This window comes from Cupressus sempervirens, chromosome 3 (genome assembly GCF_028749045.1).
Source record: "Cupressus sempervirens isolate cs-2001-9-10 chromosome 3, ASM2874904v1, whole genome shotgun sequence".
Classification (NCBI taxonomy): domain Eukaryota; kingdom Viridiplantae; phylum Streptophyta; class Pinopsida; order Cupressales; family Cupressaceae; genus Cupressus; species Cupressus sempervirens.
This window is the reverse complement of record NC_143120.1, coordinates 1,106,179,053-1,106,251,141: the sequence shown is the minus strand read 5'-3', so window position 1 is coordinate 1,106,251,141 and position 72,089 is coordinate 1,106,179,053. Positions and strand designations below refer to the sequence as shown.

The 72,089-nt window shown below is 37.2% G+C and overlaps 1 protein-coding gene across 1 annotated transcript; it reads right to left on the bottom strand.

Annotated features, from left to right (window-relative positions):
• Positions 1-15,983: 15,983 nt before the first annotated feature.
• LOC149570657 (DnaJ/Hsp40 cysteine-rich domain superfamily protein) lies at positions 15,984-58,438 on the bottom strand. The gene is made up of 3 exons (XM_089823206.1): positions 58,005-58,438; positions 57,646-57,922; positions 15,984-16,514 (listed from the first exon to the last, which is right to left on the bottom strand). The coding sequence occupies exons 1-3, from the start codon at positions 58,191-58,193 to the stop codon at positions 16,456-16,458; spliced, it is 525 nt and encodes a 174-aa protein (XP_089679332.1). The 5' UTR covers positions 58,194-58,438; the 3' UTR covers positions 15,984-16,455.
• Between the last annotated feature and the right edge of the window lie 13,651 nt (positions 58,439-72,089).

The following is a 72,089-nucleotide window of genomic DNA, read 5'->3' as shown; positions in this document are numbered from 1 at the left end:
CATCTTTGAATTCCCCATCTTCCATTTCTACATGTCCTTTCCCTTCAACTTCCATTTTAGCATCATCTCCCATGAAGATGTGTGGTACCTTTGACTACTTCAATGAAGAAAAATCTTGCTTTGAAGAACCCATGTGGTAGGAGGCACCTGAGTCAAGTATCCATTCCGAAGAAGAATTTGAGTTTTCCATAAGTGCTTGACCTTTACCTTTTGAAGAGGTAGGAGTAGAATCCTTGGAAGTACCTAGTACTTGAATCTTATTCTTCTTGAGTAGATTTTCTAACTCATCAATTATTTTTGTCTTGGAGTGATGCTCATCATGATTTGGCTTTTTGCAATATGCACAAAAGAGTTTTTCCTTGTTTTCATTACTTCCTTTCTTGTTTGAAGAAGAACTGCCTTGTTGAGAGGAGTCATGTTGTGTCTCAAATTGTGTTTTTTCCTTCCACTGCTTCTTCTTGTTGTTGCTTTTTACCCCTTGACTAGATGTGTGATCATCACGAGCTACTAAGGCTTTGGTCTTAGATGACTTGAGAAGACCAAAATCCACCAAGTGAGATTGTTCAACAATCAACATGTCTCCAAATCCATCAAAGGAAGGCTTCTGGTAAGCAGATCCCATGGTCAACCTATGAGTATTAGAGCTCAAAACAAAATTGGCATACTCAAAAGGTAGCTTTTTCAGGATGTGTTGTATCAACATATCATCCTTTATGGGATTTCCACAATCTTTTAGAAGTGCCCTATACTCATTGACTTTGATGATATAATCCTGAATTGTGTCTTAATTTTTAGGATCCAAGAGAAGTAGATCATCCTCAATCTGAAATCTCTTTTCTTCATCCACTTTACCATACAACTATTCAAGTTTATCCCAAGCTTCCTTAGATTCTGAACAATTTTTAATGTGAAAGAGAAGATCTCCATGTACACAACTCCTGATAACACCTAAAGCTTGTCGGTCTTGAATTGTCCAAGAAATGAGTTCTTTAGCATTAGTAGGTTTGGTAATTGTACCATCAACATATAAACTATATCCTTTTTCCATTAATCTACTCCATGCAATATCTTTCCATGTAGAATAGTTGCGTGAAGTTAAAGGAGGACATTTAAAACCCATGATGCAAAAATGAAATGAGCACAAAATAGAGACACAAAACACAGTACACACCCCCCTTTTCACTCAATCAAAAGACCCCCCCAAAAAAGATGCTTTGGCACTTTATAAGTAGTGCGTTTACAATGGGCCACTTGTCAAAATGAACAAAGTGGACTTTCTGATTTTGCTTTTACAACAACCTTATAAGGATTAAATCTATCACTTAAGCACTGTAGCTTAGTTTTACAACAATTCTGAAAAAGAATCAAAGCATTACAATGCCAAAGAAAGCCTAATTCTGAAAGTGGGAAATTGGTTCACAAAACCCTAGAATCTAACTTCAAATTTGGAAATTAGACAAAAAAAACATGCACTTTCAAAAAAAATGAGACCTGAAAAAGTGAACAGATGTGCCTGTACGGAGCTTCTGAAGTTGCAAAATGCAAGATTATGCAGGTATAGTCGCCAAAAAATGCAAATTTTGCAAAATCTATGCACCAAAATCAGAAAACAACACCACCAATGGAAAATTTAGGAAATTCTACCTGCTTTCAAGAAAAATTGCACCTAAATCAGAGTCTGGATGTCTAAGTTACGAGCTCGCAAAGTCAGGTTGCCAAACTAAAAAGCAATCTGAAGAGGGGTCTGAAGGAGAAACTGAGAGTCTAAATTTGATGGTCAAATGGTCGTCAATGCACTTATAAAATGCCCTAGAATAGCATCCAGACGAGCATCAAATTTAACCATGGGAAATGATGACGTCAACAAAAAAGTTCACTCCTGACGTGGCAGATGACGTGTCTGCTAATTTGACGTCTGTACTGTACGGACATGACACATGGCATGGTACAGAAATCACACATGGCAAGTATGCTAGTTTCCACGAGGTAGACGTGGCAGTACCAGTTGGTCTGCTTGTCACTGTGCTGAGGTGTCAAGTGTCCTACGTGGCATATTCTAGCTGTACTCGGCGTGGCAGAGGACGTTTATGCAATGCATAGGTGAGATTTTAAAAAAAAATTGTCAGATTTCCAGTCTACGGGTGCTAGAAAAGACAGTGCTTGGAAATTACCTCAAATGCCAGAAACGTGCAGATTCTACTAGGAAACTAAAAGAATGGGCGGAGATGACCCATGCACAATGGAAAATGGCAGTATGTGTCGAAGTTGCAGAAGACGTCCATGGAGGTCACTACCGTCAGTTTGTGTCGCCGAAGATGACTGCAGCGTCGCTGGAGGAAGCAATCTGCGTATCAATGCCGGTATACGGGGGTCGGCCGAAAAATCACACGTAGGCTACCAGTTATGAGGGAGAATAGTCCCACATATGTTGTGGGAAGCGCTCTATGCTTGTTTAAAAGCGAAGCTCCGCAGAGGTTCAAACAAATAGTCCACCGTGGCAATGTTGAAGGGGTCGCCGGTGTGCTTGGGCCGCTGGTATTTGGGTTATTCGCCAGAAATTATGTGGGGCCGAGGGTTTGTAAAGAGCCCACCTAAGAAATTCCCTACGACGATTAAGTAAACCTCCAAATTGGCAGATCTGGGGTGTGACTACCTGGGTCTGCAAAAAAAAAATTCTTCGAATTTTCGAAAATAATTGGACGAAAAATAAATAGCAAAGAAAAATAAAATTGCAGATCCAAAAATAAATTCATAAATCTGCGAAAATGGCCATACCCATACCGCAAATCAAGCCTCCAGGTTTCGATTTGCAAAAAAAATTTGCCTCACAGTCGACTTTGAGCCATAGGCATGCTTATAGTTTATTTTCATCGGTTTAGCATTTCAGACGCAATGGAGAGGTTAGATCTAATGCTGGACGCTCCCAATTTTTGCAGCAATCTAGATTCAGGCTGAGGTGAAGAAGCAAGCAAGAGGTCTCGAACGGCTTGTGATGAGAAAATTTCTATGCTCTGATACCATGTAAGAATTTTTCTAAAGGCAAAATTCACCCAAGAACTAAGAACTCAAACACAAGCACAATTGTGAACCAAAAATGGAGAGAGTATGATCAGAATAACAATGTATTCAATAACATGATACCTCATAGTACACTAGGAGTGCCTAAATATAAAGGCCTCAAGAGAGCTTCTAGAATGCCTAGAAGTTAGCATCATGATGTGTCATACAACCAAGCACATGTCCACCAGATATGGATTATCCTCCGTTAAGCACGAAAGTAAGTGCAGTGATGAGAGGATAAGCCTACAAGGTTGGGACACGCAAAACAGTGTTGTAGATCTACACCATGTTCTTAAATAGAGTTGAGTACTCCTATGTTGTCTACATGACAACTCATAAAGGAGCACAAACTCCTAAGTGTCTCATAAATAAGATAATGCAAAATAATTAAATAATACATTAACCTAAGTAAACTTAAGTAAGTTTAAATAGTAAAGTACGTATTTACACCAACACTTAGTCTTACTCAATATCAGAATATCATCCAAGTAAACAATCACAAACTTACCCAAAAATCTTTTCAGAACTTCATTCATCAACCTCATGAAAGTACTAGGTGCATTAGTCAAACCAAAAGACATAACCAACCATTCATACAAACCATCTTTTGTCTTGAAAGTAGTCTTCCATTCATCACCTTTTTTTATTCTAATCTGATGATAGCCACTCTTCAAATCAATCTTGGTGAAATACTTTGCTCCACTCAAACAATCCATTATGTCATCCATCCTTGGCATAGAAAACCTATATTTCATTGTTATCTTGTTAATGGCTCTAGAATCAGTACACATTCTCCATTCTCCATTCGTTTTAGGTGCTAATTCAATAGGTACAGCACATGGACTCAAACTTTCTCTGATCAAACCTTTATGCAACAACTCATGCACTTGTAGTTAAGTTCTTCATTTTTTGCAGGTGTCAATCTATACGGTGCTTTGTTTGGAAAACTAGCTCCAAGAATTAGATCCATATAATGACTTATACTTCTTACAAGAGGTAAACCATGCAGGATATCATCAGTAATAATGTCTTTATACTCATTCAGCAACTCTGCAATTTCTTCTGACACTTGGTCAATACTACCATCTATAACTCGGTCATTACTAGCTTCTGCTACTCGGCCATTACTACCAACACTCAGTCCTCTAAGAACTATGGCAAAATAGACTTGATTCCTTTTCATTTCCTTTTCAAATTGTTTCCCATTAACCATGCAAATTTTTACAGTAGTACAATTAACCTCATCTAGACTTTCAATCAAAGGCAACAAAGTTTGTTTCTTCTCATTTACCCAAAGAGTATATTGATTCAATCTTCCATCATGTACAACACATCTATCATATTGCCAAGGTCTACCCAACAAAATATGACAACAATCCATGGGCATAATATCACATAAAACTTCATCAAAGTAATGTCCAATTTTAAACTTCACAAGGCATTTCTCACTTACCAATATCTTATGCTCATCTTCAATCCATAAAACATGATAAGGTTTGGGATGTTTCAACCTTTCCAATTGGCAACCAGCTCTTCTAATGCCAGATTTGTAGAACTTCCACTGTCAATGATCACTTTGCAGCATTTTCTAGCCATCTTACATCTCGTCTTGAAAAGACTTCTCTTTAAAACAGTTTCCTCATCACTTCCTTTATTACATAAGGTTCTTCTCACCATCAAATTTTCTCCAGCCCCAAGTCCACTTGGTGAACTCTCAATGTCTTCTTGAATCACAACATTTATGTTACCTTGCCTACTTTTAGAGGATCTACATTCAAAAGATCTATGCCCTTCTTTGCCACATCTAAAACAATTATCGTGAAATCCACCTCTAGAATAAGAATTACCTCTTCCTCGATAAGAAGTAGTGCCTCCTTGGAAAGAATTACCACTTTTCCATTTAGTCTTGTCTTTGTCATCATTCTTCCATTCAAATTTTCCTTTATCCTGCACAGAACTTTCAAATCTGCCACCTTCACCATAAGATCTACCTCTGACTCTTTGGAATCTGCCACCTCTACCTATTTGTCTTTGTTCATGCTTCTTTATCAAGATCTCCTCAGCTTTTTGATATGCTTCTTCTACACTTTCCAACTTCACAAAACTTATTTCGTCTTGTATTCCAGACCTCAATCCATTAATGTTCCTTGCAATTTTTTCAACATCATCATCCACATGTCTAGATCTGATGTCCAATCTATAGAATTCTTCAGTATATTCTTTCACAGTCATGTTCTTTTGTTTCAAATTTTGCATCTTTCTCAACAAGCTAACTTGGTAATCAGCAGAAAGGAATTTTTTCACCATCTTTGGCTAAGTTCTAATCTTCTCCTTTCCTCTCCTTTGTCTATCAGTTTGCAAGTGCTCCCACCATAGTGATGCATGACCTTTCAACCTAGTGATTGCAATCTTCACCTTTCTATTATCAGGAGTGTTTTCATACTCAAAGAACTTCTCCATATCAGAGATCCAATCCAACATAGCATTGGTGTCCAATTTTTCATCATAAGGAACAACTTCTACAGTAGGCTTTGAATTTTCTCTAAACAATACTTGCAACAATCTTTCCTCATCTTGATCTTCTTCAAGTTCTAGATTATGGTTTGGTGTTGTTGCTTCATCATCACTTACATCATCAAGATGTGCTCCTCTCCTCTGGGCTATCTCCACAGCATCTAATCTGGCTACAATTTGTCTCAATTGATCCAATATAGCATCATCATCATTTCTTCTACCATGAACCATCTTTACAAATCAAGTTCCTACAAGATCGTAACCCTCTGCAAGTTATAGGTCAAATCCGCAGATCTGCCACCCTACAACAAAATTCAAATCAGGGTTCTACATGATCCAATCTCCACAAGGATGAACCTTATGCTCTGATACCAACTGACGCAGGCAAGAGGGAGAATAACTAGAGCCAAAGGCTCACCCAACTATCCAAACCACCCTGCAAGAGTTAACACAATGAAAGAAAACATAAGGAACAGCAACCAAAGGAGGAAGAAGAGAGAATACTTTTATTGATTCATCAAAATATCTTCATACGTGCCCAACTGTAAGGCCTTCTAGGTTACGGCCAACTATAATACATTCATATATAAAGATCCAACAGCAAATTTGCACCTTCAGTTATGCTCTCTCATCTCCTTAACCAAAAACTTGCTTAACTCTAAGCCTAAACACTCTATTTAAACTCGCCAAAATGGCTTACAAATCATTCTAAAACATTACATAAGAGGAAGGCCGACCCAACAACGGTCTAGACTCATCCCACGAAAAGATCTTAGCATATATCGCAAATGAAATAAATCCTGCAAGTCGGCCCGCAGAAATAACGTCCAATTACTGGCACTCAGCATACATTGAATAACTCGGCACATGAGGGAACACTCGACATACACTGAGTAACTTGGCACATGAAGAAACTCTCAGCATACATTGGGTAACTCAACACATGAAGGAATTTCTACAATAACTCGGCACATGAAGGAAATTGGATTGCTAGGCACATGAAGAAAACTAGATTGCTAGGCACACGAAGAAAACTAGATTACTAGGCACATGAAGGAACTACTAGGCACATGAAGGACTGCTAGGCACATGAAGGAATCGCTAGGTACATGAAGGCACTACTAGGCACATGAAGAAACTGCAATATGAACAAAATGAGTAGGATAACAAGGCAACCCAGGATGCTCCTGCATCAATCTTACACAAAATATCTCTATAAAAAGAAATATTGCATCTTGGAACACAATCTATAGACTTTAGGAGCTAAACTAAGTAAAATGAAATTACTAATTTAATGACACAATTTAATTATTGTGATCCTCTAGTTGACTGCAAAGGGCACAACAAATTGTTGCAGCACATCAGCATACTTATTAAAGGCATAGAATAACTCAAGTGGTTTGACAAAGTACTATTTCTTTTCGCCATCCTTCTTGATCCATGAAAATAAACCTCAAAAATTGATCGCTTCAGTCTAAACTCTGCCACAAAACAACAACGAAATTTTAAGAAAAGATTGTCGGAGGAGATCAGCAATCAATGTGCATGTGAAATAAATAATGGAGAAATGAAACCAATTAGTTGTGGGCTGTCAATGATGGAAGGGAAAGAGCTAGTCAGTAAAATGTGCATCACAAAAAATCCCACATACAATGAAGAAACAAGTTAGCAAATATATACACCAAACAAGAATCACAGGTCCACAGACTTAGAATATGATGGGAAAATGTCACCACAATAGGCCTGCTTGAATTCGTGCCGTCAAATATGCAACCAATGTTTTCAAACTCTATTTGACTCTATTTATGTGACTTTTCAAGGCCTCTTAAAGCCTTCTTCGACCTCTTGGATTGATTGATTTACTATGTAACTCTCCTAAGCACAGATCTGAAGAAGGAAGTCATGCACGCTCCTTTCAATTTAACTCCAAACCATTAAAAGAAATGACTACTAACTCTTGGTCTAATCACGGTGAATGACTTGGCTTCACGAATATCCTTCACAATCGCTTGAAAAATGAAATACAACCAGCTTCTCTACCATGAAATGCCTATTAGATGTAAATGCATGTAGTTGCAGCATATACATTGATCTGTAATGGTGCTCTTTCATATATATATTTAGGAAATGTGTTTAGAAATATGAAGAGATACGCATTTGTAAATAAGTAATATAAAGTATCTTGGTTCAAATCTGGAGAAGTTTGCATTTTTTATGAACCTTGAGTCAATTTCTTATATATGCAATAAATTGAAGAGTTTTCTTTCTTATTTAATAAAAGAAATATTATTTTTTAATGTGGCTGAGTTTTTTCCCTCATATTGGAAGGTTTTTCAAAGATAAATGTATAATATCTTAATGTGTCTTTTCTGATTTTTGCTATTTATTTTCATTCTTGTTCTAAAATATTAGTTTTGTGTAGAGCTAGATTAAGCAATGGCAAATACATTAGATTAAACAATGTCAATAAATAGTGTTTTTTTTATTAATCAATAATAACCCTAGTGTTAGCCATCAAGTTTTGAAAATGACTAGGAAATGTTAGATAGCCATTTCCTATTTTGGGTAATCCCAATGTACTGGAAAAAGGAGGCATAATATTGTGCATGGTGGGGATCGGAATGATAGAATTCATCTCTCTTTCATGTCTTCTGAGAAGGAATCTACTATCATGCGTTGGTGCTTAGAAGATTCAATGAGAGACATTTTTCATGAATAAATAATGCTGATTGGTGGTGATTTCATACCACTTAGCTATTTTTATTTTTTGGAGTATTGCCTAACATTAGTTGTTAGTTACACCCGATCTGTAGGTGTATATTATTCGCCATTTTTGCCCCTCCTTCCAAAATCCAATTTTCAAGGTGGCAACCATGTTCACGTTTGTTGAATTGTTCATTCTGCTATGCAGGCCAATGGGAATATAACAAAAGTCTTTGACTATTCTTTTATTCTTGAGCCTAAGAAAGTTTATATCAAATGAGCATCTCTAAGTTGCGACGATGTAATCATTCCTCTTCGCACAGTCGCAGGTAGTTAAGGAATAACTGTCAATCAAGTAACGAAGGCATGAAACAATTAGCTCAAGCCGTTAGCATAGCTTCACAAGTCAGAAGGCTAACTTTCATTTTTCAGGGTGCGATGTCACAATCTCTAACTCCAGCAATTCACGATGACAGTCTTCGCGAGGTCGCAGGTGTCTAAGCTGCGGTTCATTTTTAAGTTGTGATAGTGCAATGTAGCTAATTTCATGGCTTCACATGGTTGCAATGGTTAGATGAAGGAAGAAAATGACAATGGCGACTGGGCAATCATGATCAAAGCCTTGTCTTCGCATGGTTGTAGGTATCCAAGATACAGTCAAACTTTAAGTCGTGACTGTACAAAAGGCAGCACAAGCAGTTAGGTTCTCAATTGTTGTCAGGTTGCAATAGTTAAAAGATAAAGTGGAAATGAGACCGCGAAGCAATGATCAACAGAAAATGAGGCAGTCGTTGAGTTGTTATAGTTAAGGGAATATAGTGAAGGTAAGTTGCAAAGCAGCGATAAACATAAAATGAAGTAGTCTACGGTTTCGTAGGGTCAGACAGTGAATGAAGGAAATAAGTTGTGAAGCCACAAAACAAGGTGATGAGCATGGGTCAACAGACAATTGAATGTCTAAACAAGGTGGCAAAATGCTTTAGTATTATTGGGCCACATGGCGGGTTTGACAGTCAAATTGATAACATATCTGATCTAGCACATCGAAAACACTCTTAGAGGCAGCTCTTTAATGGCAAACTAATTCCTTGATCATCTGCAACCACTTTTTGATGATCTCCATGCCTATTTGATACAAAGGACACCCCGTCGTCACTTTGAGTTAGCTTTCTTAGCGAACAATTTAGTTATGACCACCATTTTTGTCTCTTCGAGATTAGAATCAGTATGAAGACATAATGTTTTACATATGGGCATGCACTCAATCAAATCTTCTTTGGATCAGCAGTGATTGTTCTCTGGGAATTTAATGGCAATAGTTGAACTTTGGCTTAAGGCATAAGTTTCTCAATTATGCTTGAGCTATAAAAGCAAGTTTTGTAAACACTCTAAAGGTTGGTCTTTTCTCTAATTCTATAGCAGTAGTATTCTATGCTCTGTTACTGTAATCCCCCTTTGCCTATGAATGAATATAATTCTCAACTGTATCTCATTCTTCCATAAATATATCATGCAACATCTTTTGCCTTGATTTGATGTGTTGCCTTCATTCTTCGGTTATATAATGTGTCTGTTTTTCTTTGAATGATATAGAGTGAAGTCCTTTCCTTATAACATTTCATTGATTTGTGATCTATGCATGATTGTTGAGTCAAAACTAAAATAGAATCTGTGTATCTGAGGATTTTATTGATGAATTGTGCTTCCTTGGGTAGGGATAAGATTGAACAATGCTATTTGGTGTATCACACCTCTTAGATTAGAATAGGTAGTTTGCTTCCATGCATTCCTTCTCCCTTTTCCTCTCAAGAAATAGTTAGGTGCACCCTGATAGTAAGGAAGTCGGCCTTCTCCGGAAATTCAATCTCTAATTACAAAGTCCCACACTTTTGAGATTGTTTCCATGTTACACAAGGTTGCCTTTAGGTAAAAACTTTAGGCAAGGGTGCAAACTTTCGTGTCAACATATACTAATGGAGCTTGGACTACGATTTAACCTGATGATTTATATTTTTCCTTTTTATATGGTGTATGTTCTACAGTTCCCAAGATAAGATATGAACACTTGTTGAACCGTGACAAATATCAAAATCAAGTACATTGCTAAATTGATCAACAATAAAGAGCTAAGTATTTTATGATTATACATTTGAATATTAATCATAAATTTTATATAGTTCATTCATGTAGTTACATAGGGAGTAATTAATCATGGATGCTTCTAGCATTAATCTGTATGTTTCTCTTAGGGATAGGATGAGTCTATTACAAACTTGTCTAAAATGTTTTCATGATGGATCAAGAAACAATCAAATGATGAGAGATTACACAAAGAATTTAGAGAAATAGAGTGTTATGCATCTAGTAAGAAAGTCATGTGGGTGGTAGATATGACCAAACACGAGGACACTTTTTGTAGTCATAGGATTTAGTTTATGACACAAACTTTATTGAAGATGAATAAATGGCATTCAGGGGATGTTAAGTTCTAAGAATTCAAAATGACCTATCAAAGGGTTAATGAATGGGGGATGAAGTTAGAGACTAGAGAATATTTATTACATAAAGAGAAAGCTTGATGAACTAAAGAGGGAGTGTAATGCCCCGCCCGGAGATCCTTGGAAACAAGGATAAATAAGCCAAGATTTTTTTATTTTTTTAAGCACAAGTATGAATGCACTCAGCAACAACATACGAGGATCACAAAGATCACAATAGAAGACTATCCAAACATCCTGACACCAACAGATCTCCAAACACCACTACTAACCAAAATGATTGACAACTGAAGACACAAAACTAAATTCAAATCAAAACATACTGAATTCAAAATGCGACACTAAAGGATTGAAGAGCACTTAAGAGGGTACCCTAAACACTTCCCAAAAAGTTTGAGTATTATCGAAAAGTGCCCGTTGTCTACCCAGATAGGTTTTCGCAAATATCAAGCAATACTTTAAATTAGCACTGGGTGATACTTTCTAGTATCGCACGACATTTCTAAAGAAGCAAGGCGACACTTTCAAGGATAGAGTGACATTAGTCTTAAGGGCGTGTGATGATTTACCAGTATCGTATGACACTTCACCAAAGAGAGTGTGATACTTTCCAGTATCGCACAACATTTCTTCCTAAGGGATGTGATACTTTCTAGTATCGCATGATAGAATCCTAATGGGCATGCGCCATAAAATTGTGTCGCTCCATGCTGACACATGGTCACCTAAGAAAAGCAAGAAAACACTTAAGAACAACAAAAAGGGTTAAATAGGGTTTAGAACCTCCACACTGGGGAGTACCGAATCCACAATTTGGGGCGTGAACATTCAAACACACTACAAAAAGATGTAAACATAATCTAACCATCTACCAAGTATAAAGGGAAAGTACAGAAGGAAACATCATAGTGTACTTAAAGCAACATCGTAGTGTACTTAAAGCAATATCGCAATAAACAAAAATAACATTGCAATGAATAGTGCAACTAAACTAAGTACGCGGTTCCTCCCAACCATAATGGCATCATAAGACCATCGTGGGCCCTAGCCATCCCCCAGCGTAACATCCCAAGCTACCGATCAGATCGTCGGTACTATCATATAAGGACGTCACTACTAAAACATGCTACAATCATAAGCATAAGGAAATCTAACATGCTAAAAGTAAAGCACAAGATAATCCTACAAACTAGATGACATCATCTATCATATGCTACTCATCATAGTAAAGAAATGTGTCAGTAGATAACATCATCTAAACATGATATACAAACATCTCGATGAAAGCATAAATCACAAGAAAGCATACTCTGGAACCCGAAGCACTAAGTGAAAACATCCAACAACGATCGCACTAGGACAAAAGATCATCTCTATACGCCGGTCCCTAGCAGTGGCATAAGTAGCTATGCCTCCCAACCATGTGGAACCCACAAGCCCACTCCCGTCGTGCTGATGGAGATAATGATCCAACCACAAACACACACAAGCAACATCCATGGCTAACACACACGCTAGGCAATATGATGACTGAAACTAAGACATAAATAATGCATAAACTACAGATCCTAGTCAAACACTCTATGGACTACTAAGTAGGCGCTAACATCTTGGAGAGTCGCTTGGCTTCGACAAGCCCAAGCTTGGATCGTACGTTTCAACTCCTCAATGGAGGGCCCCGCACACACATTTTAATATCTTAAGTTTTATTACCACCCAATGTTTTCTTTAGTTATCACTTAATTAAAACTTCATGCCAACTCTCAGGAAATAGACACTGCGCTACGGAGATAGAAGCCCCCTCCATATGCTACCCTACCCTACCCATGCTCATCCAATGATGAATGCCTGTAGGCATGCAAATCCCCAACCCAACCCCAATGATCATAACTTCTAGAAGTACCACAGAAGATCGGGACTTGCAAGTCACCCGATAAATATACGTGCACATACTCGTATGTGGCACACCACTATCACGAAGATCATAACACAAGGACTGGATGAGAACACAAAGAAGAAAGTCACTCAACCGAAAACAGACTTGGGAGAACGCATGCAACATGCATCCCAATACAACATAAAAGTGAAATAATGGTCTGACTGACATCCAAACTGATGATCCAAGTCCACGACCAACAATGTGCCAAGAAAACTTGAGAAAACATGACAGCACGCAAAACAAGGTAAAAACCCCAAAATTTTAAAAAATTTTGAAAATTAAAACCCATTTGACCTTTGGGTACAAAAGCCTGAAAAATCCAAAAATAATTGAGTTTGTACACCGTATGCGAAAATGGCGAACATAACAGTGCAAAACCCCAAACCCCCATCTGAAAATCCAAGAAAATGCTCATACTTGACCAACCAGGTAGAATCAGTAAACAGAAATGGAGGGGAACACTAGTTCTCAACCTCCTAACAAATGGCTACCAAAAAAACAGAAGTTGAAATAGAGCATAAATGCTAAAACGAGAAAGCCCTACCTGACAGCAAAAGAGGCAAAAACTGAAACCTACACAATAAAATAAAATGCTCGCCAAATCTACAAAAATCGCAGCAAAGCAATGTTTACCCAAGCCAAATCCAATGAGACAAACCTCGCGAAGATTCCACGCTCACAGCTCCCAGAACGAACTAAAATCAAATCCTTCAGAAGAGGATTCTTCAAAAGCTCTCCAAATTTATATTTTCAAAAAGTGAGAAGTCAATAATAAAATCTCATTTTCAATACTTATTCACTTTTTGAGTGAAGAGTCGATTAGGGCAGTTAGACTAGCTAGACTCCAAATCAACCCAAATGAAAACAAGTTATTGCTCGTAATGAGAATTCGCCTAAGGCAAAGCTACTAAAATAAATTCGAGAATATTTAAAGCCCATAAACCCAAAATCACATAAAATCACTTAATAACTTTTGCAACAATGTGAACCTCTAAATGGAAGAACACGCTTACTGGTCTAATCACATAATGCAGATGAGTTCGGATTTAATAATCACTGAAAAGTTTTAGTTTAAACAATTAAAATAAGGATACATCGACCATACAGGGCAACATTGGTAAAATATGAATAGCTGAATCACTAACTCCATATACCACTACCAGGGATGTAATTCCTACACACTAAAACACACGATCAAGTGCAATTGCATAATAATATCATAGCCAAAGCAAAATGCATTAAATACCTAATTAATCCATTTACATCACTCACATTTGCATCAAGCAAAAAAAGACAAGAATGACATAAATCACTATAGCATAAAATTCATCACATAACATAATCAGAAAGTATGTCCAAATACCGGATAATCATATATCATCATAGATCTACTGTCATCTCAAAATGGCATCAACATACAAATATGATAAACTGAACCACATAGCAGTAAAGCATCTACGATATTGAATCAAAGTATAACATCTAACCCTCAAGTCATCACAAGGTACACAAAATAAGACTATCAAGTATCTCTTGAATCGAAATAGACAAGGTACAAACTACAAACACAAGAGGCACTACAGAGAGGACTTCTTTAGGCTTAATAAGATTCAGAGGAGCTTGTGTGGCAGAGGGAGAATGTTAAGATACGTACAAAGGATCAATAAGCTTGAGAAGCAGAAGCAATGTAGACTCAAAAGCTCATTGTTTGGTCAAACAATGGAGTCTATTGTAATTTATTGTGATAATCAAAGTTGTAAGAATGTTGCGCTAGTTGAGAGGTGTCTCTGCTAAGGAGTCTTAGCATTTAGTTGTTCTTATTATGAGCTTAATGCATTTTTCTCTAAGAGGGTAAAATTTGAGGTGAAAGCCCTTGTAATGCATTTTTTTCTCAAGGGGAGACACTTGAGGTAAAAGCCCTTGTAATGCATTTTTTCGCTAAGAAGAAGAAATTTGAGGTGAAAGGCAATGGAACGCATTTTAATCTAAGATGGAGATATTTGAGTAAAAGCCCTTGTAATGCATTTTTCTCTGAGATGGAAAAATTTAAGGTGAAAGCCCTTGTTGCTCTTTCCACTCATAGGAGTAGCCATAGTGGACGTCATGTTGAGAGACTCCATAACATCACATTGAGTGAATCTGTGATGAAAATTTGTATTTTCCAACATGGGAGTAGTTGTGGTTAACATAATGTTAAGTGACTCCATGATGTTATCGCATTGAGAGACTGTGTGATAAAATTAGTTTTCCTCACAAATGGGTGTAGCCATTGTGAGTGTCATGTTGACATATTCCATGGCATGAATACTTGAAAAGATATCTCCTTTGCTAAGAGACGTGTTGACATTTGTAGCTGCAAGAGATATCCTCATTACCTGTGATGGTGCTCTTTCATATACTTGTATTTTGAAATACGAAGAGACGTGCATTTGGAAATATGAAGAGGTGTGTTTGGAAAAATAAAGAGGTGTCCAATTGAAAAATGAAGGGAATTCCAGTTATAATATGAAGAGTATCTCAATTCAAGTCTGGAGTTGTGTTTTTTAAGAGCCTTGATAATGTATATATATTATATCATTGCTTTGTGTTAGATGATTCTTACTAAGTTGGATTATTCTATATAGCAACTATAGATAGTCTAGAGAGTTTGTTATTATATATGTAATATGTTGATGAGTGCAATATTTGGTTGGAAGCATTGTACTCAAACCTCTATTATTTGATAAAAGAGATTTTTTTGATTTTTTTTTGGTTCAATTTTTTCAATATAGTGTCTTCTTATTTCTTTTTTGATATTTTGCTACTTATTTATCATTCCTAATCTAAAACATTAACATATTACATGGACAGTACACAATAATAAATCCTTCCACATAATCAGTTGGAGATAATCTCATCGACCCAAGATCTGCTCAGATAGCATATTAGAGCTTTTGAGAAAAAAAATTGATGCATAATAAAATTTTGCACATAGAATATTAGGCTTTGATATTTCCTTATTTTCATTCAATAACACAAACATATTTATAAGATTCACAAATCAATCCTATTTAATAGGAAACTACCTATAACAACTTGCTGAAAATGTGAGTTATTTTATCAACTCATATTCCATACAAACAAACAAATTATAACCATATAACAAATAATCTACAAGAATGATATGATAAGCCCAACGCTCATAACAACTATCAAATTATTATTTTATACATCCTATGATACAACATTCCCAACTCCCATGTGAACACTAATTCCAACATGTCTGAAAATAAACAAAATTCTATAAAAATATTTATTATAAAAGCAAAGAGCTAATTCTTCTTTTCAAAAACCATTCCTGTTTATAAATTGATACGAATGTTTGTCTTCGGCTTGTGCCCATAAATCATGCATAGAAAATCCCCTCATAAGTATGGCCAAAATTGGTATATTCCATTTGTCTTATACACATCTATATTATAGGCAATGCTAAGAAAGGCGGATACATTTATAAAACATAGCATTGACATGCTAATTTACATAAGCTACAAAGATTAATCAGAAGCCTTGTACCAATTTATAAATTATCAATGGTAGTAATCAATGGTGGGCCACTCCAATAAATTTGCAGGTTCTCCAATAAGGAAGGAATGCGATACCATGACAATCCTTCTTCCCAATGATAAATGAATCAAACAAACAACCGCCATACGGCGAAGCCAGAGAATTTCAACAAATGAATATTCAATTCTGACTTATACTTTAAACATGACCTCTTCCTCCACATTCTGAACACATGATATTTCCAGAACCTCCACAGCCTGATACAGACAGCTAAGAATTATTTAGAAGGGTAAAGAAAATAAAATGTTTGATGTACCACATTAAAAGATATCAGCTTGTACATATCATGAACCTTGGATGAATATACTGAAGCACTTTGCTCAAAAATATAAATGATGGTCTTCACGGTTTCAGATACGAAAAAATAAAAAACTGACACTTATTACAATGATCACATATGAAGTTCACAAAACCGTTCTAATAGTCAACTGGTAAGCATACAAATGCCCAATTGTTTTCCATATGCAACCTCTCTTCATCTTGCAGTAGACATTCAGATAGTAAGAAACTGCTCATAATGGTAAAAATGCTAAAAAATAATGCATAACTAGAAAACAAGTCCATTTGGTATTGTTTTCCTGTCACAGTCTAAATCAGGACCTTATTTGTGCAATTAGAAAACAAATATGGAACTCTGGATAAGCTCATACATGTTCCAAGTAACTATATCCATTAATCTCAATTGACTCGATCTTGTTGATTGAACAAAGAAGCACAAATGATGAATCTCTACTTGATGTTGATTATTTATTCTAAGTAATTTTGTTCTTCATTCATTTGGAGGTAAGGATGCTAAAAGTTCCAATTACTTGAACATGCAAGTATGCTTATAGACTGTGTGTTGATTATTTATCCTAAGTAATTGTGTTCTTCATTCATCTGGAGGTAAGGATGCTAAAAGTTCCAATTACTTGAACATGCAAATATGCTTATAGACTCTGTAAGTAGTTAGATTCCAGTAACTCCTCTCTGTGCCTACTTTCTTCCTTTGTGCCAGGCCTACTTTTGTGTTCCTTGCTGTCTTCTTTTATCAACTGGTTTCCTTCCATATAATGGATAACTTTAGGGTAGACTCTTGATTCCATACCCTTCTTATTTATCACCATTTATTTCTCATTTATTCTCAGTTGTTCATTGTTTAATGTTGATTCCTCTTTTATATATCAAAGCCAAAATTTCATTATGAGTACTTTCTAGTACTGCTTTCAGGTTGATAGAATTAGGCTCTGATACGAAATGTAAACTCCAGATTATCCCAAGTAAAATTTAGCTGATACTAAATATTTAAGCTTTAAACTATAATAATATTAATCTATAATACCAAAGATCATGAAGCTATTTCCATTAGCACAGAAAGGATATCATAGGCAGAGAATTAGTTATAGGTCTTATCTTTTTAGTGGGCAAGAAGCATTCGCGGGAGGACACGGTTCTTACTCAGAACGCCCACATACCTTCACAGTATGAAACACATGCATCACACATGAAAATATATAACACACCCTGAATTGGACACACTTTGTCTGCCCCTTCTTCAATGCTCAAAAGACCAACCAAGACCCCCACTATTCACTCTGTGTTTCCATTGTATAAATTCTTCCTCCCAATTTTATTTTCCTCTTTTCTGGTCCTTTCCTGAGTTATTTGATTCTTCCTTCAAAAATGACTTATGTCTTCTTAAAGGTTAGCTTCCAAAACATCACGCCATTTTGAAAACGTAACCTTTAATTATCTTTTAATACATATAACCACTCTTCTCTTTTAAGATTGTTTTTGGTAAATATTTATTATTAGTATTTTCAAATCAAAAGATTATAATATCCTTTATTTCAATCTCCATTTTAATTCTAAAAAGATTATTTTATAATTTTATTTCTACTAGAGAAAAAGTCATCTAACACATGGTACCACCACTAATGAACTTGATGTGGTGATGAACTTGATGGCTTTTTCTGTCATGGGATTCAAATTCTGTTGCCATGCTCAAGTGGAACAAATTCTTAATCCACGAAAAGTATTGAATGATGATGGAGGAATTGACATGGTCATCATTTCATGGCGGGTGGCATTAACACCACACACAGGGAGCAATCATACTTGAGATTGGGAAAGCATCAGAAATCATGAAAAGAAGTGCCTAGAAAGTCAAATGCCATGTATACAGGGTGCAGAACAAGGTTTTAAACAAAAGCAAGACAGGTTAGCAATCAGTGACAGGTGTTGGAAATTGTTGGAGGTGAGAAGAGAAGAATGGAGGCAAAGTTTACACTCAAAACCTCCAGGCAACAACCACCATTCTTTGGATAGCTCACTAGCAGAAGAATTAGGGGTTTTTTTTTAAATAAATGAACCAAAGTTCTGGCAGATATTGGATCATTTTCTTGGAGACAAGTTTATGGGTACAAAGCATACATACAGACTCAACATTGAAGTATCGTCTGCAATATTTGCCTAAGTGATGCAACTGGGATCCAAGGAAGAATCTTTGTGGGTAATGCTCACATTCAGAAAACCAAAATGGACAAGGGGAATAATCCCCATGTTGGCTATAGCAGAGCAGGGGGTTGCCTTCCGTGTTGATGATGGGGATTGGTGGCTGTTACAGGGCACAAGGCAGAGTTTAGGTCATTCTTATTCTAGAGTACCTCTTCGAGCAAGGAGAGAAGAACTGAAGCATGGGATGGATGGGAGCTGCTCAAAGAGTTTTTACATGAGAGGAGGGAGGAAGGAGGAGAAAGATCAATGATTGGTTAGGAATGTTGAAGTTTGTAGTTGCAATAGAGATCTCTATCTCCGCTCTTATAAAGTGGAGATATGTTCGTTATGACCTGGTCATCTTCAGCTGGAAGAAACATTTGTGAGAATGTTTAAATTAATATTATATAAAAAGACGTATCATACGTCTGCGAAGAGGCGTGTGTATGGAAATGTGAAGCGCTAATGAATGGAAATATGAAGGGTCTTATTTTTGGGACTTAAAGAGACCTTTGTGTGTAAGATGATGAGTCTTATGCAATCTATTTATACGATTGCTTGGTATATTGTAATTAAATCAAGTGAAAAGCCTTGTACTCAAATTTTTTATCTTCAATATTTTGCTGGTGTAACTGGGTTTTTCCCTTCAAGTGGAAGGGTTTTCCCCAGGTAAATCTTTTGTGTTTCTGTGCATTTTGTTTACTTTTCTTATGTTGTTTATCTAATTTCTGGGTGTAAAACTTAACATGGTATCAGAGCCTAGTTGTATAACAGCATACAAGGAAATGTTGATAACTTGAAGTAAGGCAGTAGTGTTTCAAATTTGCTTGGATGCCCATCACTGTTTTACATATCTATCATTTGACATTCCTCCAGCTTTCTAGTCACTTTCGGATATCAAGCCTTTAGTAAAGGTTGGCATTCCATAGTTGGTTTTGCAATCAGGATGCAAAATGATTATAATGTGAATGTGCAAAGAATAGAGAGTTTGGCTAGTATTGCATACTGGAAACTGAGACCTTTTAGTAGTCAGAGCCCTTCCAGCCTTTGTGATTAGCTCACAGATCAAGTTCAAGACTCACTATTTGAGTGAGTTATGATCATTATTATACATAGCATGGCAGGAGCTCAAACTACCGTTGAAGTGAATAATTGGCCGTAATCAAGAAGTATTTGTGAATTGGCAACGAAATCTGGTGGCCTTTCACAATCAGCTTCTATTTGATTCACTCTCCTTTCATCACATGCATTATTCCATGTTACTGATAGTGTCTTAGTTTGGATGTCTTTATAGATGAATTGAAGCTCAAAACAGTGATAAGTTTCTTTCACTCGGGGACATCTTGTGCAAGTGTAAAGGAAAGGTAAATACTATGATATGTCATTTATGGTAAAGAATAAATATTTATATATTGTGTGCAATGGCATCCTGTTATTTCAGACATCGTACTGTAGACTTTTAACTCATGATTTGACACTGTATGTTTACTCTTTTAATAACTACGACCTGTTGTCTTAGTCATCTTTGAAATTATATCGGTTTAATATTTTTGTTGTACGAGAAAGGTACTGAGTTAGATTGGCAAATTTGCAGAAGGCACTGACAGTTTCTAGGAAGAGTGACGAGATTATAGAGGAAATGATGTGCATTTTTATCACAGATAGATCTCTCACCCATCAAGGCAGCAGAGATAAACACCGTTGGATGCCCAAATGGAGGTGTGAGTTAATATGGGCCACTCAATTTTCAGCTCATTGTGCCATCATATCTGTCTCTGTGACGTGTATTCATTCGGGTGTAGTATCTTTGATTATGCCGACAGTTTTGAAACTTGTCATTTCTTTTTTTAAAGGAATTAATCTCTTCTTATATCTCTGTCGTCTCATATTATCATGGTGTCCCTTTAGTTTTGTCATATTATTCTCCTAATATGTGTTGGCAAATGAAGTGTCTTTGTGTGTGTAATTTCCATGGTGGGCCTCTACTTGTCTCAAACGGCATCTATAAATTTAAGGATCCTTACCAACGTCAGTGTGGGCTTTCCAGAAATCGAACGACAAAGGTTATGTTGGCTCGAATGGCGTTTCATTTTGTGGTCCGTTTTCCCATCTTTTTTTTAATATATATATATATATATATATATATATGGAAAATTGTTTGATCAAAATGAGCATTGTCAATGTCTAACGAGAATAATGATCACAAGGGTACTGCAAATCTCATGGAAGAGAAAATAAAGTTTTTGGGCATCAGGCTCAGCTTTCTTCGATTCACATGGTTTGTCATCCTCTTTCTCATACCCGTTTGTAGAGGAGTTAATTACAGTAAGATAGCATTTGAAGCGCAGTTTATTACCTATTAAATTATGCGTCTTCTCTGCATTTCATCACAAAATCTGAGCTTTCTCATGGATAATTGCTCTCATGTAAGAAGGAAAGCAAGGTATGACTTACTATGTTTGAGTAAAGTTCATTTATTTGAGTATCGTGACCACTAATTTTGATCCTTGAGTGATCTTAGTGGGATACAACAATCTAAATAGGCAGGCATAGTTGCATTTAATGGCATCAAGAATATCATGTTCAGCAAGAGTGCTAGCTCTGCAAACATTGTGATCACAGTTGTGATGGGAATTGCACTGGCCACTATTCTTGGCAGGACTGTCTTTATTCCTTGGTTGTGTTCTTTTTATTATTGTTTTCTTTCTTCTTGAAGAATGGCAGTGTTGACTCTCTATATTTGCATATTCTTCATGCGTGAGTCTTTATTGAAAGCAGAACAAATCTATGGGATGGATCCCTTTGTGTCAAGGCACAGGGCTTTCTAGAAGTTTTATATGGTAAAGAACATAAGTAGTTCAATCTGTGAAATGTTGCACATTCTCTTATGGTTGTTTTCTACTGAGCTGAGATAAGTATCTTGAATATTGAGTAGCACTGAAAGTACTATAGAGTATTATTTAATAATCACAAGTACTAGATATCTCGCATACTTGCAAGATGCAATGGGATGGTGAAAGATTATGTAACATTGTTTGCAGTCTTGATTCCAGATTGATGGCACATTATTAGAAGGGGAAGAACATATTTAAAAATAGAGACTATTCAGCTTCAAAGGGAGGTTATGTGAAAGAGGGAGATGTCCAACCCTATGCAAGTTCATGCAATAGGCAGCCATCTTATTGTGGTAATTAAAGTTGTCCCTGCTGAGAGGGAGACTCTATTATTAAAGATAACCCTACTGAGAGGGAGGGAGTCTGTGTTAAGAGAAAGATCTCAGTGATTAATGCATTATTCTCTAGGAGAAGTTTGAGGTGAAACCTCTCATTCCACCCTCTGCGAGTAGGTATGGTGGATCACCCTCTACGAGTAGGCATGGTGGAAATGCATTCTTCTCTGGGAGAAGTTTGAGGTGAAAGCCCTAGTTCCACCTTCTGCGAGTAAGTACGATGGGCCACCCTCTACAAGTAGGCATGGCGGAAATGTATCCTTCTCTTGGAGAAGTTTTATAAAAGTCTTTGTTCTACCCTCTGCAAGCAGGCATGGTGAAAGTCATGTGTGACTCCACTATATATAAAGTAACTATGGTGGATTATGTTATGTTGAGATAACATATGTCAATTTATCATCTTTGGTTGCAGCTATGTGTGCATGCCTGACTAAAGATCTCTCTCTTGTTAAGAGGGAGTGTTGAAGTTTGTGGCTGCGATAGAGATCTCTATCTCTACTCTTATAAAGTGGAAATATGTTTGTTATGATCGTTATGGTCACATTCAACTAAAAGAGACATTTGTGAGAATGTTTAAATTAATATTATATATAAAGACGCGGTCATATGTCATGTGAAGAGGCATGCATATGGAAATGTGGAGTGTTAATGTATGGAAATATGGTCTTTATTTTTTGGGACTCAAAGAGACCTTCGTGTGGAAGATGAAGAGTCTTATGCAATCTATTTATACGATTGCTTGGTATATTGTAAATAAGTCAAGTGAAAAGCCTTGTACTCAAACTTTTTATCTTCAATAAAATAGATATATTGCTGGTGTGGCTGGGTTTTTCCCTTCAAGTGGAAGTGTTTTCCAAAGATAAATCTTTTGGTTTCCAGTGCATTTTGTTTACTTTTCTTATGTTGTTTATCTAATTTCTGGGCATAAAACTTAACAAGGAAGGCCAAGTTGCAGACAAAGGGAGTAATCTTTGTTCCTAAGGGATCCTTGATGGCAAAAAGGATTCATAAGAACAAGGTCTGCTTCAACAAAGACTTTGGTGGGGGCTTTGTTTCATGCTCTGAATTTGTTTGGTTTTGTATTAGTAGAAGATAGTAGGATGGGGGTTGAGCTTAATAGCCCAAATTTGCATGCTTTAGTTTTGAAAAATGGCAGCCAATGTATGTATGTAGTTTGTTCTAGTGCTTGAAGTTGATGTTTGTTAGTGGATTAATCCATTTTGACCAAATTTTGGGTTATTTGGGCAATATTGTTAGATAGCCCTATATGAGCAATACTATAATAGGTAGGGATAGATATGGAGTCCAAGAAAGCAGGTGCAGAGTGCCAGAGACATAAATGTAATACTATATTTTTGTATTAGACTTTTATTATATTAATTAATAAAAAAATTATTATCATCGATCAAAAAACAATAAGCAATGAACTTGGGAATACAATGTAGAGATCAAACTATTATCTAAGGAACCCAGTTGATGATAACTGAAAATGTTGAACATCCTGCAGAAAATCAATAGGAAATATCATTCAAAACCCTACACATCCAAATCAAACTTCTCAAACTGAAATGGCATAAAGAAATCAGATCTCACTATACTGAAAGTGCCTCTCAAATAGCAAATTTCACGTGCAAAACTCAAACTGAAGAAGAATGGACAGCCCATTCATTAATGAAGCACAACTGCAATCTCCGTGAAAAATCAACAAGCTAATATCCTAGATTGTCTCTTTCAAATATGTGAGTAATGATGTCTGCAAGGGGTTCCGTCCTCACAAACCATGAAGAAGTAGTTGCAACTCCTTCGAAAAACACAAGTACAACAATATCCAAATCTTCAACCCCACAAAATGAATGCCTCAGTTCTCCTTTTATAGCTTTTAGTTGCTTTTTTCAAAAAGTGCCTTTTTTGCTTTTTCCCTAGTTTTGAGAATACTTTTCCCCTTTTTTTTTGAAATGCTATTTTGTTAGTTCTTTGCAAATGCTTTTTTGCTATTTTACACATGCTTTTTGCTATTTTCCATGAATGCTTTACTGCTTTTTTTTCCATGAATGCTTTCATTTAATTTTTTTTCCACAATGTCACTATAATTTGAACTTAATTCTAAATATTGGCTTTTTCATAGTCCCTTATAAAATAAATTAAATATTTAATTTAACATTATAAAACAATAACTTATCATTATTTAATTTTACAGCTTCGGACTATTATGATAATAAATAATCATCTATTATTAGTTAATGGTAATCTATTGTAAGTATCTAGTTAACTTTTGTTAGCTGTAGCTTTTTAAGCTTTCTCAGTTAGAATAGAATGTTTTTATTCTTTACAATTGTTTCCTAAGGAAACATCGTTTTATTCTTTTGTATATAATGACCTTTCAGTCTCTGTTAATAACAAGCAAATATTTTACCAATTACTTTGTAATATGGTATGAGAGCATGGTTGAATTTTTTTTTATAATAAAAATTTCTTAATTGAAATTTTTAGATCATTATTTTCAAAATTATTCTGCACATACCCACTTCCTCATACCTAGTCACACCTAAGGTTTTGGTTTGCTTTTGATCTTGGCTCGGGCTTACAGGGCTAAAAAACACAAATTATGTTTCTCACTTAAAAATCGTGGCATCTACAAATGGTGATTTTCTGTTGGAGTTTAGTCTACAAATCATGATTTCCTTGAGGAATATCATGCACATACAAGGCCTGTCTATCCCTATTACATGTTTTGCTCGCGTTCCAGCTATTGGGGCTCATTTTTTGGTGAAAAATTGTGGCCTTCACAGATCTTCACATTTTTCATTGAAAATTTGAAAAATGTGCCATGGCATCTCTGACAAACATTTTGCTCAAGCACAACTCGAAATTCAATGGTTGAAATTATGGCGCTTGGAAGCAGTGGATTGTCGCAATTTTTGAATATTGGAACACCAATCAACTTGTTTTGGGTGTTATGAAGCATTCGACTACTCCTGGTCCTGATCAAGATACATGGGCTCTAAATAATCGAGAGGCGGTGATGCTTCTCAAATTATCTGTGGCTAATGATCAACTTTCTTAGATTCCATCCAACAAGACAGCTGTCGAGATCTAGACATCTCAAAGGTCTTCATGAGACTTCTGACAAAAGAAGAGCTTTCTTTCTGAAAAGCACTTTGTTTTCTCTTGTCATGGATGAGCAAACCTCGCTCCAAGCACACCTAAATAGGATTTAAGAAATCCATGATCAGTTGCTTGCCATCGGTCGCAAGATGGAGGAAGAGGATATTGTGGTTATCAATCTTCGGAGTTTACCAAAGTCCTATGAGTATTTTATTGAGACTCTCAACATCACGTCTTCTGATGTTGATTTGAAGTTCACTAATCTCTGCACAATTTTGCTTCAGCAAGATCAGTGGAAACAACAGTTCAGTAGCAACTCCACCTCCCCCTCCACAAAGAAAGCCTTTGTTGTTAAATCCTTTCAAAAAGATAAAAGCAAGTTTCATCAACCATCTCAGCAGAAGTCTTCTGCTCCAACATCAGATGGTTCCCAAAAGAAGAACATTCAATGCAACAACTGCCATAAGTTTGGTCACATGAAAGTTTAATGTCGAAAATGCTTAGCTACACAATCTAAGCAATCAGGTTCGCAGCCCAAATCGAACAGTGCAGAGCACACTAAGCAGATGGAGTCTGCCTTTTATGCTTTCGAGCCTAAAAGATCTGCAGATCATGTGAAGTCGTTTGCCTAGTACATTGATTCAGGTGCCTCTCGTCATTTCACTCACCACAAAGACTGGTTTACTAACTATCAGCCTTATTCAAACTATTATTTTTGGTAGCGGAAAAGAGTACACAGTTGTCAGCAAAGGCAACATTCAAATTCAGTCTACTGGGAGGAATCTCATTTTCCTCGATGTGTACTATGTTCCAGGGATGGAACTAAATCTACTCTCAATTAGTCAGCTACTGCGACATCTCCACACTTGGATGTCACCTTCAATTCACATCAGTGCACCATCACTTATCGGGCAACTTAGTCTATTGTTGCAGTGGCTCTTGAGGATCATGGTCTTTTCAGACTTACTATTTTTGGTGATTCTTGGGACTTAGCTATGGCTTCTCAGCAGTCCTCTATTAGCACACTTTGGCATCAGCAATATGGGCGCTTAAATGTGCATTATCTCGCACAGCTTTCTCGGTATGAGCTTGTTCTTGGATTGTCAGAGATTCAAACTCAACAGCTTGGAATTTGTGAAGCATGTCAGGCTAGGAAGCAACATTGCACACCTTTCACCAATGGCGATTCATGGCGCGCTTCTCAAGTACTTCAACTTGTTCATGCCGATATTTGCGGCCCTATGGCCACTCCTATTCTTGGGTCCAAGTATTTTTTGTTGTTTGTTGATGATTTCAATAGAAAAATGTGGGTGTATTTCCTTAAAAAGAAATCAAATGCATTTCCTATATTTTAGAAGTTTAAACCTTTAGTTGAAAAAGAGTTTGGGAAATCTATTATTACTCTTAGATCAGAGAATGGGTGGGAATTTTTGTTCTAATGTTTTCTCTAGCTTCTTAATTACGCATGTCGTCAAATGCCAATTAACCACACGCCACAACAGAATAGTGTAGTTGAATGTCAGAACCGAACAATCACCAAGATGGCTCGATCCATGCTCGAACACAAAAATGTTCCGAAAAAGTTTTCGGCAAAAGCAATTAACACTACAGTTTATCTGTTGAACCGGTCACCCACAGTAGTGGTCAAAGGTAAAATTCTAAAAGAGGCCTAGTCAAGTCACAAGCCCAGAATCAATCACCTGAAGGTTTTTGGCTCCCTTGCTTTTGTTTGAATCCCTAATGCGTCACGCACCAAGTTGGATGCCAAGAGTCAGAAACGCATGCTTATTGGATACAGTAGTCTTCACAAAACCTACCGCCTAATCAATGTTGAGACATCTCGTCTCATCTACAATCATGATGTAGTCTTTAATGAGAAGAAAGGACCATTCATGCCTGTTTCTCTTGTTCCTGGTTTGGCAGACCAGTCTATGAAGGCTCATGATTTGGGAGTTCGGCTTCTATTAGGTCCACCTAATGAGAGGGCTCCAGTAGCTCCTACAACTCCAATTATACCAGTGATCCCTGTACAAACACCTCCGTCTTCTCCTACAAGATCACCTCGATTTGTAGATGCTTCACCTAAGTTTGATCCAGATTCTTCTGATGAGGAACCTGATCACCAAGTATCTCCTGATACTAATGCTGGTCATTCTCCTCTCCGGCCTAAGTGGTGGGCTAAGACAATTGTTGATATTCATGATGATAAGCTCATTGATGGGAGAACTGCTCAGAAAAAGAGAACCTACAGAATCTGTTAACTTTATCTCATGGCCAAAATTCACAATGTGTTTGAACCTCAAACATATTCCGAGGCTAAAGGAATTCTAGAGAGGGAACAAGCCATGACATCTTAACACCAGAGCCTACTGAAGAACAACACCTAGGTCCTTTCTGATCTTCCCCCTTGGAAGAAACCCATTGGCTGCAAATGAATTTACAAAATAAAATACAAATCGGATGGTACTTTGGATAAGTACAAAGCTCGTTTAATTGTGAAGGGCTTTTCTCAGCATAAAGGCATTGATTATGTAGAGACCTTTGCTCATACTGCAAAGATGAGCACCATCAAACTAGTCCTAGCCATGGCAACACAGTTTGGCTAGAAGGTCCATCAAATGGACGTTAAGAGTGCTTTCCTGAATGGTGATCTCCATGAAGAGGTCTACAAGACGCAGCCTCTTGGTTTCAAGGTTGCTAGTAAAGACCATCAGGTTCTCAAATTGGTAAAAGCTCTCTATGGTTTGAAGCAGGCCCCTCAGGCACGGTACATTAGAATTGATAAGTAACTCAATAATCAAGGCTTCAAAAGGAGTTCTTCAAATCAAATTTGTACATCAAGACTACTAACAATGACATCATCCTTCTAGTTATTTATGTGGATGATTTGATCATCACTAACAGTTCAGCATCTTTGATTCAAGGAATCAAACAAAATTTATGCCAATCTTTTGATATGACTGACCTTGGGCTCATGCATTATTGCTTAGTTGTTGAGGTTTGGCATCAATCTTCTAGCATATTCATCTCTCAGTCCAAATATGTTAGGGCCCTGATAGACAAATTCTGTATGCAGGATTGCAAGCCTACATCTACACCTATGAAGAAAAGTCTCAAGTTATTCACAAAGTCTAATTCTCCTTCCGTTGATGATACTACATATAAACAACTAGTAGAAAGCCTCATCTACCTCTCTGCTACTAAGCCTAATATCAACTTCGCAGTCAGCTATATCTCACGCTTTATGAAAGCTCATAAGGCTGATCATTGGATGGCAGCAAAGTGTGTGCTTCGTTATGTGAAGGGCACTTCCGATTGTAGACTTCTATACTCTCAAAGTTCTAATCCTAAACTTAGTGGGTTTACAAATTCAGATTGGACAAGCTTTGTTGATGATAAAAAGTCAACTTCTAGATGTGTTTAGTTTGGGATCCGATGCAGTCACATGGACCAGAAAGAAGCAGTAGGCAGTTTTTCTCTCCTCTATAGAGGCCAAAAATAGAGGGACTGTTAAGGTTGTTTGGCTTTGTCAGATGCTTGGAGATATGCAAATGTCACCAACAAAACCGACTACTCTATTTGTTGACAACAAAGTCATTATCAAGTTAGCACAAAATCCAATCTTCCATGAACGAACCAAGCATGTGGATGTTCAGTGTCACTACATATGACAGCTAGTTGAAGATAGGACAATAGATTTGCAAAATGTTCCTACCACATATCAGACTACAGATATTCTCATCGAGCCCCTTGGTCCTGATAAATTAGTCAAATTCAAAGGACAGCTTGGTGTTCTAGATAGATTAACCATTAAAGGAGGGTATTACAATAATAGATAATCGTCTATTATTAGTTAATGGTAATCTATTTTAAATGTCTAATTAGCTTTTGTTAGCTATAGGTTTTTTAGCTTTCTTAGTTAGAATAGAATATTTGTATTCTTTACGATCATTTCCTAAGGAAACATTGTTTTATTCTTTTGTATATAATGACCTTTCAGTCTCTGTTAATAATAAGCAAGTATTTTACCAATTACTTCATAATACAAACTGTATTGAACCTCAAGATGAACATTAAAGCCAACTCCACTGGCATTACAAAAATGTCAACTGACTCTATTAATGCCCATCACTAACTTGCTAAATATACTAAGTATAAGAGAAAATGTCCAAAAAGACTCCAAAAGAGGGTATTATGCTCCTTATACCCATCTAAACAATAAATTGCTTCTGTCAACACCTCAAGATTCCCTAGCTCTACTCATTACCTTGTGGGAATCTCGTGAATAGGCTAATGGTCTCTTTGTGCTAGAGTAGCTAAGGAAGGGGATATTAAAGTCCACCCTTCCTAAAACTACTTGTCCTCAAGCAATGCATGCATAACACTAGAAACTCTAGACCAATCTAGACTAACAACAATATTTTGGGGTCCCACATTGACCTCAAAGAACCATCATGCTGACATTGCACCAATCTGATCACAACTAGCAAACCAACATGTTCAAATTGCTTTCCTCCTATGTATCCCTGGAAGGTAATCATCAACAACACCCATACTGAAAAACCTAAGAGAACTGAAATCAATGCCATGTAATATATCCCACCAAGGCAATTGAGACAAGACAACATCAGCAAACACACTGCCAAACATGATCTTGGGTAAGGAGAAGAATTGTCGACACATCCAAAAAGTAAAAACATCTCCCCTCATCTATCAGTATCAAGGTAATAGAATAGAAGAGCTCCCTAGTTGTGCCTAGGAACGGTCAGCCATCTCCCTTCCCTATACAACACACCCACCCCCATCCTTGAGTCATTCCCAGTAGTTGATAGAGTTTTGGGTATGGCAAGGGGACATCCCCTACCTAGCCCCCATCCTTGGAGCACTTCCATTTCTTAGATGGCATGTTATGCCCAAGAAACACATCCCCACGGATTATGCTAAAGAAAATTTTTAAATTGTCAAGTTTTCCCAAGTCACAGATTTCGCATTTGACAAGTTCTTGTGGAATCACATGTTTCCAACTACAAAATGCAGTATGTGTTATTTCCCACCTTTCAAGCCTGAAACTCCCACCATTTTCTTCTGATTCCCACCTACCTACCTACATGTCCAAAAGATCATTCATGACCTGATGTTATAACTTTCCACATTAGGGACTCTCCCATATAGAAACCAACATTACAAAAAGGTGTGGATTTACATGCAGCTTGCAACAATAAAGGAAAAGACAACCCAAAATGCCAAATTTGATCTAATTGCTATAATATTTCATTATTCATAAACAAGTAATCATAAATGGAGACATCGTAATCTTATAAAGAGAATAACTGAAAACAAGATAGAAACTTTCTAAAAGGCTAATAGGAAAGCCTGTATGCTATTCAAAAATTATCTAATGAACTAAATATGTCTAAATGACCATTAATATAATATTAAATACTATATTACCCACCCCTAATGATCATTTTACTAACTACCTTGATAGAAAAACAAAACCCTCCAATCATTTCACCATGAAAGCATAGAAGGTTAACTCCTCAAACTACTCTGCTACGTAAGCTTGTTGTTGAGACTCTCCCTGATTGGTCTTCTAATCAGCCAACCACTTTCCGCAGAACCTCTAGATATGACCAAGCTTCCCACAATAGCGATGGGGTGATCTTCTTCTTGGAACCCTCCTCACATGTGTGTAGTCCTTTCTGCTGAGTGGATATGACTGCAATAGACACCCTCAGATATGGCAATTTGAATAAGTCTGATATGCAGATATTTTCTATTTTTTGGTCTTTTCAAAAAACAATTAAAGTTTTTTTTCCAAATTTTTTATGTATATTGAATTTGCCAATAATTACAAAATATTGAATGCAAAAAGTGAAAAATAGTTCTCGAAACAAAACACAAAGACTGAATAGGATCTGATTTTAATTTAAATTCTTTCAAACCCATTAAAAACCATAATATGCATCCTCATCGACCTGTGAGGGCTCCTTTGGCTCTACATCCCATTGTGCTACAGGGCTCTCCTTGAACACATGTGTCTAGCGATGTTTGATACGCAAAGCACAATGTACAGCCACTAGTTTCTCTGCTTTCTCAAAGGTCAATTTGTTCCTCTTAAGAGAGTGGATAATGCTATAAGTAGACCAGTTCCTCTCAAAAATTGAAGACTGGATACCTAAGATAACATCATAACAATCAAATGACTAGTATAAGAATCTGAAAATTGAAATTGAAATTCATGACTAAAAGTAAAAGACTAAAGTTAATGTGAAATTGAAATTTGAAAGTGAAACGTAAAGGCTCTAAAGTTGAAGAACATGAAACCTAAGATAGGAGACAGATGGCTAGTGTGGTAGTTGTTGATTTGGGTCCATGACAATTCCACCACAAAATAGGATCCTCTTGTGCCATTGTTTTTATGATGGGCTTTGCTCTACCTAGATAGCCCCTAAGAGTAGCAAATTGGTTCCAATCAGTGCAAACCTTCCCTATTGTCTCAATGTCATACATCCTATCTATGCACTTGAAGAATCCTTCCTTCACCTGAAATTCAAATTTAAAAATTAGTAAATTAACAAATTAAATATTCAAAAGTGCAAGTATACTAAATTCGAAATTGATAATAGATTACCTCATCATCATTCAGTAGTGTAACTCTCCCAAGCTTAGGCATGTACCACTTCAAATTCAATGCATAAGCAGCCATATGTAAGGAAGTATTGAGATTGTCCCATCTATGCTGAATAATAGGCCGAATGTACTCGGTATAAAATAGTAAACTCGGGTCCCTCTCTCGCACAACTGGCCTCATCTGGCCAAGCATAGCATTAATGCACTCGTACACCTCTCCAAGAGTAGTTGCATCTGCACCCCCATATTTGATGACCTGGAAAACTAGAGTGATGAAAGAGAATGTATTTTGCATCACTCCAAAATACATCGCTCTTCACTATCTCCTTCACCCTCAACCCCTACTCTGTCCTAACCATACCACTAGTTCTGCTCCTTCGTCATAACCATGAGTTGCAATGACTTCTGCAACTCAATCATTCTCTCCAAAAGAATGAAGTAGGATGCATATCGGGTCTCAACTAGTTTCAAGAACTCCTTCCTTGCGAAGCTCCTAAAAAGGGCATTGATTTGTGGTGATCACAAATAAACATCTACATATCTCTATCTAGCATTGCTCACTACTCCCTTAATCCAAGGAATCTTCCCCATGTCCTTTAGTGCATTGTTCATGGCATGCACACAACATGGAATCCACCAAATATGTTTGTAAGCTATCTCAACAAGTCTCCCTACAGCTCTACACACAGGTGTTGCATCTGTCACTACTTGGACCACATTTTGTAGCCCAACCTCCTCAATAGCATCCCGAAGAATATAAAACTGAAAATTCAGCATCCTTTCAATGCCTTGAACATTCAATAGCCCTGAAAAAAATGGCCCCTCTGTGCATGTAATGATGATATTGATGAGTGGGCGGTTCCAAATGTCCCTCCACCCATCCATGATGTTGCAACCATACTCCTCCAAACAAGCCTCAAGTTCTCCTTATCTAAAGCAATCTTGGCATACTCTTTATCCAAGATTGTAGTCCACAATTTGTGCTCTCCTGGTGGCACAAATGACAATCCTCCTCCCCTTGCCACCAAATGCATCATCTCCTTATAATAAGGAGACCATGTCACGTGAAGAGATATGTCATTGGAAAAATGAAATCTACCAATGGCCTCCTCTATCTCATCTCTCAAGCGGGCATTAAATAAATCAATAATAGGGTTACCTTTAGATAACAAATGACAATCCTCCTCCCCTTGCCACCAAATGCATCATCTCCTTATAATAAGGAGACCATGTCACGTGAAGAGGTATGTCATTGGAAAAATGAAATCTTCCAATGGCCTCCTCTATCTCGTCCCTCAGGCAGGCATTAAATAAATTAGTAATGGGGTTACCTTCAGATGACACCTTTCTTTTCACCTTGATGGACTATGCTTCAGGCATAGCACTAGATGGTGAAGGACCCGAGGCTGCCCTTGCAAATGATGTAGCCAAAGGTCTCTATTGTGGTCTACCCCTAAGACTAGGAGTAGAAAAACGTGGCTGCCCCTGCTCATAAGCCCGTTGAAGACTCTAAACCTATTGCTTACCAATCAAGGTGGTAGGTACCTCAATGCCTAAGTCATCTGGACAATCCCAAAGATTGGTGAACTCAATTTTGTAATGCAAATCTTTCGATTTCATCAAGAACTTGCTTGCACCCACACCTTTCCCTGTCCAAAAGAGGAAATGTGCATTCACTCTAGTGAGCCTCCCAAACCATTGTCTTACAAATGTTACATTTCCACTTCCTTGTACCACCACCTGCAACTATCCATGCAATTATCCTTGTTGCAAACTATATGAGAATAGATTTAGAGTCATAACTACCCCTAGCCCACTTTACCAAAAGAGTGGAGGGGCAATCTATAGCTGGTGGACCGAGTGGCCAATTATTTGTTGATTTTGAATCTATTTCTTCATTCTCTTCATCATGCTCAGCGTCGGGGTTATAATCTTCTTGGCTGCTATGAGAATGGGCCTCTAAATCCATCTCATCATCACTATGATTTGACCCACTTGAGTCATGACATTGAGAGCTCATTTTCACACTGCATCTCACAAAATGAAAAAAATAATAAATAAATATGTGCATTCACTCTAGTGATGCTCCCAAACCATTACATTTTCACTTCCTTGTACCACCACTTGCAATTGTCCGTGAAGTTATCCTTGTTGCAAACTATCTGAGAGGAGATTTGGAGTCATAACTACCCCAAGCCCACATTGCCAAAAGAGTGGAGGAGCAATATGTAGTTAGTGGACTAAGTGGCCAATTATTTGTTAATTTTGAATCCGTTTCTTCATTCTCTTCGTCATGCTCAGCCTCAAGGTTATAATCTTCTTGGCTGCTATGAGAATGGGCCTCTAAATCCATCTCATCATCATTGTGATTTGACCCACTTGAGTCATGACCTTGGGAGTTCATTTTCACACTACATCTCAGAAAATGAAACATATAAAATAAATACATGCTTTCAAACTATGCCCTTCTTTAAAATCACTATTTTTTAAAGTAACATTTAAGCAACAAAAATTTGGAAATGAAACAAGAAATTTCTACTAAAATCTAGAAGTGAAATTCAACTAAGAACTAAAGCTATAGACTAGAAACAAAAAAAAATTGATCTTGACTTGAAAAATCAGAAAAATAAAATTGAAAAACCATGAAAAACCCTACCTTTTGCTTCACAACTCTCTTGAACAAGTTGAAAAATTTTGCTTCTCCTCTTCTTCTTGCTCCTTACTCCTTTTTGCCTTCCACACACTCTCTTCACCCAAATAATGACCCTTCCATGAGCTCTTTACTCTTCTTGTTACTGTTGCAAAAAATAGAAAACCATGGAAAGAATAGAAATGAGAAAACAAAGAGATTTAATGGGATTTCAACTTTTAGATGGGTCCCACATACCCTAGGGTTAGCAAACATTAAAAAATATTATAACAAAACCTTTTTCATGCCAAAATGCAAGGAACGGCCGGTCGTCCCTAGCTGGTTCAAGGGATATGTCTCCATCCCCCATGTCCCCGTCGGGAACGCAGAGACGTCCCCCTCCTGGTGATGATTTGGTAGCACTGTTGGGGACACAGGGACACCCCCATCCCCCCACCCCGCCCGCCTCCCCCCCCCCATCATGGGTATGTCCCCGTCTCGAGTGCAGCTCCCAAAAATGGTGGGGATGCATCCCTGTATTACTATGCCTCAAACCAAGGTCTGTACAGCTATTTTAGCTGACTGAAATAGCTTCAGAAAACTGTCACATTTTGGTTTTGCAACAGCAAATGAAAAATATGTCAAATCTGCCCAGAGTCCAAGTAAGAAAGCTGCAGGAGCTAAAATGTGTTGTACAACCCAGCTGCTAAATTGAGAAGCATAAATAACATATTGTTAACTCTGATCTGCAAGAAATTATTTGATATCAGTCTCATTTCAATTCAAATCTGATCATTATGTTAGCATTTTGGCCACAAAAGAAGATCTTGTCTATAACACTCTGTTTGTAGAACCCCTTAGGTGATCTCACACCTGTAGGCTTCCAAATCTCTAAGAGCTTTTCTTCTTAGAAACAAATATGCTGAAAAACACAATTGGAAGAGCTCTCTCCATAATGCTGGTAGGAAAAATATTCTAGATAAATGGCTCTCCAACTTTTTTTTCATTTTCATTTTTCTCACCCAATGCAATTTCAATATCAGGTTTTTCATTCACCATTTTAATCATAAAGTAATGTTTTATTTTATTTTATCCACCACCTAGAAACTTTAACATCATAAAGGGGTCATATGCATGGCTCAATGTTCCCAATAAAAGTTATGTGCCTAGGGAATGGTGCCAAGCCGACCAACTATTATTATATATTATTATATTCTAAATAATATAACTAAGCCAAACATAGAAAATAATCAAATTATTCCCCAAATTATTTATAGCTCACTAATCTAGACTCCAATTCAAATTTTGTTTGATGTCTCCTATCCATTGATGTTGTCTAAACACTATGAGCAAGCTAGTAGTTCATGATTGTTAAGAACCCCCCTGAAAAATAGGAATTATGCCAAAAGTGCCCAAGATGATCTCAAAAGTCTTCTAATGTGTCCCTCTTAGTTCCTCCCTAAAAAGTAGGGATTCCTCCTAAGATCTAGGAGACCACCCAAGACTGGTCAAACTGGCTCTCTAAGCCCCGATATGTCATCACAAGCCCCTTGTATGGATTCCCTATCCATCTCATTGGCCTACAAGATCCCGTGGATAGGTTAATCCAACCAATTGGTACTAACACTAAGACCCGTAAAATTGGGGACATTACAATCCGCCCTCCCCAAAGATTGCTTGTCCTAAAGCAAAATCAGTACAATCTCTAACCTATAAACTGACCCAAACTGGAATCAAGAATGTATCCAAGGTCCCAAATCCATCCCCAACAACTGCCACACTAATGCTATGCCACTTTTATCACAACTAAAAAGCCACAACACCAAGCCACTGTACCTCCATACTCAAGTTACCCAACATTAAAGACAATTGTCTGTAAAGAGAGACCAAATGTGTAATGTCCCCTTTTTAGCATTCATGGCATGATGTTGTCGTTAGCCTATTTCCCCACGGTCCCGTAGGCTAACCAGGGCATTAAAGGGGCTTAAAGGCCATTTGGCCTAGATAGTTTCAATTGCAGGTCTTTTTGAGGAGTTTTGAGGCAACTTTGGGCATACTTACTATTTATAGTAAGTCATCTTGGGCATGGGTGGACATCCAGTGGCAGCGGTATGTCGATGGTAATTGTTTAAAATCGGCAAGAAGACTTGTTTATCATTGATAAGATTTGTTTTGCATTGATAAAGCTATTTTATAAAGTTAAATTTAAATATTTAACTTTATTAATGCATAGACTATAGTTTGTGGGAAATATTTAAATTAAAAGAGTCCCCTTTATTTTATAACACATTGGAGACATAAGTTACATAAAGGGAGTTATGTTTTATCCCACATTGAGAAAACGAAGGATGGAGCTCTTGTGAGAACACTATAAAAGAAATGGAAGAGCTTCTTTTAAGCAGGCTTGGAAATATCAAAGAAATTGGAGAATTTTCTGGAGATTATATCTCGATAGTTTGAAGGACGAAATCCCTTCAAGCTGGAAATCTTGACGCCATTGAAAGATATGGTCTTGAGATTCAACATGGTAGCAGTCTGAAAAAAAGCAGATACGAAAAAGCAGCCCGAAAAAAGCGGAATCGAAAAAGCAGGCGAAAAAACCAATCCGTAAAAGCAGTTCAAAAAGCGGAACCGAAAAAGCAGGCTGAAAAAGCGGGTACGAAAAAGCAGGCCGAAAAACCAGTTCGAAAAAAAAGCAAAGCAAAAGGGGCAGCATAGAAGGAAATTATTTCAGCCATCTACAACCAGGTTCTTTTGTTAGTATTGTTTTTAGGGTGTTATAAGCTTTCAGCTGTAAGTGTGCATTATACCAGCATTATCATTTTGTAATCCATGTAAATGCCAAAGTCTTAGCCATATTTCATGAGCATTGTAATTTTCATTGCAATTAAGAAGATAATAGTTGCTGGTGTCATTTAAGCAATTTAATATCATTATTTATCAGCTAGTTAGTTTGCATACCAACTGTTTGTAAAAATGCCAGTTGGCTGTAGGTGTTCATTTCTCATGCTTGGATCATATATAGGCACTGAATATTGTCAAATCTAGTAGCACACTCATGTTAGGTCATTTGTGAAGTCCATTGTAGTCCTCTAGCACAAGATTTTCATTGATGCAAATTGTAAAAAGGTCATTTGAAGCTAGCTGAAATACTATATCAGTCAAACGTCCCTTGCATGTGAATTGTTTGATGAAATTCCTTGAGCTTTCATCAGCATTTTTGAGGGCAGATTTGAGGAGGGTTATTACAAAATGAGGAATGTGATGAACTCTCGTTGGCCAATAGTCAACACATGAAGTCTCCTAGAACCATTGTCATGACCTCAACTAGAAAAATAGAAGGTGTCAAAGGTGTCTCATACCAATGCATATCACAAAATTCCACCTCATAACCATCTAGTTGAAATACTCTGACCCATACTCTATCCAAAACTAACCCTGGATGTACAAGCCTCCATAGTATCACCCTACTAATGCTATCAACCAAGCTCCACCGAAACCTGAATTGTGCCATGTGATCTTGATAGAGTACTACCATAGGTACAAAATTCATAAATTTTGTGTTATTGGTATGACAAGTATTGGCACCTAATAGATTGAGTCATGTTATAGAAACTAACCATGGCCTTTGACTCAAACAAAACAACTGCGAATAACACGTTGGGGTTTGAAGAAATGATGGGTGGTAAAGTGGAGCCACTACCAATATCTATAAGTAGCGTGAGATAAGCTGCAATATCATTGTATCCCAATGACCACTATAATCTACAGGACACATCAAGCAGAAACAACAGATCCTGAAATGCCTATCACATTAGAATACAATACTCAAAAAATTGTTGCTCCAGGAGGGATAGTGCTACTCATGGATGGGCAAACAAAGTCCTCCACACATTCTTTCAAAGACCAAACATCATGTCTAACAATCAGAATGTCCTCATAAGAGTATGTTAACTGACTCCCAAATCATTGTGGCCAATAGCCTTTGTGACTAAAAACAAACACCAAGGAGTCTCTAAGTGACCCACAAACACATTCCCAACCAACAAGCCAAGTCACAATCTGCCTGCAATGCACACATCAATGTCCTCTGATCATCAAACTTAGCAACATCCCCGTACCTAGACTCATGAATCAACGGAGTCTCTAAAGTATGCCACCCAAATATAGGAGACTCCATGGTATATGTACCCAATCTATGGCATAGAGAAGTTATATATTCAATGGAGTCATCAAACATATTAGACTTGTCAACCATAGACTCAACAAATGCTCCATGAATGATCAAGGACAAAGGTAAACTTGTATTACTCACATCACCATCTGTGTATGTAGTCATAACTCCAGGGGCTAATTCACCAAGTGTATGCTCCATAACACCCTCCAAAATCCTCGTAAAGCAAGTCATATCAACCCACACAGAATGTTGAAGCAAACCTCAACCCCCATTGCATTCCTAACTTGGCTGCTCTAAATGAAAGAATAGGACCGATGTCATTAATTAGAGTAACAGATCTGTTGTTATGTCTCATCATGCTATCCTCAAAAACACCCTCTTCTATAACATCATGTGCTCTTGCAAGTACAGGTCCAAAGGGTAGCATCAGTAATGTGTTTTCATGAGAGTGGAAAGGTGTGATGCTGCTGTAACTAACCAAAAAATTAGGACTGATTGTCCCCTTTCTACTGTTTCCTTGGTGATCCTCAAAAGTTGATGTGTTTTTCACTCCCAACCAACCCCAAGGTGTAATATAAGCATAATAGCTGCTCTAATGGAGTCTTCAAGATTTATCATAAATGTTAAGAATTGTGATGCTCAAAGTTGTCTCAGAAATGGCTAGAAAAAAGCCCACAAAGTCTGAAACTGTGAACTCTCACTGCCTGGACCAAGAAGAATTTGCCAACTATCAGGTACAAGGGCAAACTATGAAATGATGTGACTAAAATGCAACCAATCAGCAGGCTCAAGACCAAACACATGGGCCTTCTCTTGCCACAGATCACTCTCAAATGTACCAATCTGATCAATTCTCCAGTCCTTATTAAAGAACTCACCCAAATCCACCTGTAGATTAAACTAATGAAACTCATAGTGGCTGGTAAAAAGTTCAACAGCACCAGCAAATCTGAAACTTTTATCCTCATATCTCCAAGGGCCATGGCTTCTTGTTGAGAATCTCCAACATGAATATAAACGAAGATTGATCCACAAGTACCAATGCATCACATTAAGAAACTGCATTCCCAAGTGCCATGAAATGCCCTATGCCCTCAGCATTTACCTTCATCTGCATATATCACTTCTGATGGTCTCCCTAATGAGTAACCAATCATCCCATGATGGGAAGTAGGATCACCCTCAAATTGGCAATCATGTGCCAAAACGTGGCCTGTGTCATCCATCAAAGCCCATACCATATTATCATTTACACGTGCAATACTATGACTCCCCAACATCCATCCTGAATAATGCGTTACAAAAGAATTCTCAGCTCTGAAGTTGTGGAGACGGTAGTCTATTGCTATGGTAAGGGTATAAATCAAAATTGTCATCCCAGACATAAATGACTCTATTGTTGTCTGAACTCGTTTGTACGTCCTCATCATCACTTCCAATGGTGCACTGTAGGTCCAAGTTGTCTAAGCCACCATCCTTATGCTCACTGCCAGCTGCAACTAAAGATACATGATGCTCCCTCTCAGCAATAGAAGCAACTCACTCTTCCGTGGGCCCATGTCATCCTCATGAGTGACTCAACACAGTCACTAGCTCAATTAGAAACATTAAAGACTTCATCGATGATGGGTGCATGCGTGTCTTCAGAATCCTAATCAACATTATCACACTCCTCATTCGTAGTTTTTCTATCCTTTTCCCCAGCCAATAGAGCAAGAGCTATCATATAATTCACTCTTTTTGCAAACTCAGTCTTGTAGCACAATCTCGAATGGTGGTTCATGAAACTATTGAAAGGTGATTCTTCCTCAATTGCTTAGGGAAGTGTGTCATTTCCTCAAACATGCTAGTTATTCCTCCCTCATCACTGCATATATGAACCCAATTTTTTTAATTCGAAATTCCTACTGTAAGCACAGGATGGCAGAAATATCTACCCTGATGGCACAGCAATAAACACCCTCAGATATGGAAATTTGACTAAGTCTGGACTCTGGTTTGCAAGATTTCTTGAATTTTCTGATTTTTTTGTTTTTGGTTCTTTTCAATTTTTTTGGAATTTTTTTCCCTATTTTTCTTGTTTTTTTTGCTTTTTAATGAATATTTGAGTTTACCAATAATTACAAAATATTGAATGCAAAAAATAATTAATTCTGGAAACAAAATGCCAAGACTAAAAGAAGATTTCAATTTAAATTCTTTCAAAGTTCAAACTCATTCAAACCCGTACCAAAGATGAAGTCCAGGCTGCCTTCATGCATTGACAGCAATGGACAAATCATAGAGCTCAATAAAACCACCCAATCTGCTATTGACATTGGAAGAGAGGGATGTGTTTGAGTGTTGATTTGCCAAGTATAAGTCCCAACGTCCAAGCTGCTGGAAAACCCTCAAACACAAATCTTTAAGGCTACTGTAGCTGACCATAATAGCTTCAGAAATCTCTAATTTCTATTACAGACCTCCTGTGACATTTGGTTTTGCAACAGCAAATAAAAAATATGCCAAATCTGTTAATCCTAAAATAACTCAGATAATATAATGGTCCGAAGCACTGGCCTTACGGGTCTAGCAGAGCATTAATATCCTTTGAAGGATTTAACCTATTTAAATATCTTATGGCATTTGCCTGATCGGCGTCTCTTTAGAGCATACGATTTGTTCTAAATATAATATTGTATGTTAGTATAGTTACTAACTAATTCTGATTATGTATGAGATGGCAATCTGGGTTAAAATTGCCATTTGGTTTGTGGAGCCGACCTAGGAAGAGTTATGTCCTTTCCTAGGACATGACTCTTGGGTGTCCTATATATATGAAATAGGGATGTGGATAAAGGACAAACAAAACATAGAACAAGTCTGCTCCTTTAGCATCCTCTGCCTCATTCAAGTATATAGCAGAATATATAATATTTATACAGAATTTGTATCTCACTAAGAAGGTCAAATATATCATTCTGAATTGATCAACTTCAACTCCAGTACAAAGAAGGTTTTATATCAGTCTGTTCAAATAGAATTTGCAGAATATTTACAAAATTTGCCCAGATATTGGTAGATGTCCAAGCTAGAAGGGATGCAAGAGCTGAAAATGTGATGTACAGCCCAGCTGATGAATTTGCATGGGTACATGCACCCACATCCCTAGGATGCATACCCACGTACCCAAGTACTGGATAGTTTGTAGAGAGCATCATGGCTAAGGACTCTGGTTAAGATTTCTCAATTTTCTGTGTATCAGCTTGTTATTTATCAAGCTTAATTCAATACGTAATCAGTTTGAAACTTTGACACAATACTGATTTACAGTAAACTTCATCACTTTTTAAGTTAAAAGTTTATCATTTGCAATATGTCATCATTATATGATTTATGATCTTCTTTTTCATGTTTAAAGTCTTCTTCTCTATTATGCATCTAAAGATTTAGCATATATTATTATTACAAACATATTGCAAATGTGAAACTGAAAACAATACATTACATCTGTAACTTTATCACTGTTCTTGTTTTGGAAAACCATTGTTATGACTCATTTTTTCAGATTTTCTATAAAATTGGTCTATTTAAGTACCTGTACCCTAAGTACCCAACTACCCCCATCGCCGTGCAACCCTGATAATATGTTGTTAACTCTGATCTGCAAGAAATTGCTTGATATCAGCCTCACTTCAATTCAGATCTGATCAATATGTTCGCAATTTTGGCCAAATAGTAAGATCTTGCATGTAGAACCCCTTGGATAATCTCACACACCTTTAGTCTTCCAAATCTCTAAGAGTTCTCTTGCCCATTGACAAATCTGCTGGAAAAAAAACCTTGCAAGAGCTCTCCCCACAATGTTGTAGAAAAAAAAATTTCGTGATTTTGGGGATGGGGGGAGGACGGCAAACAAGGACGGCTATATATATATATATATATATATATATATAGGAAAATTTTAAAATATACATTGGAACTTGCAAATATACATGTCATTCATATGAAACCAAGCACAAAGCATGTCATTTAAACATTATAGAACCATGGCATACAACATTTGAATGCCATCTAGGAAATAATATCCGATTTCAATACTCAATTGTCAAAATGCATATCAATAGCAGTGAACAATATCATAATGATAAACATGATAAATCTAAAAATCTAAATCTATATATGCCTAAAGCTATATGCCCAAAGGCTAGAGGGCTGCCTTAAAGTAATAAGTATCAATGTTTCATAATCATGTTCACATTTAACATAAAAACATAAATAGGAAAAATGAAGCAGACTGCTGCTCCTATTCTGCCTCTATCGCATTTGGAGGGGTGGGGCTCACCTCGGCGACCTAGTTATGCACCTTAAAATTAGTTTTTAATATTCACTTTTTTAACTTTTTTGCATATAAAAAAATTTAACCTAATTTTTAAAAAAATAATAATCATAACATTTGGGGCAGCTGGCCATACCCAGTACGGTTAGGGGACGTCTAGGCATCCCCTTTCCGTACCGGGGACAGCCAGCCATCCCCCCTTTTTTCCCAACCGTCCCTAAGTTTCAGGGACGTCCCCTGGTAATTTGCCTTTTTTGGGGACGATTGAGGGACGTCCCATACCTGTCCCCCCGTCTCCGGGACATCTGTTGATGCGAGTTTTGTGTCACTACATAACATATTAGTAATTGGATGCTTGATACAGAATATCAAATACACAATTCCTCTCTTGAAAAGTTATCTCTCATGGGACATGAGTATAACTCCAATGTTCCTTACACCGTTGGATACTCGCTCAGTTTTATCAATGTGATTTGCTGGTAATCACGTAGGCGGCCTTACGTTTTCTTGTTTGAGAAAAATTTGGATCTTGGTGAGAAAATGGAGATGGTGGTTCGGTGTGAATGCTAGATGATGTTGATGGCGCGATGATGGCAATGTAGGGTGAATGGCGATGGAAGGCGAGAATGCCGATGTTTTGGTTTACTTCTCTAACTAACCTCTTCTAAGCATGAAATTTGGCTACTCAACTACTCCTACTCCTAAGAATGGAAGGTTAGCAGATGGACGGGGATCGAATCTAATGAAGGCTAACCAGCGGCCCTACCTCCATAGATGCAACGCTTCAAAGGAAAGTAAACTAGATCACCACACAAAGCCTCCCAACCAGCCGCTAGGATGCTAGTGGCCTAGTGTTGACCCCTATCAAACATCTACCAAAGCTACCATGCAACTATCCATTTTATTTTACTCTTACTCTAACAACTTGAAATGAAATTGCTTCAACTTGAAAAGAAAATTTAACTATGTGGAAGTAGAAAACATGCAATAACACCCAATGTTCTTAGTCAACATGCAATGAAAAAGAGAGCACTTTGGTATTATTTTCGCAACAATTTCTCCAACCCCTCCTCTTTACAAATGAGAGCCAATGGCCTTATATAGAGGTCCAAAATACAATGGACGGTAGAGATCAAAACAAGATCGACGATCCAGATTGGATCCAAAAACCCTAATTAGGGTTGCCACCCCATCGGCCAATGAGAAGATGCCACCTCATCAATGGACCAATGAAAAAAGTGCAAAAGTGGCAACCAATGAGAAGGCACCAAAATGGTGGCCAATCAGAAACAAACGCTTGTCCTATTCTAGAAGAAAGAGAAAGTTGCCACTTGGGCTTACATAAGATGATCTTCTAATATAATTCTTCCTTTTTCTTTTGTTCTTTTAGCTAAGGCAATGAACTTAGCTAGCCTTTCGTTAACTTCTTCCATAGGAGGACAAGGTGTGTGCTTCGCTCGGAGTTCTGCTGACTTTGCCACGCTGTTTGCTGCTTGTAGTATCCTTTCGTGATCCTTCTCATATTCCTTTGCAAACCCAATAAAAGCATTGAGTGAGGAAAGGGTGTTCAGATGTTTCCTTTTGACGGCAGCCTTTCCTAACTCATCCAATCTCGATCCAAATCCTGTCTCACTGACATCCTCCTCTCCAATACCCTCAAAATCAAGCGCCACCCCAACGTCGCTCATCATGGTCGAAATGGAAGTGTCGACGCTTGGGCCGTGTTGTGCAATCTCATCATGAATTTCTTCAAGTGTTCTGAATCTGGTAGTCAATGCGACATACCAAGATTCAACTATGCTCAATCCTCTCTCATCAACCAACCGGGCTCTTTCCAAATATGCCTCCGGTAGCCTAATGAACGCCTGCAGCCTAGGAATAACCAAATCCTTGATGGGAAGAAAATTCTTCCATTCATCTTCAAATAATCTGAATTTGTTTCTAACAGTCACCAATGACTGGAATGTTGAGATGAAGGAGGGCAAGAAATTTCGCCCATCTTGGATTGTATCATAGATCCAACCCCTTACTTCATGTAACTGAGCTGATACCTCTTCTAAATTGCTCCCGCTGTCTTGAGGAAGGGCTGCCTGATGCAGCTGTTGGATTGGCTGGCAATCTCTCCAATATTTGTTTTCGGCCTCCAACTTTACTATCTTTTCGTTTGCCTTCCTCAATCTTTCTCTGATTGATGCTATGCCTTCCTGAACCTCCTCACATTCCATATCATCTGTATTTCTTCCCAAATTATGTTCTACTATTTCGTACTCCTGGGCTGCAATCTCATCCGCTGCCTTATTGACTGTTGGTATAGCAATTTGAACCCTTCGGTGACCATCACTGTCGCTTCTGATTACCCTTGCCACCGTATTTGCCATCTGTTTTTGGTTCTCGCTATCATCCTTTTCTATTAGTCCTTGGATATCATCAACTGCGTGAGCCATTACCACCTCGCCTCTCGGCATAAGCATTTGCCTTAACCATAGTGGTGCAGTGCATCTCCCCAAATCCGGATTCGGTTCGACCAACAAAGCATCACCAACGGCCTTAGACGCCTGACTTATCTCTTCAATATCAATCGGCCCATCTTCTTCTCTACTAGTTTCTGCCATATTTCCTTGCTGGTTCTCCGAGAGAGGGGAGTACTCCGTACTTTCACTGTAGCCACTTGATTCCGAATCAGAGCTCACCTCCACTGCGGCCCCTTTATCACTCGAATTGACCTCTTGGCTTCTAGCCTTAGTTATACTCTCCCTTGACGGCGCTGCCCGCTGTCTCTTGGCTGGAGGTTCCGAACGTTCTTGGCTTTTCTCTACCTCCAAAGCCCTCTTCTTGCTATTTCTAACTGTCTCCGATTGCCGGCCACTTCCTTCACCCTTCTGTCCGATTGATTCTACTAGACCTTCCTTCGGTTTCATCATCTCATAAGTAAGGAGAACCTTTTGTCTTTGTAGCTTTCTCAACTTGGCATTATACCACGACTCGGTATGCAAATCTACTGTCCTTGTGACTGCCTCCAAGGAAGGATCCTGATGATCGTCCCAATCCACTGGATTCAACTCTGTTCCAACTACTGTCTCATAGTCTTCTCTCAACACACTACGATCATCCTCCAATTGATCGGGAATATCAAGGCCTCTCCATCTGATATCTCTCATCATGTTCACCGACAATCTCGAGAAAGCTAGCTTTCTCACGTGAAAATCATCCTTTGCATTGGCCCAAAAGTCCTCTATAGTGGGAACATGCTTAAATTCGCTTCCATGAGATGCCTTGATAAGACCAACAGGGTCGAATCCTTGCCTTGCTCTGTACCATCCTAGATGATACCACTCCAATTCCTTTTCCGCAGCCTCAAAGGTGGCCCGATTTGGGCAACTATCATTGCCAATTATAATTGAGAAGGAAACGCCTGTTTTCCCCTCATTCCTCATTACTCTATCATAGTGCTCAAGCTGCCTAGCCAATTCCATCAAAACTACCTTGTCGGGCGGGTATCTTGGAAGCCTCTTGGGACAAACTGTACTTCCTGCCACTCTAATGTATGTGAATTGTGGGAATTGGATGAACCAACTCCCAAACTTCTTAATCCTTGCTTCTGCTTCCGATGAAAGTCTCTTAGCAGGCGCCCCTTGTAATACCCTTACTGTCTTCATGGCGAATGCATCGCAAAACATCTTGTAATCCTTGTTATTGTGCAAATGAAGCTGCGGATAGCATTCATGCACCAAATATTGCCCCGGCCCATTACCAATCTCTCCTAAGGCCCTAAGTCCCGGACTCTCATACAATCTAGCAATTAAGTAAAACAGATAGGATCCCATGTAGAATTGCTTTTGGTTTTGAACTGTTCTAAGTTGCAACTCTAAATTTTCACTTATGATCCTAGCCCAATCAAATTTTCCTTTTCCCTTTTCAATTTCATCAATGAAGAAGTACATCCAGTTTTCGAATTGCATAGCTTGAGCTAGGCCCATGATCCGGCTGAGAAGAACAATGAGATCGCCATATTCCGGCTTGAAATCTGCCACTGTAAGCCTTGTTGATTTGTTAACTCCTTTCCTTCCTTCATGTATCCAATTCCGCTTTAGATGTGAGAAGTAGGCCTCTTGGTTACCTTGAAATGATTTGGCCGCCTGATCCACCATTACAACTGTCATGCCCTTGCTCTGGGGAATATTAAATGTCTCTTCAATTGCTTATTCGCCAATGTTGGCCAACACTCTCTTCCCTTCGCCAAAAATGATGGATTTACTGTCTAGATCAAATCTGGATGCACACTCCATAATCAATTCCGGACAAGGCAAAGTAGGAGGAAAAGCTGCTGCATGTACAATTCCGCTCTTGTATATCCTCTTTGCCAAGGGGGATTGTCCTTCCTTTAGTCTGTCCCTCATCCGTATCATGTCCACTGTAGCGATATTAGTATCGGTTATTTTCTTCATTTTCAAGAAGAAGGAAGTTTTGGGCGTCATATCCTCTTTGTCTTTCTTAGCGTTTGCCCGCTTGGGATTCTTACTTGCACTATCATCCTCCATGCTCGTCGCCCTATTACGGGATGGTAGAGTGGTGGACCAAAAGGCAAGAACCAAGTAGTGCAATTCTTAGAAAAGAGCGAAAGAATGGATGTCAGCTTAAGCACTCCTTGCAACTCTAGATGATGACTTTCACCTTAACTAATAATCTTACAGCAACTTTTCGGAACCCGGGATATGACATCAAAGAATTACAAATCCCTTTGCAAATTAGTAAACAAAGCCTCTAAGCTTATCCAACACTTGCCTTCTATGCAAAAATCAAACCTTCATATGTATCTCTTCTCCCAACAAAATTGCCCAAATCTGATATAAAAATTGCAGCCCCTCTAGAAAATCAGAATTTTGTCTTCCACAAATTTCGGCCCCCACAAAATTCGGCTAAGCATGAAAAAAAAATCTGCCCTTCCACAAAATTCGCCCAAGCAAAGAAGGAGCAAAATCTGTAAAATCTGCCACCTAGGGCACAAATCGCAGCCCACAAAGTGGAGCAAAAATCCCCAAAAACGCAAAAAATCTGGCCCTTAGACAAATCGCCCAACAATGGCAATGGAGAAATTGCCCAAAAATCGCCAAAAAACTGCCTTCCACCAATTTCGCCCAAGTCTGAAAATCTGCCCTTGCTTCAAATTCGCCCAAGCATGAGGAGCAAATGAATTGATGAAAATGAAATGGGAGGGGACTCCCTTTATAGCAGCTTTCACCTTCCTCCCAGGCTGGCCAACTTGGTCCTATAGAGGAAAAAAAAACCAAAATTAAAGCTAAGTTAGTGGCCCACTTTAAATACTTTGCCAAAATTTTAATTTTCTAAAATGAAAACTGCACTTTTAATTTACTAATTAACCACAAATTGCAAAACGAAATTAAATGGTGCCTTGGGGATGCTAAAAATTTCTATTTAATGAGGGTTTGCTAATTAATACATCCTTGAAGTTGAATTTTGGCTAACCAAAAGCCATTTCTTAATATTAATTTACCAATTTCATTAAATACCAAAAGCTTTCAAGGCAAATTTAATCTATTAAAGCCAATTTTTGCAATTTTCCTCTAAATCGATTTTGCTAAATAATTAGAATTTTATGACAAAAAATAAAATTGCCTCTAGAGTAAAAATCGATTTTGCAATTTAACTTCATCTTACAAAATTAAATTCTATTTCACCAAAAAAAAATAAGATTTTCCAAGAACCTAAGTCTAACGAAAAATTTCCTTATTTGAAAATCATTCAAATTTACAATTAAATCCAAATTTTCAAAAGAAATCGTCTAAGTACAAAATTCACAATCTTATCCTGCCAAGTTGAAATCAATTTTGAACTTATTCGGCCTAAGGATAGAACTGATAGCTCTGGAAAATCAAGTTGAAACCGGGTGAAAAATACATCTAACCTTCTCCACTGGCCCCAAAGGGGATTAAAAAGGGGGTCCCCAAGATTTTGGGGCGATGTGTGAAAACCTCACAACAACGTCCCCGTCTCGAAAACTCCTATATTTTAGTCAGGTATGCGTCCCCAAGGAACATAGATTTATTTCATTAACTCCTAATAGAGTCCATCCTCTTACAAGGAATTGTTATATTAGTAAATCATTTTGTGGGTACCATTCCCACCAGGGTTTTCCCTTTGATTAAGGGTTTCCCTAGTTAACATATCTAATGTTATTGTTTATGTGTATCTTCTTATGGTTGCTGGTTATATTACTCAAATGGTTAAGGTCTAATAAGGTTGATAAATGTTTTAATGATTGAATCACTGATTCACCCTGCCACCTCCTCACAGACCCCCACACCCCCCCACCTCATTTATCTTGGTGGACTTTACTTTCTAACAAAAATATTCTGGGAAAACCCTTCTAGAATGAAGGGAAAAACTCAGTCACACAATAAAAAATATCATTTTATTAATAATATAATTCAAGTGTACAATGCATATCGCTTGATGCGATATAAATTACTTAAGAAGAGACTCTCTACATTCCAACCGAAGGTCTCTCCAAATTTCCAAAACGAGAGTCTTTATTACAATTGCAATAACAACTCTTCGAATTCCCATGCCTCAATGCATATCGAATGACACGTCATTACATTTAATATTACAATTTAAACATAAGTGTCCTTTTAAGCTGAAGGTCACAATAATGGTAATAACGTCCATATTTCCAAAGATAAAGATCTCTATCGCAGCTACAGTCTTTAACACTTTTGTGTTCTCGCTTAGTGACTCACTGCATTCTGCAAATGCATTTCTAATTAAATTTAAGCAATTTTTAAGTTCCTGAATTTTTGCCAAAAACTGGCCAAGTTTTTCCCGAAATTTTTTTTCAAGCCTTGGCAACTTTTTGGCTTTGGTGAGTTCTACAACTATGCAGTTTATATACATCATGATTTCCACGACTTCTGTTTTTTGGTCTCTTATCTCCATTCTGAGAATGACCACCATGATAAATGATGTTTCTCAATCTCGTTAGTAACTACTTTATCTGTTCCCCAATTAGTAGTGATCACCACCTGCAAGGAGACTGATATAGTTGTAGCATACCCAAAGGAACATTGCAAAGAGCCTTTTGACCATCATATAAAATCTCATATCAGAATTCCAACAGCTATTTAGTTGACAGAGATATCACGAGGTATATAGCCCAGTTCTTCTCATTCCAGTTCAGCGTAGAATTATTAGCATATTTTGCCTGCATGGTCTCTATATGCATTGAGATCATAGCATCATGTCAAGGGATCTTCTATCATGCATTAGAATTGAGATACCAATTAAACAAAATTAATTTTGAAGAGGGAAAGTTACAGGGGCTATCTACTGTAGGATAACGAAGCAAGCTTCTACTTCCTTATCTACTATCAAGGTTGAATTTTACAAAGCAATAGAAGAAGATATCAGACAATGTGTTCAATGTGCTTTTGCAAATTTGTTTTCCTCAAACAGCCCCCACAATCATCCATAGTGATAGAACGGGTACTATTCAAATGGTCCATAATCTAATTCACTATAAATAGCCAAAACACATTGAAATTCATATGGATGTATTCCAAAAATTTGCTATTGTTTCCAAGAGAACTACAATGAGGAGGAACTAGTTGACCTGAGTCACTAACTAACTGGGATGTACTACATGAGACAACGGGCAAGCCCCAGATGAGAAGAATTCATCAATAGATCTAGAGCCCAGGGGCCAAAGCCATTAAGAATGAATCTATGGACCTATTGATCCATTGAATATATTATATTAAGTATTTCTAATGGTTATTTCAGGATGATTATTTTAATTTTGAAACTTTCTGCATTTTTCTCTGCTGAGCAGCTTGCTCAAATTTTCATGAAGGTTATTCCCAAGGACATGTTCCTTGATTACCGTCAGTCACTTCTGGGGAATGAGGGTACAGGGAAAGGAGACAGCAAAAAACCAAAACCCAATCTTAAGGCAGGACATTGGAGTGTATCATGCTGACCTAGGTCCTCTCCCAAAGGTGTCCTATATTTATGTACTTATTTGGGGTCCAAATGACCTACACACCTTGTGGATCCTGTGATCTATATCAGTCCATGTTGCAATGTCCCCTTTTCAATCTGCAGCGGACTGCAAGCATAAGTTAGCAATTTAATGTAAGACACCTAGGGTTTTTTATCTATTTTCAAATTAGATCTTCACAGTAACTTCAAAATTAGAGAACTGGTATCTTTAAGCTCACATTAATCATATAATAAAATATAGAAATCAGGAAAGTTGCACTTTGATCCAACAAACTCTATTTTCCCAGCACATCAGTCCAGTTACACTGCAATCACCGGATCCCAGCACACACAACACCGAAAACTGAGAGCTAGACCCACCTAATTCAGAATTAAGCAGACTAACAACATTTGACCATCATAACACACCAAAATGTTCATGATGCAGAGGAATATGATCTGATCACCAGCCTATGATACATTGATTTGTAGGAAACCCCTCACGCCAAGTAGACTCCTGCTCATAAACTTGAGAGATATCAAAATATTGGCCTGAGCAGAATAGGCAACAGCATCTAGAGAACACAGGTGACTTGGAATTCCTTCGACTCACCTCTCACAAAAATGTGCAAACTCCTGTAGGATGGGTTTCCTGGTGTAAAAGACACACAGCAAACCTAAAACCACCTTCACCTCAAAATGCACCTCAGTTTCTTGGAGACTAAAAGAATGTAAAATGCCCTTCCAGTTGTGTAGCACAAATCAAGACTTATTTTAGTAGATTTTACACCGCAGTTGCCCTTAACCCACCCAACTCTCTCCAGTTCTCTAGCTGTAATATCCGGTTTTCCCAGGTCTTAATTAACATCTAACAACTCAAAGAATACAGTTATTACTTTGTTTCATAGGAAGACAGTTATATCATTCAGGTTCGTATGAATAAGATTTACTATTAAAAATCAGTTAGACAAAATTTCTTAACTAAAAACTTAAAAACACAATCAAATGAAATTACTATAGAAATTAAAAACGACATACCTTGGAAAACTGTGATTGAAATCAACTAGGGATACTTCTGCAACCACCCGGGTTAGTCCACAAATACCTCTATAACAATACCACAAAAACGACTTCTATCCAATATTGTTTAACCAAAATCAAATGACAATTATCATTAAATACCATTATATAAATTTAGGGCATCACATACCACTGTATCAATTAGGGCATTGTTTACCTTCGGTTCATTTAGGACTTCTCATAACACTAACTCACTTAGGGCTTCCGCAACCACAGATTCAATTAGGGCTTTCAATACCACGGATTCAAATAGGGCTTTCAATACCACTAATTCAATTAGGGCTTCTACTACCACGGATTCAATTAGGGCTTCCAACACCGCTATATCATGTAGGGTTCCAGCTGTCACTCAATCAATAGGGCTTCAGATTCCTTTCTTTCCAATTACTTAACTGTGATTGTAACTCAAGAATAGAAAATATACTTATATTCGTTATTCATATATATGAAAGTAAAATGATGGTAACAATGAAATAATTCAATTTAATCTTACCTCTTCATAAATAAAAATGATAATACCTATTTCCGATAAATAATTGAATGCATGGTTTATCTCTATCTGATGCATGTCTGATAACTTGAGAGAGGGAAACATTGTCAAGGGCTTAACCACCCAACCTCGAACCAAAACATACCCCACATGATCTCTAACAAGAAAGGCCCTCCCTACCCGGAATTGACAAGGGACATCTTGTCATCCATTGAGCATCATGATATATAACACGCCATATGACTTGGCAGCAGGAGATCACAATAACAGGAATATGCATGAGCTATTATTTAATTCATATTAAATGATAAATATTGAAACATCTTAACTGATACTAATTCATATTATTGATGATTCCTTTCTCACACCTCATCACCCATCTTCTTGGCTACACAGCTGGGTGAGTCCCAGGTATTCGGAATTCTCAGAGCAGATGACTCTATCAATTATTCAAGAAGATTACATACAACCATCGTTTCACATTCCATGTTTATATAAATTATGCTCTTTAAAGATTTCAAAAAATTCAAATGCTTAATTACTTAATTTAAACATAACTAAATTCTCTTCTGTGTTCTTGTAGACCCTCTACACCTCCTCACCATTTCAGGCTACCAAGTTGGTGAATTCCTTGGTGTGGATTCATATAATCATCTCATCGTGAAAGGAAAGAATGTATTAAGTTCTGATCAAAATTATCATGCAAAGATACAAAGATTTATCAAGGAGATATTGAACAGAATAATTGAACAAGAATCTTCTTTTATCAAATCGATTTCAAACTGAAAGGAAAAAGGTGAGTTTGGTATTTAAATTGAAACGTAGCACATTCACTACTTGGAATGAATTTAATCATAACTCGTTTTCAACTTCAGCCGGATTCTATCAGTTAGACAAGCTTACAGTCAGCATAGCAAAATGTTAAGGATTATGCTTACAGTCAACTATTTCGGTAGAGCCATATTTCAACTGGTATTAACAGAATTAAAGAGGATTTAGCTTCATGTTTACTTTAGCATAACCCGATATATAAGCCTTTCACATATTACTAATCTATGTTGTTTGTAGAAAATACAAAAGATTTGGAGCTGGCCCAAATTGTAGATATCAAAATCATGATACAGAGGTTCTCACTCCAAGTATATATACCGTGATTTGGTGGTGCATTTGTGAGATACAGTGTAATCACTAGTTTTGACATAGTGTATTCAACAAAAGTTAACGGCCCTAAGCCATCAGCAACTCAAAAGTAGATGCCCTATGTTGATATATTGGAGCACATATCTTGTAACCTCTGAGATCTCCAATTATGGTGCTCCCCACAACCGTACCGGCTTTCTAACAGCCCACATAATATAATGCGTCCTCCATAGGTTGGATTTGTTGTCTGTAATCGAGTTTCACCCACAACTAAAAACAGACTTATGTAATCTATATTTGCAATAGCAATGTGCACTTAGGTAAAACTGGAAACAAATAAATAAAACGTACAAAGAAAAATACCCTTACATGACTATTCCTGAATCCTACTACGGCAAAGATATAGACCCAAGCCTAGCTTTGATTCACAATTCTGAGGACGTGAGATTAGAATGTAAAAAAAATAGTAATTAGGAAGTACTTCACAATTTTTCTCCTTCAAAAACGTGTGTCGGGAATTATCGAAAACAGAGAGAAAATGGTGTATATGTCGATAACTCAAGAGACTCTAATATAAAGTTTAATTTGACTCATTGGTTTCCCAACAATTACAAGATTTCATTCGAATGCTATACAAAACGTTTAAAGAAAAGGAGGAGTAAAAGAAAGCCGAACCATGAGTGAAGGTAATTTCGTTTTTACCGCTAAAAAGGCTAAACATATAAGATGTAAAAACCATTCAAATTCCCAATTAATAAATCGACTATGGAAAGAGAAAAGAATTAAAAGCAAATAAGAAGTTGGAAAGAAGAATTGGAAGATTATAATTTGAAAATTATAATAATTTATAATTTGAAAATTATTATAATTCGAACATTATTATAATGTACAACTATTAAATTATTAAATGGTGCCAAATTATTTTCATATTTAAATGCACGTAATTAAATATTTATTAAAACAATATGATGAAAGATAAATTAAAAATTTTTGAGATACTTTATATATTTTAACTCAATTATTTATTTAAATAACTCATGCGGTTCCACAAATGTATCATGTTTCAAATCACTAGGTCCTTTACCCGTATGCCCAGTGATGGTGATGCCCTACCTAATTCTTTTCTGACAATGCTTCCACCCCTTCGACATGCTTCCTACAAGGAATTTCTCCGTAATTAAATTTAATAATCATAACAGTTAACCTTTATCTTAATTCCATGAATTCGTGATTAACAATCAACTAACATGTCATTTTCACTTGAAATCATAACGACTATCTTACCATTTCACCAGACTATAACAAATTAAACTGCCAACTGACTTCATGCAAACCTCAATGGGTATATTTCAAGTTAGGTCAAAAATTGGGATGTAACACTAGCCTTGTAATGATAAACTTCCTTAGCACGGAAAATAGACTGGAATTGACTAGCGCCACACAATAAGAAGGGTTGTCCTACTTACTGCTCTCAAGTGTTGAGGTTTTCATCCTAATCCAGTGAAACCACAACAGCACCAAAATTACCCAAAATTTTCCCATCGATGTAAAGAAGTTAGCCCCAGCTTTTAAACCTGATCGTGGATAATTTAATAGTACAGGTCAGCTCCAGATTGAAAAATTTGGTGCCATTAAATTTAATTTTCAAATATTTAAACTGTCAACATCATTGATTGAAGGGTGGACAAACTAGTTACCATCAAAATTTAGAACTAATTGCCAGTGTTTGTTGATCAACTGAGGGAGGGCTTGTTCAGTTAGGTGTTTATACTGAGAATATTATTTGTCAATTAGTTGCCACCTTTTGTTGGCTGACTTCCACTGTTTAGGATCATTGAAAAATTGGATCTATAAAGCAGAAGAAAAGGTGTTTTTTAAAACACATTCAAGTCTCATTTCAGTGTTAGTGGCATTGTCACAGCAGCTGGTCAGATTGGAGACAAACCCTTCAAACATGAACCACTCATGTTGGGGATAAAAACTCTTAGAAGAAAAACATAACAGTTATTATAAAGTTGCATCCTAGAAATACCCATTAAGTTTAATCATATTGGTAGACTTCCCTTCGAAAGTAAATTGTTAGAAAAAAAATTGTAAAAAGGTATTTTTTTTGTTGCACTGCTGTGTTCGTTATTTGTGCATTTAGTAGGGGTTGTTACAATGGTATCAATGTTGCGATCCTGTGAAACTAGGTTACATGAAGGGAATTTTCAGAATTCTAATGGAAGGGAAGAGAGCAGACCTTTTTTGGATGCACCATTTGAAAGCAAGAATCATCTCTTTCTTGAGCTAGAAATTGTGTGTTAGAAGCTATGGCTTAGAGACAAAACTCTCCAGCACAAAGATCAGACTTCTTGAGGACAGAAAACCCATTAATTAGCAGACATTCATTCAAACCAACATTTGGGAATGTTGGCAGTGCGCCAGCATCTTTCGTGGGGGTTTAACAGCCTCTTGTGTCTTCTATGAGTCTAGTGATTGTATCAAGCATTAACAAGTTGATCTTTTGGTGCAACGGCAACCATTACTTCTACCAGGTGGTGTCAAAGCCTGGTCACAAGTTTGAATCCACGCAGGTCACGACAAGTACCATTGGGAGGGGGATTGTTGGCAGTTCACCAGCATCTCTCATGGGGATTTCTGGCACGGTTTAACAGCCTCGTGCTTATAAGTCTAGTGGTTGTATCAAACATTAACAATGGGAACAATTACTTCTAACATGGTATCAGAGCTTGGTCACAGGTTTGAATACACGCATATCACGACAAGTACCATTGGGAGGGGGATTGTTGGCAGTTTACCAGCGTCTCTCGTGGGGATTTCTGGCACAGTTTGACAGCCTCCTGTGCCTTTTATAAGTCTAGGGGTTGTATCGAACATTAACAAGTTGATCTTTTGTTGCAATGGCAACCACTACTTCTAACCGGAAATGAGAGTAGCGTCTAGTTTTGCATATGGGCATGTTTAGTAAGTTGTACTATTTTAATGAACTTCAATCTGCTTGTGTGCAGTTTTGAAGAAGTATTAGTAAAATGCAAACGAATCTATGATTAGAGTAGTTTTGGGTTTTTCTTCTAGTTGTCATTGCTTTTCATTAGCAAAGGTCATCACATAAATGCTTATTGAAATTATGATAATGTTCAGGTGATGTTGCATCAGTGGCATTTGGTATGGAAATTCTAAAAGACGCTGATTTCACTCACATTGTTAAAACTGAAGTGCCCAATATCGTGAAATTTCTGGAAGTTGTGGCAAATTTGCAATATAGTTGTGCCTCATACAAATGCTACTGGTACAGTAAGCCATAAAGCACAGTCCCAGGATGAGTAGACCCCAGTCGATGTCTTCATATGGTCCTCATCAAGACAGGATGTTCCCTTGATCTCAGTTTTTATTGTTTGATATTGCTGTATGACGTTCTAGATATATTGGAGTTCACTTCTAATAGGAAACAATTTGTGATGATTGCCCGGAAATTGCCCGAATAGAAGAGTCTTAGTTTTACCTAAAGAAGCAGATGAAGCAATCTTCACACACATTACTGGTGAACAGTGAGTCAAACACATATTGAGCAGTTGAGCAGTACAGCGTTACTCACTATTGGGGTTGAGGACACCATTTTGGCTTGCGGAACTTGAACCAATGTGAATACAGGCATTGATCCCTTATTTGTAAGGAAGCAAACGGTCCTTTGATTGATAAAGAATGCAAAGTAAATGATGTTTGCAAACACTTAGAACACGATCTTAAACTACTTGGTGCGAAAGCCATTGAAGATCATTTGCAGGATGAAGTACGAGATTCAATTGAGACTCTTTAATGAGTAGTGTAAAACAGAATACTGCCATTCATATTGCACTATTCTGCAAATTCGTTTGTCATGAACTAAATGTGAAATTGCAACCATCTAAATTGCTTCAACAATAACACCTGCTCTATTATTTCCAAATGAATAACTAAAAATTGGCATTAGAGTAAAGCCACCATCATGATAAACCATAACTCCACAAACTATATGTTCATCACAATTTGGTAATAATGAGATGGAGGAAAATACCAAGACATCTGACTTTGACAAGTATCCCTTGGCTCTCCAGGATGGAGTCAATATAAAGCCCCGACCCAGAACAGGTATCGCAGAGAACTGCTCCCTTGGCCTCACACTGCCTGCATCGAGGACTGCTACCGATGTTTTTTTCGTTCAAACACAATCCAATTGGCTTCTCAATTATCTCCTCAGGAATTTCCTTATCATAGCAGAACAAATTTTCAAATCTAAGCTTGTGTTTCTCCACATCGCAGTTTGGGAGTTCTCCATTTACACTTGAAAAGGCCTACAAAAATATTCGAAGGTAGTATCACAAGCGAGAATTTTCTGTTTTTAAATGGAGGGAGAAAAGAGGGCCAGAAAACTACCTCTTTCCGTGTGTGGCTGGAAACTGACCAATTGTCGGAACTCAGTAAAATCGGTTTGGTAATTCTCCTCCCAAATAGTTTTATAGTGGAAGGAGTGAAGACAGTTGATTTAGCTGATCCATGGTTAAAATTGACGGAAACGGATGCGCGTAATATGCAAGTGCAAGAAGGACCTGCGAGAATAACCATTTCTTTCAAAATCTTCGAGAGGTGGATGGCAGAATTTGTTAGTGCTGTATCATGGAAGCCCTATTTGAACTCAACAACATCTCTTCATTGCTCTTTGAATGCATCGCCTCAATTAATGGAATGGAACGACAAAACTCTGTTTGGCGTGAGCCATATGGATTGTTCGGTAAGCGGTGAGTTATATTTCGTACCTGATGCAGATCTAGAAATTCAAGTTCTTTTGACGTATTATGAGTTCCTCTCATGGTAGGATACAATTTGTATATCTTACATATAATTTATTTTTCAAATTTGATCCACTAGATTTTTATAATTTTCAGTCTATTAATTTATATTAAAAAAACTTTTGAAATATTTATAAATTTTAAGTAATAGTACTTTATTTTATTTTAATGAATAGTTTCTTTTTTTATTAATAAAATATTAAAGTTACATATTTACAAAAAAGGGATCAGGGAAACAAGATCACTCTATGAAAGTTCATATGGCAAAGTCGAAAACACTTAACAACTATTCATCAAAAAAACATAAACACTGCCCTCAGGCGATCAGAGTAGTACCAACCGAGGGAGGAGGATCATGTCTATCATGAAAACCCCAGTTGTTTGCGGGGTTGGAATAGGGCTTAGGAGGAGCCCACCCATCATCAATAGTAGTAGAAGCTTGTTCCTTTTCTTCTCCCTCCACCCTAAGAGGCCAAATGGCCAGGTCCAAGCAAGGAAATGACCACTTGAGGTCCAAAGCCAGAGGAGTCGGCCAACTAGCAGAAGCAGGAGTAGTAGCAAGAGCAACCAAGGACCACCCGGAGCAACGTCACGAAGAGGCAGAGTGGTAGCATTGAACATCCCAACCACTAGAAGAGTGGCATGGGATTTCCACCTGAGGCGTCTGCGAGTGGCGAACCAAGGATCTACTCTTGTGATGGTGACCAAGGGGTGGAGTTTGATCCAGTGAAGCAAAATTTGGCGACACCTGAGCAACTATATATGGAGCACTGCCCCAATGGTTGAGCAGCTCCTGTAGGTGGGCCACCTTTAGGGTCATCTTGTTGGCTTATACTTGAATCCGAAGTAATACATTATTGCAAATGCAAGCTCTAGTACATAAAGAAACATTGATGTCAAGAAAAGTATGAGAATAAAGCACCACATTTCTATCTTTCCATAAAAAAAATAGGATCTCCATTCTTAAAGCATGCCAAATCTAAGAAAATTTGAAGGGTATCCTGGTGGAATCCCCAAGCAAGGCCATGTGCCAAGAAAATGGTTCTGGCCTAAAAGGCTTGAAAAAATCATGTATCCAGAGGCAATATTGTTGAGGTCTGCGACAAAACCAAAAGATGTACAAGAAAGACTCAGGTTGTCCACAAAAAGGACACTGGGGGTCAGGAATACCCAAATGCTTGAGCCAAGTCCCCAGAGGCAAGCCCTAGAATAGGAAGCACTAGGCAAAGTGTGCAATCTTCAGCTTAGTAATGGCTTTCCAAATAACCTTAAACTTGTACTTCCAATTTTGTTTTGTGGACTAAAGATGCCAATGGTAGTTGAGAGACTCAACCATGGGCAAGTGAGGCACTAGCCACAAGTATCCCATTCTAGGCTTGTAATTGACAAGAGGAGTGCAAGGATACCACTTCCAGTCCTTCCACCAAGGCTTGACAGAATGAATACCTAACTTGTGAAGCAAATGAGGGGGAATATTAAAGACTACTAAATCAAAAGTTTGATGATATGTGTGAGTCAAATGATATTGGACATGCATGTCTTCCCGAAATCTCAAACTCATGGTGATTCTAGAGAAAAGATCTTGGGTGTCATGATGCAATGTTTGAAAAAATGGAGACCACAGACACCTTGAATCTTGGCAAGGGGTACACCCTCAAGAGTAAACAAGGGTGACAACCAGAAATTATGTTGATTCATGGAGAGCCCATCCCTAAATATGTTGCTAGCCCAACAAAGCCATGGCTTAATAGCTTCACAAGCTTTCCAAATGCTCTTGACCACAAAAGAGCCTTGAATGTGAACAAGTTATGAGGTGATGAGAAGGTTCTAAAACCCTATCCCCTTCTATTTTGACCTATCAATAAGAAACCTAGAGGAGATGCAATTTCAGAGAAGGATTTTCCAAGCTTCATCCCTTAAAAGGACCTAAGAACCCACTTGATGCACAAGGCAATGCCTTGTTTTTGGTTGGAGATGCCACCAGACTCTTTGGTCAAGCAACAATATTCCCAAACAACTCAATAGAAACCATGGTGTTCTACATCCAAGGCCCAAAGGAAATCTCTGAGGAGCTTTTCCAGCTTAGCTTATGAGGCTTTGGAGGGGGCTCAACAAGAAGAGTAATAAACATGGGTGATAGCTAAAACTTTGGAACAAATTTGAAACTTGCTTGTGAGTAAGAGAGGCCTAATAAGCTAATAATCCAACTTTTTAGCAATTTTGTCTAGCACGACATTCTAGAGATCAACCGTCAAGGCCTGGAAAGAAAAAGGGATACCCAAAAATTGAAAAAAAATCTCCATGTTGGATCCATCTCCACTGGAACTAAGTGAGCCACGATGAAGCGAGAAGGAAGGATTGTATGTAGCAAAGAGTCTTGTGCCACTGAAAATAATACTATTTTTCAATATCTCTAGTTAAAAAATTAGATAAATACAATGTCTTAATAGAATTAAAGGCTCTAACTATATTTGGGTAGTTTAAACATAAGCAAACTTCCTACCACTTTTCTTTAGATACGTCATTTAAACTTTATAATGGGCCCCAATTCTTCAATGCTTTTGATAGCTCAACAATTATTGAAGTGATACCTATTTTATATTCCTTTCCTATTGAGGAATTTGCTCTTTTAAAAGCTTATATGTAGTCATACCATGCATATGTGCTAGGTGTTCTATTAATCTTAGGTCTAATTTTGAGATTAAAGAGGATTCTATAATAATTATAATAAAGAGAATTTTTAATTAAATTCAAGTCTTATTTCAAAAATTTAAGGTGAACAAGAAACATAGATTGGTGAAAGAAGCTATGAACATTGAAAGGATTTATTATTGATTAATTTAAAATAAACATTATATATTTAACAATAAAAAATATATGAAAAATTAAAACATCAAACTCTTTTCAAAGAGATCAAATTTCAACAATCCATTAAAATTGTTAGTAATTGCTTCTAGATTAGATTGTGCTGAATTTTTTTGCAGCTCTTGCTCTTTCATTGGTCAGTCAACTAAATACCTTAGTAATAAAGGATTGGACATCCTTCTACATTAATTCCATGACTAAACAAAATCATATATTTTCCTAAGAATAACATATTGACTTCATTTTATTTGTCAACCCAGGAGTGTAAGCTTGAGAGGGTGGTTGCAAAGTATATCCTCTGATTCCTCTTTAAGTCATTACAACTACAATAGGAAAGAAATGCTGAAGGAAACTAAGCTACAAACTGAAACAACATTTGCCTTAAAGCTTAGAGTAATGTTGCAATTACTGAATCTATTTAAACACATATGTTGTAGAAATAGTTCAATGATTATGTTATCAATAGCTGCAAGAACAACAAAAGTCTACTTTGCAAGGAAACAAACTAAGAAGGGAAATATATTCTAACAAAGCAGTTCACTCACCAAGTGGGCGCCCTTGGATGAGTGAACAGAAAACAATCAAGTCCAAAGGTGGAAACTTGAACTCTGAATTCTATTCATTCATAAGAGATTACATTTGAAAACAAGATTCTACTCTATTGAATGGAACAATATATTCTATCTTCCTTCCGGTCAAAACTAGGAAAAGAACAAAAATCCCCTTTCCAAGGTTACAACAGAAATTATTTAAACGAAAGCTTCAACAACTTCCTACTCATATGATCACTCCATCAACGAGGATCAATTACAACTTATAAAGTTTACAATAGAAACACTATTAACTGTGTTTTAACTCCTCCAAGAATATAGCAGGTTGAGGAAGCTAGCTTCGTGTGCCGCCATAACAGAATTTGCACCATAATTTGCTTTCACGGTGATTCATCAATCATCTAGTCGGCTTTGACTCAGAGCTAAAATGTTGTCTTGAATATGTGTGGCAAATACTTGCAAAGCTTTAAACACAACAACTTCTACATACATGCATTCATTTCATCGCCAATGTTAGAAAAAGGTATAATGTTCAAATTATCACTCTTGCAAACCCTATGATTGTAGGAAGAAGCCTACCCAAACATAGCATGGATAAAGAAATATTTAGCAGCATGTAATATTCCTTCATTAAACCATAGAAAGCCATAGATTCAAGCAAACACAACATAACTAAACAATCTAGACTTCAATCTTCATGTCTTAACATATAGATAGTATATTCATAAAACATAAGTTCTTTTGCTTAAACCATAGAGTCATAAAATGTTTCTTGCAAGATAATTGTTTAAAAACAAGATAAAAGGTTCTCAAAATAATGGCCTTTAGAGTCTCATCATTCCCCATAACTAAACTATTACTTGTCTCCAACAATCATGAAGTTCATGATCCTGGCTCGCACTCTCCAGTCACTAGGTGTCCTTTCACCTAGCTCATTCTTCACATAATTGAAGTAACCATAATTTTCCTTGAGCCTCTTCCAACGTTGGACTTCAACAATCATGCCATGATCTTCTGCATTGTCATTCACTACTAGGAGTGGTTGTAGGAGAATTGGGGGTTGATACCTTAATGGTAACCAATGTTTACATTGATTTCTCCCCAAGTCGATATACCAAGGAATCCTTATTGTAGAAAGAGTCAGATTTTGTGGAGAGTTGGGTTCTCTTATTTTCAAATCGTGTGGCATTCTAACCCATCGCTGCCTTGAGGCAACAATTGTTGTTTCAACATTCTCAAATAAGTGTTGTTCCCAATTTGTAAAAGCCCTTTTTTAATTGTACTTACCTTACCATGTCCTGTAGGATTGCCCAAAATAGAAATCCAATCTAGATATGTTCGTCTAGAATGTTGGACTTCTAGCCTCATGAACAAGGGTGTTTTCATCTCACTTTCCATGTAGGGTGCAATTTGATGTTCTTTTCTTGTTTCATTTTGCATCCATGACATTTTTGCCCTTAATTACACATCCCCTACATACAAGATTGGATTCCATTCAGTGTCATTAGGCACTGCCAGATTGTGCAGATACAATTCACACAGTAAGTTTTTCAAGGCCATAGGAACATATTGAAATGCATCATAAAATTCATGTGGAGTAGAGATAGAGGGATTAAGGCCTTCCACAATTCTAGTTAACTTATAATTTGCAAATTGTTCTTTACGAAATAGAGCATACACTGGCAATGGTGACTTACATTCCATTAACTTAGGAATCAATCCTATAATCTGCTCAGTTCTTCTCTTAAAAACTTTGTTTTAACTAGCAGCTCTACTCATCAATAACATGCTTTAATTTTTCTTTCTCCAAGTTCCATTGAGCTCTTTCCCATAATAGTTGTTGAAACAAATTAATTCCTACAAATAAAGGTGTGGATAGATCTGGTAGTGGCAATGGCTCATGATTAAAGAGATCTATCCATTTAGGTGCTAATTGATGACTTTTGTTAACACTCTGTAGTGTGGAGCACCCTCTTTTCCTTATGACAACAATTGTTTCCTCTTTTTCTTCCTTACTAGATTATGTGGTTGTTGTAGCTAATGTGTCCAACCCTTCTTGATATAGTTTTTCCAATACTTCTTTAACAATTTCAGGTCTAAATTCTGGATAATTCTATGAAGGGGATTCTTTAGAATCTTCACTAATGTCTTGTATAGCAAGGTTTTCTTCAAATTCCTCAAAGATTTTAATCTCGTTAGATTCATTATCACTATCAATAAGCACATAATTAATGCTACACTCAGCTTTAGGTGGCAAATTCTAGGTTTTGCTCTCAGTTTCATTGACTTTAGGTTGTGGTAGTTTTTCCCCTGGAGAGAACTCCTTTTCACTTTTAGACACTTTAGAGGTAATTATGGGAACAAAGGCCTCCATAACCCTACTCTCAGAGAGTCTTGCACTTCGCCTCGTGGGTGGTGTTGACAAGCATGGGGAACTATTTTGTTTCCTCCTTATAAGTGTCTCTACCATAGGCGCTTCAGGAGATTTTTCTAGGTCTTCATCCTCTTGAGAGTGCAAGGGTTCATTAAGGTTACTCTCCTCGTCTGATTGTTCTAGCCTTTCTGCTTCAGGTTCCAAAATTTTACCTTTGTCCTTCTTAGTGGAAGACCTATTTTTAACAAATGATGGGGCTTTAGGAGCACTAGAAATTTCTACCTCTTTGCTTTTCTTCTTGCTAACAATGGAGGGTTCAACCTTGTAAATCCATTTCTTAGTTGGTTTAAGACTAGAGGGAGAGGCTTCAGGAGCATTTTCAGCTCTAGGGACAACTTTACAAAATCGTGTGGATGTTCTTTCCCTTTGTCCTACACGTCAGGGCTGACCAACCTAGGTTCTACCTCCTTTAACTGCAAGAATTCCTCCCATGATCCAATTTCTTACTTGTTTAGTTCTCTTTCTACAATTAATTTTATCATTTGAACTATGGTGAGAGACCAGCTGATCACCTTCTGACTATACTAGAGAAGCTTGCTTCTTAATAATGTTAAATAGGAAGTTGGGGAGGTTTACCTATCTGTAATCATGTTGTAGATGAGCCAATATTTGAAATGCAGAGCATGCAGGTATTTATAATGTCCCTCCCACGTGAAATACTAGATGATAAATGCAACAGGTTGAATAAACTCCATTGGCAAGGATAGCCTCGAAGTTCCTTGTTTCTTATCAATGTCCAATGGCGGGTCTTGGTGTATATTGAATTGTGCCCTAACTATTCTCAAGTCAAACTCTTTCTCCCAATTTTTGCCTTCCTAGGGCAACCCAATGACCTCGACTATCACCTCCTCTAAGAAATCAATTCTTAGACCTTTAACCACTACAACTCCATCTCTTAAGGTGGTCATAAATTGAAGAACTACTTATTCATTAAATCCGTTCAAACTAAGGCAAAAATCTAGCCATCCCATTCTCCTAAACATTTCACAGATGGCTTCATCTCCCAAAAGAACTTGATGATCAACAGGCTCATTCCTCTGTATACCTCTACCCATGGTTAATTACAACTGAATTGTGGAAAAACTTTGATGTTCAAAACATAGCAAATTAAGGCTTACAATGTTGGCTCTTCTTTCCAAAAAAATGATGTGTACTTGAGAAGTTAAATGCACCATATCCCATAATATCCTTTTCCATCAAATTTTATGATTTTTGCACATGTACAGGTCTATCACCCAAATATGTTGCAAATCATCTGTCAAAGGTAAATAACTACTTTTAATGTCCTCAATTGCATAATGACACAATCACAGAAGGACAAGTCGCCAGCAAGTGATATTAAACATGCACTTATATCCAGTCATCTCAATGCACTTTGAAGGTACATGCAATTTGAAAAATGCTTTAAAAAGACAATCAAACATCCATTTAAATATTCCCCCCCCCCCCCCGCAACTAAATGAAGGCACCCCCCCCCCGCAACTAAATGAAGGCATGGGACCCACCAAGCCAAGATAAGCAAGAGTGAACAAATATAAACAATATCAAATCGTAACAAAGCATGAATAAAATAAAATGCATGCAAAGTTGTGTAGAAGGTACTTGGCAATTGTTGTAGGAAAGATGTTCTGAAATGAGCATCAAAATTGACAAAGTGATGGGATGGAACGGTAAGATGGAAGAGAGAAAAGTGGAAGTGAAATGGATGTGAAGAAAGTACTTCAAAAAGAAGTTTTTATCATGAATGTCTTGAGTCAAGAACTAGCAGGAGTCTAGGTAGAAGACCTAGACTCAATGGCTACAAGAATGACAATATCCTCATTGTGCTGGAATTGTTGTAGGAACTCTTCATGGCTAGTTGGTTTATGGTTAAGTTTGAGGCAATGCCCATTGACAAGTAGTTTGAAACAAACAAGATTAATGATAGATAATTGAACTACACCATTTGGAAATATTGCAACACTCTCATATGGTCCTAACCAGCGTGTTTGGAACTTTTTTGGATTATGCTAGTATCTTGAGTCATAAAGGAGTGCCCAATTTCCTACAACAAATATTTTCTTTTTGATAAACTTATCACACCACTATTTTCTTTGGTGTTGAATGAGCTCAGTATTGTTCAATGCAGATTTCCTTCATTCATCAAGATTGTTTAAATTTAGGATTATGTCCTATTGGGCAATATTGAGTTCTATTCGGAGCTCCAAGGCAGTCTTCAATGTTTTGTATTTGAATTCAATAGGCATTATGGAGTAAAATCAGTTGTGGACTTCTAGGTGGTTCTGTAAGCCCAAAGAGCTTTAGGAAGGTGTGTTACCTAATCCTTCCTATGAAGTGCTACAATCTTGGTGAGAATAGATTTCGGCTCCCTATTATTAACTTCAACTTGACCATTAGCTTGAGGATGATAAGGTGATGATTTACCATGCCTAATAGTATACTCCTTCATAAGAGCAATTATCAATTTTGATGTAAACTAAGTCCCTTGATTAGATGTTAATTGCCTAGGAACACCAAACCATGTAAAGGTGGATTCATATAAAAACTTTGCCACATTGATATCCCTTGGGTATTTTTGTTAGAGACAATAGTCCACCAAGATAATTGAGGGGGGGGTGGTGGGTGTGGGGGGGGGTGGGTGGGGTGGGGGGTGAATTAGTTATGTCTTCTTTAGACAAACTTAACCATTCAACCAAAGTAAACAACAATCATACAAAGATGCACATATATAATTACACCAAATACATTGACTAGGGGAACCCTTGATTAGAGGGGAAACCCCAGTGGGAATGATGCCCACAAGATAATGTACTAATATAAATATTCCTTGTTAGAGGATGGACCCAGTTAGGAGTCTATTACAATATTTAGTACAATGAGTCCCTATTAGGAGACTTTGAATCCCTATTAGGAGATTCCAACCTTGTTAGGAGTTGTGGTACAATGTATGCAAGAAAAGCCCACTACCCAAACATGCAATTTCAACTACAAGAAGAGCTCACTGCTCAAACGGATAGTTTATTGTTCTTATCTTATTTTCATGTTTCTTCCTCTATCCTGTCAACCAGACCAATCACTGTCAGACCTTGTAGACCAGGTCACGAACCTCAAATTCAAATATCAAACTTTAGATCACTCAGCAAAACCTCGACAATGAAGTTTCCTTTACTTCTGCATTGCTCTACTCAACTTTCACATTCTGCACTCTCTGTTGCTTTTAGAACATTCACAATTTGCATATATCCATACCATGATAAAGGAAAATATTCTTCCTTTATACCAATTCCATAAAATAATTCCTTGAGTCAGTTGTTAGTACTTCTCAATTAATTATTATAGGACCACATTAAGAATATGTTACACTTAGCGATAACACAAATCTTCAACTTGAATAACTTTCCATACATGCAATATTATGATGCACGAGCTTAGCCACATCATCCTCAACATGTCTTCTCCATGTCCTCAACCTCAATCCTCAAGATATCAACTCTTAAGAGGTATAACAAGTTTACCAAAACATGCTTTTTAAAACTATATCTTAGAATAGACATCACCAAAACTTTCATAAATTCTTCTAGACTTATCCTTTCTACTTCCAACATTAACTACATATCTCAGATACTCAGAAGTATCTCCCATAACCTTGGGTGGTTATCATGCTTAACTGGTCATCCGTACCAACTTGATCTTTCCATTATTCTTCTATCAGTTACCACAAAAGACACCAAACATGTTATGTTGACGTCAATGACAAACTCAATCATGAATGTAACATATCATCATCAAACTAATCTTCCAACAATCTCCCCCTTTGGCATTGATGGCAACATAGATGAAATACATCCAGTTCCAAGAATACAAACAAAAGATTGTCCATCTTCAAATCATCTTTATCAATCATACTCCCCCATTTATATACCTCAATGTACTCAATACCAAACTATTATTCCATATATTGTGCTTATGCCGAACATCTTCCTCAACATACTACCAAACTTCTCCTCTTAGCATAATGTTTTCCTACAATACTTCTTCCCACTTAGCATAATATTTTTCATGCCAAACTTCTCCCCCATTGACATCAATGTCAAAGGTTTTTGCAACCAGTATCTATGCATCAATCTCTGCAACAACTGATGCTTATTTAGCTCGAGTGTCAAAAGACCATGTTCAGAACAATATCAGTCAAGAGTCCTAGATGGCTCTATCCATCATAGATACTCCCCCATACAAGAAGTATCAACATTTAGTCTAGACAAAAAATGGTGCTTTGTTACCCTAGACTGATGCATTCTTGCATCTCTTACTCTAATGTAGAAAGGGGCATAACCCCAATCATACCTCACAAGTACTCAAAAGTCTCTTTGGAAAGAGGCTTAGTGAATATATTTGCAATCTTCTCTTTTGTGCTTACATACTCCAATCTAATTTCTTTTTCTGTAACTTTTTCTCTCAACATATGATACTTAATAGCAATGTGCTTAGTCTTCAAATGCAACATTGGATTCTTAGACATATTCACCATGCTTGTGTTGTCACAATGTATAACAACAGGTTCACTAATTTCTATCCTTATATCCTTCAACATTTGCTTCATCCAAATAACTTGATTGCAATTATTTGTTGCTGCAACATACTTTGCTTATGTTGTACTTTGAGATGTACAGTCTTACTTCTTGCTTAACCAAGAAACTAATCTTCCTCCAAGAAAGAAGGCTCCTCCATTGGTGCTCTTTCTGTCATCCATATTGCCTACCCAATCTGCATTAGTATAAACACTTAGAGTAAAATCATTAGCTCTATCATACCATAATCCAAATTCTAAAGTTCCTTTCAGATATCTAAATATCCTTTTCACTGCTGCATAGTGTGCTTCTTTGGGATCAGCCTGGAATCTTGCAACAATTCCAACTACATTTGCTATATCCGACCTTGTGTGAGTTAGATATTGCAATCCTCTGATCATAGATATTTACTTCTACACAACAATAGGTGTCTCATCCTTTGTAGGTAACTTGTGTCCAATTACCATAGGTGTTCCAATGGGCTTACATGTTTCCAAACCAAACCTTTTAAGTAAATCCTTCAAGTACTTAGTTTGAGAAATAAAGATTCCTTCTTTATTCTGTACTATCTACAATCCTAGGAAATATTTCATCTCTCCTATCATACTAATTTCAAATTCTTTCCTCATTTCTTCTACAAACTTCTTACTTTCTTCATTGAGTCCAAATATAATGTCATCAACAAATATTACCAAAATCATCAAATCATCATTAGTTTCTTTCCAATATAGATTGTTATCTGCCATACGTTTGCTATATTCGAGCTTTGTCAAATGCTTGTCTAACCTTGCATACCAAGTTTTGGGTGCTTGCTTCAATCCATATAATGCTTTCCTTAGTCTGCATACTATGTCCTTGTCATTTGTCAAAGGACATCCTTCAAGTTTCTCAACATATACCTCTTCTTCAAGTTCTCCATTCAAAAATGCTGACTTGACATCCATCTGATATACTTTGAATTTTTTCTATGCTACATAGGCTAAGAATAGTCTCACTGCTTCTATTCTAACCACTAGAGCATTAGTCTCCTCATAATCTATTCCTTCTTGTTGTGAATAACCTTTACATACCAATCTTGCTTTGTTTCTTACAACTTCTTGCTTGTTCATCTTGTTCCTGAATACCCATTTGGTTCCTATCACATTCTTGTCTACTGGTCTAGGGACCAATTTCCATGTTCCATTCTTTTCTATTTGATCCAATTCCTCTTTCATAGCTTGTTTTTCAGTAATCATCTTTACATGCTTCATTTGCATTCTTTGGTTCAACTTGAGTTATCAAGCATAGTTCTTATTCTGCTTCTTGTCATCACACCTTTGTTTTTGCTTCTGGTGATCTATTCGGATGGGTGATTCTTTATCATGTTCTTTCCTAAAGTAGGAGTTGCTATCTCAACTCTTGGTTCTATTGAAGGTTCCAAGCTTTGTCCCTGCCTTTGCTCTCCTTCATTCTACAAATCACTGTTAATCTCAAGAAATATCTCATCATTCCTTGGCTTGGTATCAACATCATCATCTAAATTGTAATCAACTATTATCTCCTATATTCTAAACTTCTCATCAATTCTCACATTTTCACTTTCCATAATAGTTTTACTTCTCTGATAACATCTATAAGCCTTGCTTTTCTAGCGTCTTACCAATATCATCATCTCTCTTTATGTAACACTTACTTCCAAATATTCTAAAATACTTTAACTATAGGTGATTGACCAAACCACAGCTCATAAGGTATCTTGTTTGTGTCCTTCCTGAGTTGCACTCTGTTTATAGTGTAGGCTACTATATTCACAACTTCTCTCCAAAATGTCTTGGATACATAATTTTCAGCTAACATAGCTCTTGTAGTTTTTGTAACAGACTTGTTCCTTCTCTCTACAAAGCCATTCCATTCAAGAGTCTTCAACTTAACTCTTTTCTTCTACTCTAGGACCAGATCTTTGTTCTTCAATCTGATTCCCATTCTACAAATCATTGTTAATGATAACTTCCACATTTTCATGGTTAGCCTCTAGATCAACAATAGTTACCAAAGCTACTACTTCCTTTTTCTTAACCAATTCAAGCTCATTATCATAGTTATTCAAGAATCTTTCCACACTTGCTTTAAATTCTTCATCTTCATCAGAAATCAAACTCTTTCTAGATTTCCTTATTCTCTTAGGGCATGTAGAAGAAAAATGACCAAACTCTTTACATGTCTAAAGAGAAAAAAAATTCATACCTTCAAGTTCTCTCTCTATAAGTAGATCAATACCTTTCTTTATCTTTATGTCTTCTTCTAATTTGGATCTATCTTCACTTGTGCTATTGTTTCTTTGAATACAACAACAGGATTCTGGATCTATAAACTCAATACTCTGCTCTTTACACAAATCTAATAACTCACCAAGAATTTCCATAACTCGCACATCAAAATTTCTTCTATCAGATATAGGACTATCTTCTCTGATACCAATTGTTAGAAACAATAGTCCACCAAGATAACTGAGAGGAGGGGTGGGGTGAATCATTTATCCAACAATTAAAAAATTTATCTTCTTTAAATAGACTTATCCATTCAACTAATGTAAACAACAACCATACAAAGATGCACATAGATAATTACACTAGATATGTTGACTAGGGAAACCCTTGATTAGAGGAAAAACCCTAGTGAGAATGATGCCCACTATAAATATTCCTTGTTAGAGGATGAAACTTGTTAGGAGTCTATTACAACATTTAGTACATCCCTGTTAGGAGACTTTGAATCCCTATTAGGAGATTCCAACCTTGTTAGGAGTTGTGGTACAATGTATGCAAGAAAAGCCCATTGCCCAAACATGCAATTTCAACTACAACAAGAGCTCATTGCTCAAAAAAATAGTTTATTGTTATTTTCTTCTTTTCTTATTTCTTCCTTTGTCTTGTCAACTAGACTAATCACTGTCAGACCTTGTAGACTAGGTCACAAACCTCAGATCTAAATATCAAACCTTGGATCACTTAGCAAAACCTCAAAAATGAAGTTTCCCTCACTTTCACATTGCTCCAATCAACTTTCGCATTTTGCACTCTCTGCTACTTTTAGAACATTCACAATTTGCATATATCCATACCATGATAAAGTAAAATATCCTTCCTTTATACCAAGTTCATAAAAAAATTTCTTGAGTCGGCTATTAGTCCTTCTCGGTTAATTATTATAGGACCACATTAAGAACACATTACACTTAGCGATAACACAAATCTTTCGCTTTGCAACTTGAATAA

What these genes read in the sequence shown, in the direction of transcription:
- LOC149570657 (XM_089823206.1), bottom strand. Translation starts at nt 58,193, where the DNA reads ATGGTTATTCTCGCAGGTCCTTCTTGCACTTGCATATTACGCGCATCC. An exon ending in CCAGCCACACACGGAAAGAG is followed by an intron (nt 57,923 to 58,004) that starts GTAGTTTTCTGG and finishes ATATTTTTGTAG; the next exon opens with GCCTTTTCAAGTGTAAATGG. An exon ending in TGTCAAAGTCAGATGTCTTG is followed by an intron (nt 16,515 to 57,645) that starts GTATTTTCCTCC and finishes TGTCTGTATCAG; the next exon opens with GCTGTGGAGGTTCTGGAAAT.